The 66182-nt window shown below is 35.4% G+C and overlaps 3 protein-coding genes, 1 long non-coding RNA gene and 2 pseudogenes across 5 annotated transcripts; 2 read left to right on the top strand and 4 right to left on the bottom strand.

Moving 5' to 3' along the window:
• Positions 1 to 16914: 16914 nt before the first annotated feature.
• On the top strand, positions 16915 to 21226 carry LOC144550325 (uncharacterized). The gene is made up of 3 exons (XR_013510290.1): positions 16915 to 17351; positions 19415 to 19532; positions 20956 to 21226. It is a non-coding gene; the product is annotated as an uncharacterized LOC144550325 (long non-coding RNA).
• A 4648-nt stretch (positions 21227 to 25874) lies between these two features.
• Positions 25875 to 27260, bottom strand: LOC144576195 (Ribosomal protein L34). Its single transcript, XM_078326490.1, has 2 exons — positions 26991 to 27260; positions 25875 to 26280 (listed from the first exon to the last, which is right to left on the bottom strand). Exons 1-2 carry the CDS (start codon positions 27169 to 27171, stop codon positions 26018 to 26020), a joined length of 444 nt encoding a protein of 147 aa, XP_078182616.1. The 5' UTR covers positions 27172 to 27260; the 3' UTR covers positions 25875 to 26017.
• A 1581-nt stretch (positions 27261 to 28841) lies between these two features.
• PPD6 (thylakoid lumenal protein (Mog1/PsbP/DUF1795-like photosystem II reaction center PsbP family protein)) lies at positions 28842 to 30987 on the bottom strand. Its single transcript, XM_078326476.1, has 3 exons — positions 30567 to 30987; positions 29754 to 30070; positions 28842 to 29157 (listed from the first exon to the last, which is right to left on the bottom strand). The coding sequence occupies exons 1-3, from the start codon at positions 30889 to 30891 to the stop codon at positions 28987 to 28989; spliced, it is 813 nt and encodes a 270-aa protein (XP_078182602.1). The 5' UTR covers positions 30892 to 30987; the 3' UTR covers positions 28842 to 28986.
• Positions 30988 to 46206: 15219 nt separating this feature from the next.
• LOC144576158 (uncharacterized) lies at positions 46207 to 49506 on the top strand. Its single transcript, XM_078326445.1, has 4 exons — positions 46207 to 46497; positions 47164 to 48169; positions 48428 to 49019; positions 49203 to 49506. The coding sequence occupies exons 1-4, from the start codon at positions 46263 to 46265 to the stop codon at positions 49209 to 49211; spliced, it is 1842 nt and encodes a 613-aa protein (XP_078182571.1). The 5' UTR covers positions 46207 to 46262; the 3' UTR covers positions 49212 to 49506.
• A 3628-nt stretch (positions 49507 to 53134) lies between these two features.
• Positions 53135 to 57597, bottom strand: LOC144548059 (protein YIP4b-like; annotated as a pseudogene).
• Positions 57498 to 58550, bottom strand: LOC144576049 (UDP-glycosyltransferase 87A2 pseudogene; annotated as a pseudogene). The gene has a single exon (XR_013518594.1). The product of XR_013518594.1 is annotated as a UDP-glycosyltransferase 87A2 pseudogene (transcript).
• Between the last annotated feature and the right edge of the window lie 7632 nt (positions 58551 to 66182).

The following is a 66182-nucleotide window of genomic DNA, read 5'->3' as shown; positions in this document are numbered from 1 at the left end:
TGTTTGGAGAACTCTATTAGTGTCTCTATATGGCAAGATAATAGCGCATCTACAACCCTAATACAACACTCCAATTGAAGGTCTTTGGAGTACTCTAGTAGTGTATCTATATGGCAAGATAATAACGCATTTACAACCTTAATACAACTCTCCAATTGAATATGTTTGGAGCACACGAGTAGTGTCTCCAAGTCGCAAGATAATAGGGCATTTACAACCCTAATACAACACTCCTATTGAATGTGTTTGGAGCACTCTCATTGTGTCTCTAGATGGCAAGATAATAGGGCATTTACAATCCTAATACAACACTCCAATTGAAGGTGTTTGGAGCGCTCGAGTAGTGTCTCGAGATGGCAAGATAATAGGCCATTTACAACCCTAATACAACACTCCAATTGAAGGTGTTTGGAGCACTCTGGTCATGTCTATATATGGCAAGATAATAGGGCAATTACAACCCTAATACAACACACCAATTGAAGGTGTTTGGAGCACTCTTGTAGTGTCTATATATGGCAATATAATAGGGCATTTACAACCCTAATACAACACACCAATTGAAGGTGTTCGGAGCACTCTTGTAGTGTGGCAAAACAATAGGGCATTTACAACCCTAATACAACACTCCACTTGAAGGTGTTTCGAGCACCCTAGAAGTGTTTCTATATGGACAGATAATAGGGCATTACAACCATAATACAACACTTCAATTGAAGATGTTTGGAGCACTCTTGTAGTGTCTCTATATGGCAATATAATAGGACATTTACAACCCTAATACAACACTCCAATTGAAGGTGTTTGGAGCACTCTAGAAGTGTTTTTATATGGAGAGATAATAGGGCATTTACAACCATAATACAACACTTCAATTGAAGGTGTTTGGAGCACTCTAGTTGTGTCTCAAGATGATAAGATAAATAGGGCATTAACAACCCTAATACAACACTCCAACCGAAGGTGTTTGGAGCACTATAGTAATGTCTCCATATTGCAAGATAATAAGGTATTTACAACCCTAATTCCACACTCCAATTGAAGCTGTTCAACGCAATCCTGTAGTGTCTCTGTATGGCAAGAAAATAGGGCATTTACAAGACTAATACAACACTCCTATTGAAGGTGTTTGGGGCACTCTAGTTGTGTCTCCAGATGGAAAGATAATAGGCATATTACAACCCTAATACAACGCTCCAATTGACGATGTTTGGAGCACTCTACTAGTGTCTCTATATGGCAAGATAATAGCGCATTTGCAACCCTAATATGACACTCGAATTGAAGGTGCTTGGAGCACTTTAGAAATGTTTCTACATGGCTACATAATAGGACATTTACAACCCTAATACAACACTCAAATTGAAGCTGTTTGGAGCACTCCAGTAGTGTCTCTATATGGCAAGATAATATCGCATTTACTACACTAATACAACACTCCAATTAAAGGTGTTTGAAGAACTCTAGTAGTCTCTATATATGGCAAGATAATAGGGCATTTACAACCCTAATACAACACTGCAATTGAAGGTGTTCGGAGCACACTAGTAGTGCCTCTAGACAGCAAGATAATAGGGCATTTAATGGTGTTTCGATCTCTCTATGAGTGTCTCTATATGGTAAGATAATAGGGCATTTACAACACTAATACAACATTCCAATTGAAGGTGTTTGGAGCACTCTGGTAGTGTCTCTATATAACATGATAATGAGGCCTTTACAACCCTGATACAACACTCCAATTGAAGGTACTTGGATCTCTCTAGTAGTGTCTCTATTTGGAAAGATAATAGGGCATTTACAACCCTAAAGCAAAACTCCAATTGAAGGTGTTTGGAGCACTCTAGTTGTGTCTCAAGATGATAAGACAATAGGGCATTTATAACAATAATACAACACTCGAATTGAAGGTGCTTGGAGCACTCTAGAAATGTTCCTATATGGCTACATAATAAGACATTTACAACCCTAATTCAACACTCCAATTAAAGGTGTTTGGCGCACTCCTGTAGTGTATCTATATGGCAAGATAATGGGGCATTTACAACGCTAATACAACACTCCTATTGAACGTGTTTGGGGCACTCTACTAGTGTCTCCAAACGGAAAGATAATAGGCCAATTACAACCCTAATACCAACGCTCCAATTGAAGGTGTTTGCAGCACTCTGGTCGTATCTCTGTATGGTAAGATAGTAGGGCATTTACAACACTAATACAACACTCCTATTGAAGGTGCTTGGAGCACTTTAGAAATGTTCCTATATGGCTACATAATAGGGCATTTACAACCGTAATATAACAGTCGAATTGAATGTGTTGGGAGCACTCTTGTAGTGTATCTATATGGCAATATAATAGGTCATTTACAACCCTAATTCAACACTCAAATTGAAGGTGTTTCGAGCACCCTAGAAGTGTTTCTATATGGAGAGAAAAGTGGGCATTTATAACAATAATACAACACTCGAATTGAAGGTGCTTGGAGCACTCTAGAAATGTTCCTATATGGCTACATAATAAGACATTTACAATCCTAATTCAACACTCCAATTAAAGGTGTTTGGCGCACTCCTGTAGTGTCTCTATATGGCAAGATAATGGGGCATTTACAACGCTAATACAACACTCCTATTGAACGTGTTTGGGGCACTCTAGTAGTGTCTCCAAACGGAAAGATAATAGGCCAATTACAACCCTAATACAACGCTCCAATTGAAGGTGTTTGCAGCACTCTGGTCGTATCTCTGTATGGTAAGATAGTAGGGCATTTACAACACTCCAATTGAAGGTGCTTGGAGCACTTTAGAAATGTTCCTATATGGCTACATAATAGGGGCATTTACAACCCTAATACAACACTCGAATTGAATGTGTTGGAAGCACTCTTGTAGCGTATCTATTTGGCAAGATAATATGGCATTTACCACCCTAATTCAACACTCCAATTGAAGCTGTTCGGCGCATTCCTGTAGTGTCTATATATGGCAAGATAATAGGGCATTTACAACGCTAATACAACACTCCATTTGAAGGTGTTTGAAGCACTCTAGTAGTGTCTTTATATGGTATGATAATGGGATATTTACAACCTTAATACAACACTTCAATTGAAGGTGTTTGCAGCACTCTGGTCGTGTCTCTGTATGGCAAGATAATAGGGCATTTACAACACTAATACAACACTCCTATTAAAGGTGTTTGCGGCACTCTAGTAGTGTATCCAGATGGAAAGATAATAGGTCAATTACAACCCTAATACAACGCTCCAATTGAAGATGTTTGGAGCACTCTACTAGTGTCTCTATATGGCAACATAATAGCGCATTACCCTAATACGACACTCGAATTGAAGGTGCTTGGAGCACTTTAGAAATGTTTCTACATGGCTACATAATATGGCATTTACAACCCTAATACAACACTATAATTGAAGGTGATTGGAGCTCTCTTGTAGTGTCTCCATGTGGCAATATAATAGGGCATTTATAACCTTAAAAGAACACTTCAATTGAAGGTGTTTGGAGAACTCTAGTAGTGTCTCTAGATGGAAAGATAATAGGGTATTTACAACCCCAAAACAACATTAAAATTAATGGTGTTCAGATCTCTCTAGTAGTATTTCTATATGGCAAGATAATAGGGAATTTACAACCCTAATACAACAGTCCAATTGTGTTTGGAGCACTCTTGTAGTGTGTCTATATGGCAATATAATAGGGCATTTACAACCGTAATACAACACTTCAATTGAAGGTGTTTGGAGCACTCATGTAGTGTCTATATATGGCAAGATAATAGGACATTTACAACCCTAATACAACACTCCAATTGAAGGTGTTTGAAATGCCCTAGTAGTGTCTCCAGATGGAAAGATAATAGGACATTTACAACCCGAATACAACACAAAAATCAATGGTGTTGAGAGCTCTCTAGTAGTATTTCTATATGGCAAGATAATAAGTCATTTACAACCCTAATACAGCACTCCAATTATGTTTGGAGCACTCTACTGGTGTCTCTCTATGGCAAGATAATAGGGCATTTACCACCCTAATATAACACTCCAATTGATGGTGTTTGGATCTCTCTAGTAGTGTCTCTATTTTGCAAGATAATATGGCAATTACAACCCTAATTCAACACTCCAATTGAAGCTGTTCGGCGCACTCTTGTAGTGTCTCTATATGGCAAGATAATAGGGCATTTACAACGCTAATACAACACTCCATTTGAAGGTGTTTGGAGCACTCTAGTAGTGTCTTTATATGGCATGATAATGGGGTATTTACAACCTTAATACAACACTTCAATTGAAGGTGTTTGCAGCACTCTGGTCGTGTATGGCAAGATAATAGGGCATTTACAACACTAATACAACACCCCTATTGAAGGTGTTTCGGGTACTCTAGTAGTGTCTCCAGATGGAAAGATAATAGGCCAATTACAACCCTAATACAACGCTCCAATTGAAGGTGTTTGGAGCACTCTACTAGTGTCTCTTTATGGCAAGAGAATATCACATTTGTAACTCTAATACGACACTCGAATTGAAGGTGCTTGGAGCACTTGAGAAATGTTTCTACATGGCTACATAATAGGGCATTTACAACCCTAATACAACACTGCAATTGAAGGTGTTTCTATATGGCAATATAATAGGGCATTTACAACTTTAATACAACAGTTCAATTGAAGGTGTTTGGAGCATTCTAGTAGTGTCTATATTTGGCAAGATATTAGGGCATTTACAACCCTAATATAACACTCCAATTGAAGGTGTTTGCAGCACTCTAGTCGTGTCTCCAGATGGAAAGATAATAGGGCATTTACAACCCCAATACAACATTAAAATTGATGGTATTCAGATCTCTCTAGTAGTGTTTCTATATGGCAAGATAATATGGCATTTACAACCCTAATACAACAGTCCAAATGTGTTTGGAGCACTCTACTGGTGTCATTGTATGGCAAGATAATAAGGCATTTACATCCCTAATACAACACTCCAATTGATGGTGTTTGGATCTCTCTAGTAGTGTCGTTATTTGGCTAGATAATAGGGCATTTACAACGCTAATACAACACTCCAACTAAAGGTGTTTGGAGCACTCTACTTGTATCTATATGGCAAGATAATAACGCATTTACACCCCTAATAAAACACTCGAATTGAAGGTGCTTGGAGCATTCTAGAGGTGTTTCTATATGGCTACATAATAGGGCATTTACAACCCTGATACATCACTCCAATTGTAGGTGTTTGGAGCACACTTGTAGTGTCTATATATGGCAATATAATAGGGCATTTACAACCTTAATACAACACTTCAATTGAAGGTGTTTGAAACACTCTAGTAGTGTCTCCTGTGGAAAGATAATAGGGCATTTAGAACCTTAATACAACAATTCAATTGATTTTGTTTGGATCTCTCTAGTAGTGTCTCTATTTGGCAAGATAATAAGGCATTTACAACCCTAATGCAAAACTCCAATTGAAGGTGTTTGGTCTACTCTATTTGTGTCTCAAGATGATAAGATAATAGGGCATTTACAACCCTAATACAGCATTCCAACTGAAGGCGTGTGGACTATTATAGTATTGTCTACATATTGCAACATCATAAGGTATTTACAACCTAATTCAACACTCCAATTGAAGGTGTTTGGCGCACTCCTGTAGTGTCTCTATATGGCAAGATAATACGGCATTTACAACGCTAATACAACACGCCAATTGAAGGTGTTTGGAGCACTCTAGTATTGTCTTTACATTGTATGATAATAGGGTATTTACAACCAGAATACAACACTTCAATTGAAGGTGTTTGCAGCACTCTGGTTGTGTCTGTATGGCAAGTTAATAGGTCATTTACAACCCTAATACAACGCTCCAATTGAAGGTGTTTGGAGCACTCTACTAGTGTCTCTATATGGCAAGATAATAGCGTATTTGCAACCCTAATACAACACTCGAATTGAAGGTGCTTGGAGCACTCTAGAAATGTTTCTATATGGCTACATAATAGGGCATTTACAACCCTAATACAACACTACAATTGAAGGTGTTTGGAGCACTCTTGTAGTATCTCTATATGGCAATATAATAGGGTATCTGTAACCTTAATACAACACTTCAATTGAAGGTGTTTGGAGCACTCTAGTAGTGTCTCCTAATTGCAATATAATACAACATTTACAACCCTAATTTAACACTCCAATTGAAGGTGTTTGGAGCACTCTTGTCTATATGGCATGATAACAGGGCATTTACAACCTTAATACAACACTTCAATTGAAGGTGTTTGAAGCACTCTAGTAGTGTCTCCAGATGGAAAGATAATAGGGCATTTACAACCCCAATACAACACTAAAATTGATAGTGTTCATATCTCTCTAGTAGTATTTTTATATGGCAAGATAATAGGGCATTTACAACCCTAATACAACACTCCAATTGTGTTTGGAGCACTCTACTAGTGTCTCTATATGGCAAGATAATAGGGTATTTCCATCCCTAATACAACACTCCAATTGATGGTGTTTGACTCTCTCTAGTAGTGTCTCTATTTGGCAAGATAATAGGGCATTTACAACCTTAATTCAACACTCCAATTGAAGGTCTTCGGAGTACTCTTGAAGTGTCTCTATATGGCAAGACAATAGGGCATTTACAATCCTAACACAACACTCCAATTTGAAGGTGTTTGGAGCACTCTTGTAGTGTCTCTATATGGAGAGATAATAGGGCATTTACAACAATTAGACAACACTCCAATTGAAGGTGTTTGGAGCACTCTTGTAGTGTCTTTATATGGCAAGATAATATGGCATTTACAACTCTAATACAACACTTCAATGAAAGGTGTTTGGAGCACTCTAGTAGTGTCTATATATGACAATATAATAGGGCATTTGCAACACTAATACAACACTCCTATTGAAGGTGTTTGGAGCACTCTGCTCGTGTCTGTATATGGCAAGATAATAGGGCATTTGCAACCCTAATACAACACTTCAATTGAAGTTGTTAAGACCACTTTAGTAGTGTCTCTATATAGCAAGATAATAGGGCATTTACAATCCTGAAACAACACTCCAATTGAATGTGTTTGGAGCACCCTTGTTCTGTCTCTATATGGCAAGACAATAGGGCATTTACAACCCTCATACAACACTCCAATTAAAGTTGTTTGTGGAACTCTAGTAGTGTCTATATATGGCAAGATAATTGGGCATTTACAACCCCAATACGACACCCCAATCGAATGTGCTTGGAGCACCCTAGTCGTGTCTATATATGTCAAGATAATAGGGCATCTACAACCCTAATACAACACTCCTATTGAAGGTGTTTGGAGCACTTTGCTTGTGTCTTTAGATAGAAAGATAATAGGTCAATTACAATCCTAATACAATGCTCCAATTGAAGAGGTTTGGAGCACTCAAGTAGAGTCTCTATGTGGCCAAATAATAGGGCATTTACAACCCTAATACAACACTCCAATTGAAGGTGCGTGGAGCACCCTGGTAGTGTCTCCATATTGCAAGATAATAGGGCATTTACAACACTAATTCAACACTCCAATTGAAAGTGTTTCGACCGCTCTTGTAGTGTTTCTATATGTCAAGATAATAGGGCATTTACAAACAAAATACAACATTCCAATTTAAGGTGTTTGGAGCACTCTAGAAGTATCTCTATATGGCAAGATAATGGGGCATTTACAAGCCTGATAAAACATTCCAATTGAAGGTGCTTGAAGAACTGTAGAAGTGTATCTATATGGCAAGATAATAGGGCATATACAACCTTAACACAACACTCCAATTGAAGGTGTTTGAAGCACGCTAGTAGTGTCTCTATATGGAGAGATAATAGGGCATTTACTACCGTAACATAATACTCAAATTGATGGTGTTTATATCTCTCTTGTAGTGTTTCTATATGGCAAGATAATTGGGTATTTACAACCCTAATACAACCCTCTAATTGAAGGTGTTTGGAGCACTCTAGTAGTGTCTACATATGCCAAGATAATAGGGCATTTACAACCCTAATACTACACTCCTATTGAAAGTGTTTGGAGCACACTGCTCCTGTCTGTATACGGCAACATAATAGGGCATTTACAAGCCTAATATAACACTTAATTTGAAGGCGTTTGGAGCACTCTAGTATTGTTTCTGTATGGCAAGATAATAGGGCAATTACAACCTTAGTACAACACTTGAATTGAATGTGTTTGGCGCACTCGAGTAGTGTCTCTAGATAGACAGATAATAGGCCAATTACAAACCTAATACAACGCTCCAATTAAAGAGGTTTGGAGCACTATAGTAGAGTCTCTATATAGCAAGATAATTGGGCCTTCAACCCTAATACAACACTCCAATTGAAGGTGTTTGGAGCACCCTAGTAGTGTCTCCATATTGCAAGATAATAGGGCATTTACAACACTATTTCAACACTCCAATTGAAGGTGTTTGGAGCACCCTGGTTGTGTCTCTATATGGCAATATAATATTTACAACCCTCATACAACACTCCAATTAAAATTGCTTGTGGAACTCTAGTAGTATCTATATATGGTAGGATAATTGGGCATTTACAACCCCAATACAACACTCCAATCGAATGTGCTTGGAGCACTCTAGAAGTGTCTCTATATGGAAAGATAATAGGGCATTTACAAGACTAATACAACACTCCTATTAAAGGTGGTTGGGGCACTCTAGTAATGTGTCCAGATGGAAAGATAATAGGCCAATTACAACCCTAATACAACGCTCCAATTGAAGGTGTTTGGAGCACTCTACTAGTGTCTCTATATGGCAAGACAATAGCGTATTTACAACCCTAATACAACACTCGAATTGAAGGTGCTTGGAGCACCCTAGTTGTGTCTATATATGGCAAGATAATAGGGCATTTACAACCCTAATACAACCCTTCAATTGAAGGTGTTTGCAGCACTCTAGTAGTATCTGTATATAGCAAGATAATAGGGCATTTAGAACCTTAACACAACACTCCAATTGAAGGTGTTTGAAGCACGCTAGTAGTGTCTCCATATGGAGAGATAATAGGGCATTTACTACCCTAACATAACACTCAAATTGATGGTGTTTAGATCTCTCTAGTAGTGTTTCTATATGGCAAGATAATTGGGTATTTATAACCCTAATACAACCCTCTAATTGTAGAAGGTGTTTGGAGCACTCTAGTAGTGTCTACATATGGCAAGATAATAGGGCATTTACAATCCTAATACTACACTCCTATTGAAGATGTTTGGAGCACACTGCTCCTTTCTGTATATGGCTAGATAATAGGGCATTTGAAAGCCTAATATAACACTTCAATTGAAGGCGTTTGGAGCACTCTAGTATTGTTTCTATATGGCAAGATAATAGGGCAATTACAACCTTAGTACAACACTTGAATTGAAGGTGTTTGGCGCACTCGAGTAGTGTCTCTAGATAGACAGATAATAGGCCAATTACAAACCTAATACAACGCTCCAATTAAAGAGGTTTGGAGCACTACAGTAGAGTCTCTATATGGCAAGATAATAGGGCATTTACAACCCTCATACAACAATCCAATTCAAGTTGTTTGTGGAACTCTAGTAGTGTCTATATATTGCAACATAATAGGGCATTTACAACCTAAATACAACACTCCAATCGAATGTGCTTGGAGCACTCTAGAAATGTCTTTATATTGCAAGATAATAGGACATTTATAAAGCTAATACAACACTCCAATTGAAGGTGTTTGGAGGACTCTAGTAGTGTCTCTATATGGAGAGATAATAGGGCATTTACAACCATAATTGAACACTCCAAATTCAAGCTGTTTGGAGCACACTTGTAGGTAGTCTATATGGCAACATAATAGGGCATTTACAACCTGAATACAACACTTAAATCGTAGGTGTTTGGAACACCATAGTCGTGTCTATATATGGCATGATAATAGGGCATTTACAACCCTAATACAACACTTCAATTCAAGGTGTTTGCAGCAATCGAGTACTGTCTCCAAATTGATAGATAGTAGGCCAATTACAAACCTAATACAACGCTCCAATTAAAGAGGTTTGAAGCACTACAGTAGAGTATATGGCAAGATAATAGGGCATTTACAACCCTCATACAACAATCCAATTAAAATTGTTTGTGGAACTCTAGTAGTGTATATATATGGCAAGATAATTGGGCATTTACAACCTTAACACAACACTCCAATTGAAGGTGTTTGAAGCACGCCAGTAGTGTCTCTATATGGAGAGATAATAGGGCATTTACTACCCTAACATAACACTCAAATTGATGGTGTTTACATCTCTCTAGTAGTGTTTTTATATGGCAAGATAATTGGGTATTTACAACCCTAATACAACTCTCTAATTGAAGGTGTTTGGAGCACTCTAGTACTGTCTACATATGGCAAGATAATATGGCATTTACAACCCTAATACAACACTCCTATTGAAGGTGCTTGCAGCACACTACTCCTGTCTGTATATGGCTAGATAATAGGGCATTTACAAGCCTAATACACTTCAATTGAAGGCATTTGGAGCACTCTGGTAGTGTCTCTGTATGGCAAGATAATAGGGCAATTACAACCTTAATACAACACTTCAATTGAAGGAGTTTGGCGCACTCGAGTATTGTCTCTAGATAGAGAGATAATAGGCCAATTACAAACCTAATACAACGCTCCAATTAAAGAGGTTTGGAGCACTACAGTAGAGTCTCTATATGGCAAGATAATAGGGCATTTACAACCCTCATAAAACAATCCAATTAATGTTGTTTGTGGAACTCTAGTAGTGTTTATATAATAGGGCATTTACAACCTCAATACAATACTTCAATCGAAGGTGTTTGGAGCACCCTAAGCGTGTCTATATATGGCAAGATAACAGGGCATTTACAACTATAATACAACACTCATATTGAAGGTGTCTATATATGTCAAGATAATAGGGCATTTACAACCCTAATACAACACTCCTATTGAAGGTGTTTGGAGCACTTTGCTTGTGTCTTTAGATAGAAAGATAATAGGCCAATTACAATCCTAATACAATGCTCCAATTGAAGAGGTTTGGAGCACTCAAATAGAGTCTCTATGTGGCCAAATAATAGGGCATTTACAACCCTAATACAACACTCCAATTGAAGGTGCGTGGAGCACCCTGGTAGTGTCTCCATATTGCAAGATAATAGGGCATTTACAACCCTAATTCAACACTCCAATTGAAAGTGTTTCGACCGCTCTTGTAGTGTTTCTATATGTCAAGATAATAGGGCATTTACAAACAAAATACAACATTCCAATTTAAGGTGTTTGGAGCACTCTAGAAGTATCTCTATATGGCAAGATAATAGGGCATTTACAACCCTGATAAAACATTCCAATTGAAGGTGCTTGAAGAACTGTAGAAGTGTATCTATATGGCAAGATAATAGGGCATATACAACCTTAACACAACACTCCAATTGAAGGTGTTTGAAGCACGCTAGTAGTGTCTCTATATGGAGAGATAATAGGGCATTTACTACCCTAACATAATACTCAAATTGATGGTGTTTATATCTCTCTTGTAGTGTTTCTATATGGCAAGATAATTGGGTATTTACAACCCTAATACAACCCTCTAATTGAAGGTGTTTGGAGCACTCTAGTAGTGTCTACATATGCCAAGATAATAGGGCATTTACAACCCTAATACTACACTCCTATTGAAAGTGTTTGGAGCACACTGCTCCTGTCTGTATACGGCAACATAATAGGGCATTTACAAGCCTAATATAACACTTAATTTGAAGGCGTTTGGAGCACTCTAGTATTGTTATATATGGCAAGATAATAGGGCAATTACAACCTTAGTACAACACTTGAATTGAATGTGTTTGGCGCACTCGAGTAGTGTCTCTAGATAGACAGATAATAGGCCAATTACAAACCTAATACAACGCTCCAATTAAAGAGGTTTGGAGCACTATAGTAGAGTCTCTATATAGCAAGATAATTGGGCCTTTACAACCCTAATACAACACTCCAATTGAAGGTGTTTCGAGCACCCTCGTAGTGTCTCCATATTGCAAGATAATACGGCATTTACAACACTATTTCAACACTCCAATTGAAGGTGTTTGGAGCACCCTTGTTGTGTCTCTATATGGCAATATAATATTTACAACCCTCATACAACACTCCAATTAAAATTGCTTGTGGAACTCTAGTAGTATCTATATATGGTAGGATAATTGGGCATTTACAACCCCAATACAACACTCCAATAGAATGTACTTGGAGCACTCTAGAAGTGCTATGGGCATACCGCACCACACCCAGAGAAGCCACACAACAGAGTCCTTACTACCTTGTGTACGGGATGGAGTCTGTCACCCCGATAGAACTCCTTCAGCCTTCCTTTCGAGTGATGTCCTATACGTCGTCCGACAATGAAGACGCCCGTGCCACCGACTTGGAGTTTGTGACAGAAGTGAGGGAGCAAGCAAGAATCCGCACAGAGGAATACCAGAGACGCATTAAGCGCGCATTTGATAGGACATTAATACCCCGGGACTTTCTACCAGGGGACCTAGTGATAAAGAAGGTTGAAGCCTCAGGAAAGCACGTCAGCAAGCTCGGCCCCAATTGGGAAGGCCCTTACCGAGTCATATGCTCGCGAGGAAAAGGGGCATATGAGTTAGAAGACATGGAAGGACGAAATCTCGTCCGACCATGGAACGCAATCCATCTTCGCAAGTTCTATGTCTAGAATTGCAACATATCGAAATATATCGTAGTCCGCGATTACTTCGTTATATCTTCTTGGCTTTCTGTATTGTTTACCTTTTTATTTTCAAAGGGGATGTATGCCTAACCTTGGGCCTCCATTGGTAATAGGCATCTTGTGCCGTACTTTGTACTATTCAATCTTGTTTATTTATAAGCAACAGTTATGCAATAATGTTTTGAATATGACTAAACGGCGAGGTCCATAAACAACGAAAGCCCAAGAGGCGACGGATCGGACCTCACAGACTTAATAATAACGAGGTTCATAAACAACGAAAGCTCTACGAGCGACGAATTGAATCTCGCAACATACAACGAGGTCCGTAAACAACGAAAGCCCAAGAGGCGACGGATCGGACCTCACAGACTTAATAATAACGAGGTTCATAAACAACGAAAGCTCTACGAGCGACGAATTGAATCTCGCAACATACAACGAGGTCCGTAAACAACGAAAGCCCAAGAGGCGACGGATCGGACCTCACATACTTAATAATAACGAGGTTCATAAACAACGAAAGCTCTACGAGCGACGAATTGAATCTCGCAACATACAACGAGGTCCGTAAACAACGAAAGCCCAAGAGGCGACGGATCGGACCTCACATACTTAATAATAACGAGGTTCATAAACAACGAAAGCTCTACGAGCGACGAATTGAATCTCGCAACATACAACGAGGTCCGTAAACAACGAAAGCCCAAGAGGCGACGGATCGGACCTCGCGTAATTAATAATAACGAGGTTCATGAACAACGAAAGCTCTACGAGCGACGAATTGAACCTCGCAACATACACTACAACGAGGCCCGTAAACAACGAAGGCCCAAGAGGCGACGGATCGGACCTCGCGTACTCAATTGTAATGAGGTACATAAGAAAACGAAAGCTCTATAAGCAACGAATGGAACCTCGCAATAAACTGCACGGCGAGATTCGTTAATAATTAAAGCCCAAAATAGCCGCAGAACGGACCTCGAGGGCTGCACATAGCGCAAGCTCTTTCGATGATAGAACAAAAACTTCGTGGATCAATACGATCAGTACCGTTCCTCTACACCACAAGGCACAAGGGGATACATCATCGGGATCAACGTAACAGTAGATGAGAAAGAGAGGTATTTCCCCTTTACAAAAATTTATCACACAATACATCACAATTTCAAGCACAAAAAAAAAAATAATAATAATAATATAATAATAATAAGTATTTACCGCGTATCGGACGACGGAATAATAAATTTATCGTGTTTACCGCGTATCGGACGACGGAATAATAAATTTACCGTGTTTACCGCGTATCGGACGACGGAATAATAAATTTACCGTGTATCGAATGGCGAAATAATAAATTTACCGCGTCTGTATGAACTGTTATATATAATCTGAAAACATCGGACATATGCCGCTAAACTCAGAAAATACGCTATGAGTACCCACCTCGGACAAAATTCGGACAACCGCGTTTCTTCCCGAGATAAGGTAGATTTTTGTCCGACGTGCAAACAGTATGGGAAACGACAAGAAATGTTCACATGCTTGGAATGCAAAGAAGCATGGCATCCCCCCTGTATAACGGAATACCTACCAAAGGATAAGGATGACCCGAGGTGGCGAACCTTCTTTTGCCAGCCCTGCGCGAAATACTTATCCAAACGACGATATACTCCGAAAAGGAAATACAAACAATGGCAGTCCGATTCCGAATAAGCTTTTCCGAATTAGGGATCTATTGTAACTTTTTGTGTTCACAAGTAGTCAATAAATGTAAGGTGGGAAAAGTAATAAGAAATGTTTATTTTTCATCCCGAGATATTTTATTTTTAGGCCTTAGTGTTCGTAAATGACTTCAAGTCAAAAGCATCCGTATGCGATATCTTTTGACTTCGGGGGCTAATGATAGGGCCATGTTCCGTGGCCCATATAGCTTCAATCTGGGCCATGAACAAGGCCGGGATTAGGACCTCGTTCTGCAAGGCCAACCCGGGATACAATGCAAAGTCCACGATTGAGGCCCATAATAAACTGGCCCAATAAACGGCTTAGACAGCCTACGCTTCGGGGGATAAAAGCCCTAAACGCTTCCTTGAGTCAAATAACCATTTATAACTGGTAGCCACGCCGGTTACTGACCTCGTCTTCCTAACCGCCGCGATCATACGATCATAAGTGGCCACGCTCGCATAACTGTATAACTGATTCACGTTCTGCCTTACCCTGGCAGGGGGAAGGCGGTACGTATCAACCCTATATAAGGCCATCCCTTTCACAGGAAAAGGGCGAACCAAGAGATACACACCTACTCTCTTACACACCTACTCTCTTACACACTTACTCTCTTACACTCATACTCCGAGATATCAGATAGGACAGAGTACGATATCTTCGAGGTTAATTCCCCTATCTCCGAGGTACTCCATATACTTCCGGGATTCGGGATCCGAGATCATCCCTTGATCTCTCTGAATTGTTCCTCCCTCGGCCTGCAACCTCCAGCAGGGCGAGCCCAATTCAACCCAATTTTAGCATACGGCCTGCTACCTCACATAGCCCGTATCAAGGGCATTTACAACCATAATACAAGACTCCAATTGAAGGTGTTTGGTGCACTCTTGTAGTGTTTCTATATGAAAAGATAATAGGGCATTTACAAGCCTAATACAACACTTCAATTGAAGGTGTTTCGAGCACTCTAGTAGTGTCTATATATGACAATATAATAGGGCATTTACAACCCTAATACAACACTTCTATTGAAGGTGTTTGGAGCACACTGCTCGTGTCTGTATATGGCAAGAAAATAGGACATTTACAACCCTAATACAGCACTTCAATTGAAGGTGTTTGGAGCTCTCTAGTAGTGTCTATATATGGAAAGATAATAGGGCATTTACAACCCTAATACAACACTTCTATTTAAGGTGTTTGGAGCACACTGCTCATGTCTGTATATGGCATTATAATAGGGCATTTACAACCATAATACAACACTTTAATTGAAGGTGTTTGGAGCACTCTAGTGGTGTCTCTGTATGGCATGATAATAGGGCATTCACAACCCTGAAACAACATTCCAATTAAAGGTGTTTGTAGCACTCTAGTAGTGTCTCCAGATGGAAAGATAGTAGGGCATTTACAACCCTAATACAACACAAAAATTGATGGTTTTTAGATCTCTCTAGTAGTGTTTCTATATGGCAAGATAATTTGGTATTTACAACTCTAATACAACTCTCTAATTGAAGGTGTTTGGAGCACTCTAGTAGTGTCTATATGGTAAAGATAATAGGGCATTTACAACCCTAATACAACATTCTTATTGAAGGTGTTTGGAGCACACTGCTCGTGTCTGTATATGGCAAGATAATAGGGCATTTACTGTTATATTCCGAAATTCTAAAACATAATTAAATTACTAAATCGATCATTTGGCTTAAATAAAAATTTTAATTAACTTAACGATCGTTCAGAAATTTTCTGACTGACTAAAACGAATCTAAAATTTCGAAATATAAATAATGTATGAAATTATGTATATTAAAATTTAGAGATTTAAAAATAAAATAAAATATAGCACAAGGAATAAAATTATAATTATTCCGTAAATTAGAAACTTAGAAAAATCCGCTACAATTTCTTTGAATTTTTAGAAAAGAAATCGATTTAATTAGATTCGTGTGAATAAATAAGTAATTGAATTCCAAATAAAAGTATAATTATACGAAAATATTCGTACAAATAAAATATAGAATTTATAAAACTCGTTCATTTAGAACTTTTAGATAATTAATTGAATATACATAATTATATAAAAGGAAATCAAATTATTCGAATCTTAAATTGAGAAATAAATATACGAATTTTATGTGCGAATATAGTTACAAAAATTTACGAACTTTCGATTTGAATTTATGAAAGAAACAAAACTTAAACCAATTAAATGAAACTATATTGAAGTTTGGAATTATTTGGACCATTGGGTTCCATCCAGCACGAATCTTAAAGCAACCCCATTATTAAAACCCATTTTTCTCTCTTTCTCTTCTCTCCCTCCCTGTCTGTGCGTGAACCCCACGCCAAACCCCCCTCTTCTCTTCCTCTTTTTCCCCTCTGTCCGTGAGAACCACCCCACAGCCCTCTCCTTCTCTCTTTCCGCCATCTCCCTCCCCTCTCCTCTCTTCGGCCACTGAGGCGACACAGCCACAAAACCCCGCCCCATTCTCTCCTCTCCCTCTGTCTGTGAAGCCCCCACCAGCCCCCTGCCTCCCTTTTGCCTCCCGTGAAACCCTAAACCGTGCCCTTCCTCGCTGACCTACGGCTTCACCACGAAAACCTCCATCTCTTCTCTCTCGTTTTGAATCTTGTTGGATGTTACCACTCAAGCAGTATGGGGCAGCAGGACGTACGATCATGGATCTCGAGGCGAGGCTAGAAGCAAGGTGGAGAAGACAACAACCGACTATGACTACCGACCTTCGCCACGACGTGAGTCGGAAGCACGAATCGAATCTGAAATTTCATTCGGTAATGTTCTAAATTACTTAGTTGCTTCTTTTAAATGTGAAATTTTATGTTTTTCGTATGCGGGTTAGGAAATGATCTTCATGACAACCTTTCTTTGTTTTAATGTTTGTACCGTGTGCCTCTATTGATATAAATTGTAACCGGTACCAGTTTGGTACCAGTATTTTATGATTCTGGTACTGTTAGGGGCTGTTTTGTAAGCTTCCAGCTTTCTGCAGCATTCTAGAGTAATTCTGCAACGTTCCAGGGTCTGTTCTGTAAATTTTCAGTATTTTGACAGCTCTGGGTCAATTCTGGTAAATGACAGGGTTTGTAGTGTAAAATTTCGGATCTGACAGGGTTCAGGGACTGAACTGTGACAGAAAAATTAATTTGTTTAGAAAACAGTCCCTGACTAGGGACCTCTTTGTGACAGGATGTAAAAAGTTGTATGATAAGCCTTTTTCAATGAGAATTTCATAGAAATACTAGTTGCAAAATGTATAGAACTTAAGTAATGTTTTCAAACATAAATTTGAATAAAAGAAAGAATAGTTTGAAGTTTATTTGATAAATTGTGAGCACGGATAATTATTTAGAAACGATAATGCAAGTGATCAAGTAGTGATAAATAACTAGATACTTAAGTGACTCAAATTGTAAACAAAATAAAAATAGAAATAACAGTTGTATTATTTATTATCGCTAAACTAATATAATTAATACACCTAAATTATTATAAAAATAAAGAAAGCATGTATCTAAGTATATATGATAAATATATAACTATATATAAGGAATTATGATTTCTTAACATAATATTCTACAATATATATGGAAGAGGTTATACCATATATTTTGCAAAGACGACATCATATAGCTTTTTAATATGTTTTTAGATGTTCTTATAACTAAGCATAACACACACAGACACACACATATATATTCATGAACTTTCTAACAAACATTATAAGAATGACTAATATAGTTTAACAAATTCTTTGAGACTATACTTACCGAATAATATATGTACATCTACAATAATACTAATTTTATCTAACATTTATAATTAAGGAATTAGCTTAGTAGTTAGTAAATAAGTAAAGTAGGCATTTCTATAAACTAAAATGTGTATAAATAACGGCCATAATATTAAGGACGTAATTATTCATTAATAAATATAATTACTATATCTAGTTATTAAAAATATAATATAGTTTACCTTACATGCTTAATTTTATATGTTAAATCTTATATAGTATATGTCTAACAATGTATTAAATAAAACACCCAACACATAATAAGATAAAAGTTTGTTAAATGTTTTATAACATTTAAGTATTTTTGAAACATAAACGAAAAATATTTATTTTTGGACTTAGATTCGAAACGACAAATAAACAGTAAAATTAGAGTAGTAATAAATAACGAATTGTGCAACCTAGAATTAAATAATGAGAAAACTTGTAAAATAGTTAAAGATTTCGTTTCTAAATTTTATAAAAAAATTACGTATCTAAGTTATAAAATAACTAAAATATATTAAGCTAAATATTAGTTAGTAATAATTATACAATTTATATATTTATTTAAAATAGTAGCATTAGAAATTTTAATAATATATTAACTTTCAAAACCGCATTCGATCGATTAGAATAATTATAGTTAAGATCAAATAAATCAAAGTAAATAATAGATTAGGATATATTAACTAAGTAGGACACGTATAAAATTCCCGTAACCCACGAGTAATTATTTTACGAATATTTTGATATTAGAATTTTTACAAACAATATATCTTCAAATTAAATTATTAAAAACTATAAGTTAATGTAGATTAAAATTAGATTAATTTAAATCAAAGTGAATGATCAATATCTGATGAAATTATAAATTAAGATTAGTGCTAAGCTCGATGGCACGAAAGTAATGATTAATATCTGACAAATCGATTCAGTCAGACTGACTGAATTGGAGACTTTTATAAAACTGAAATAATTGAGAATTTGACTTACACATTAATTGGGGCGAGGGTTAGAATAATTTAGCGTAGATTTTAACTAGTTTAAATTACGTCATCACAGATCAGCAGATCCCGTACGAGTCCAATCCTTGGACTGATCCGACTGACCAGTAGTTCGGAGCATACGCGGAGCACGCTGATTTCGCTGAGGGTTAGCCACAGAGACTCCAGCCCTACAGGTGTGGGATATCTGAATTATTCTTTTCGTGGGCGTACTCTTACCAGTCGATCCATCTGACCTGACATTCGCACTTTATTTTTAAGTAGTTGCATTAAAACTTTAGAGCATGTTTATCCTTTCTGCACTGTAGGTAGAATTGCATAAACCCTGAAAAACCCGAATTTACTGTATTTTAGGAGTGTAGAGTAATTAAATAATATTATATATATATATCTCTTATTTGAATATTGGGTTATTAGTTGTCTTCTTCTCGTAGAAGACTATATTATTATTTTACGTGCATACGCATGCATTGGTGAGAGCTGAGCAGAGCCGAGTGACTTCGTTCCGTCTTGGTGTCACTTGGCATGGGACGGCCCGACAGCCACTGAGCTGAGGGTCACTTGATCCTTGGATGGCTTAGGATTTATATTATATGTATAAACTTGATTATGTATTCTTTTCGATTCATCTTACCATTGCGTGCGGGCCGGACTCGAGCCCTGAGGCACGGACGATTCGGGATTTATTCCTTCCCTACATTAGGAGCTACTTTGCCTAGAACGGGATTCCAAGCCGGGTAGTGTTGGGTAGAATCTTGTACGGGGTTCCAGCACCGGTTTGGGTAGAATCCAAAACGGGATTCCAAGCCGGGTAGTGTTGGGTAGAATCTTGTGCGAGGTTCCAGCACCGGTTTGGGTAGAATCCATGTGTGGTGTCCTATTGGTCTGGCCGGACGGTAGAGTTCTCTCATGCTCATGAGGGAAGAGATTAACTTTTTACGACTTGCATTGTATGATTTCTCCTATTGGATATGTTTGGGTGATGAATCGTTAGGCGAGATGACACACCGGATTTGATATAACCATCGGCTAGTGTGCAGTTCTTGTGGGCAATGCGCGATGTCATTAGGCAACGTGTATCATTGTTCCCTGATCACAGTCCTTGGATTATATTATTCAGATTATTTTGGTAAAGGTATAACCATCGGCTAGTGTGCAGTTCTTGTGGAGCAATGCTCGATGTCACTAGGCATCGTGTATCATTGCACTCTGATCACAGTCCTTGGATTATACTATTCGATTCTTATGATACTATTGGCACGGCACGGGGTGATTTACTTAATTTCATATTATTATTATTATATTTGTTCACACAGTGCTTTGGTACTGGACTCCGACTGGATTTATATCCGATATTTCACCTTGATTTTATTTTGGGTTTATTCCGCATGTTGGCATAATAGAATAATCGCATCATGGCATCATTCAAAGTATGATAAATTATATTAGATATTAATATAGGTTCACACGTGCATATTTTCAATTGCATTCATTTTATAAATAAAAGTGCTTTGACCGTAGAAGATCCCTGAGGGGATAATTCTGGGTCACATACTGGGCGATTCGTCGCTCACCCACAAGTTATTTCGTGGGTTTTAGGTACAGGTTTTGGCGGTCCGCAGCAGGAGATGTCAGGAGCTGTCCCCGAGGGCCACACCACTTGACCTAGTTAGGATTATGCTTTTGATTAGGTTTACGAGTCCCGTATTTTCTGTGTTATATATATACGGGCTCGATAGATCATGTATCCCCTTCTATAGATGGTGTGATTTGGATCCGAGATGGATCGAATTATATGTTATGTATGTGTATGTTTATTTATTTGCTATGTGACTGATGCTTGATATTTATATTATTTTGCTTCCGCTGCTGTTTGATTTATTATTGATGACTAGCCTTGCGTGCTTAATGACTAATTAAACACGAGGCGAGGTTGATCACACCTTAATCCAGAATTCCTGGTTTGGGGTGTGACATTTACAACCCTCCAATTGAAGGTGTTTGGAGCACTTTAGTTGTGTCTCTATATGGCTAGATAATATGGCATTTACAACTCTAATACAACACTCCAATTGAAGGTGTTTGGAGCACTCTAGTAGTGTGATAGGGTTGAAATATGTCGTTATTTTCACTATTACTTAGCATAATTATTGTCATTTATCGAGTTGCAATTGCTTATTTTTTAGAGAATCATATTACTTTTTGTTATTTCACTTGATTTTAGAGAATTGCAGACTTTCAATGATGTGTGGCCTCTGGGCTATGCCGCGCACGGCATTGAGGATGTCACACGGGCTTTTGACTTAGCCGATTTTCTTGTATTTTCTTTATTTTGTATGTTATGCACTCTGTGAGAGGTGTTGTATGCTTCATTTGATGTCCAATTTCGACTGCTATTTGTTCATCGTCGAAATATGACATTTTTGCTTTTTTTTTGTCTAAATACGCAACTTTCTCCAAAACCTGCTTAAATGACTCAAAAACACGTTTGCGGTAAATAAATCAGAAAAGTAACTACTTCACATTAGTTTTTCTTTATTTTTCAGATAAAAAGATAGTGATTTATGCTATATGATTTAGCGTCATCATCAATCACTGGAACATGAAAACACTTTTTATATGGAGAAATCCACAACAAAATTAATTAGCATATCTGTTTCAATAATCTTTAATTTTTTAACATTCCACCGTACATAGTAATAACCTATGATCTACATTTTCAAAAGAGTGTTATTTTAAGGTCAGCGATTGTAATATTGAGGGCTGAGAGAAAATTCTCTCTAAATACCTACTTTACCCTTGAACTCCTCTCTCTTACATCTGTTCATTAATTGAGAAAGTTTATAAAGAAAATGGTTAATAAGGAAGTTTCATGTTTCCTTCAATTTAATTAATATGCTTTGAGTGAAATTCTTTCGTTGGTTTTATTTATTTATTTTCTTTTAGAGAAATGTTCTGGTACCCCGAGCCATCATACCCGAGCACGTTCCCCAAGTAGTTTAACAGAAAAAACTTCCAATTTTGTCTAAATTTCATTTTCAGCGCTAATATCAAAACATTTAAAGCTATGTTTATAACATTTTATAATACTACTCACAAGCATGTAAACCTCTGCCTGAAAGCATTAAAATTCTAAATCTGCATAATTTTATCTCCTAACTACTTTTGTTTTCAAGCCAAAAACGGAAAGATTCCTTTCACTCACTATTTTTTATTTTTTCTCTGATCATTATAATTTATTTTTTCGATGATCCGTGATGAATTTTACGAATCTAAAAATACGAACGTTTTTTATTCGATTTTATCTTTCAAATAAGATCCATGAAGAAATACTTTTGAGTAATTTTAAAGTCATTTGTTTTTTTTAAAGTAAAACTCATGAGCACTTTAAATTTTCAAGTTTTGAAATCTCAGTCTCCAACCATCAAAATTTTCAAGGCTTTGTATATGAGGTTTATATGCTTTGTAAATGAAGTGTTATTGTTGAGATTTATATGCTTTGAAATGTTATTGTTGAGGTTTTAATTCTTTGTACATGAGGTTTATATGCTTTGTAAATGAGCTTTGTAAATGCAGTGTTATTGTTGAGGTTTATATTCTTTGAAATGTTATTGTTAAGGTTTTAATTCTTTCTACATAAGGTTTATATGCTTTGTAAATGCAGTGTTATTGTTGAGGTTTATATGTTTTGAAATGTTATTGTTGAGGTTTTAATTCTTTGTACATGAGGTTTATATATTTTATTCTAGAGATTTAAAGTATTATTAATGAGGTTTATGTGCTTGTACATGAGGTTTAAATCATTTTGAAGCAAACTAAAAAAAAAAACTGAAAGTCACAAAGATTTAAAGTGGTAAAAAAAATTACGACACAAATATAACTCGAAAGTTATTCTTCTGATCTCATTTGAAAGAGAAAATTGGATAAAAAATGTTCATATTTTTAGATTCGCAAAATTCATCACGGATCGTCGAGAAAATTGATGAGAATGATCAGAGAAAAAATTAAAAAAAGTGGGTGAAAAGAATCCTTCCATTTTTGGCTTGAAAACAAAAGTAGTTAGAAGTTAAAACTATACAGATTTAGAATTTTAATGCTTGCAGACAGAGGTTTAAATGCTTGCAAGTAGCATTGTAAAATGTTATGAACAGAGCTTTGAATGTTTGGATATTATTGCTGAAAATGAAAGTTAGATAACATTGAAAGTTTTTTTCTATTAAACTACTTGGGGGATATGCTCGGAGATTTTGTTTGGAGTACAATTATCAGGCTCCTTTCTTTTATTATCTTTTTTAGAATGAAATTATTTCGCTCGGCTTAACTTAACTACCCACTCCAAATACTACGACAAGGCTGAGGAAGTATGCCAGTTCAATGCTTTATCTACTCAACGAGTGCCAGCAGGAGTACTAAATCGGTCCCCTATCTGTGCTGGTACACATTTCATAAATTAGTTACCCAATCAAGAGAATGAATATTCATGTTTTGTTGATGGATCCTGATTGGATTGGTATATTTCTGAAATAACGGGGAGTTGTTGTGGAGTGGATATCTAAAGCAATCGAGGCAATTAAACCGGCACAGGCGGAAGCTACAGCATATAATCCATGACCAGAGATCGTAGCAGGAGGTATGGCAAAAATGGAATATACAGGTGCAAAGCAATGGAAGCCTGCAAGCAGTTCATTGTCCCAGGGACGAACATGAAATTAAGGTAGCTCACTGTTTAGCAAACAAGGGTAGATTCCATCAATGGGTATCTGTATTCATATCTATATTAGATAAATTATAATGAATAAGAATACGATTTGATTATTATTCATCTGTATCCAATCCATTTACACTCTACACAATATCCTTGTATATGATTTATTTTTATAATAATAAATGATCATATTCTTCTAAATGAAAACGTCAGTAATTTGTAAATAAAGAAAAAAAAAAGTAACAATACATTTATTTTCTATGAATCCTGGAGCTAATTTAAAATTAATTTTGAAATAATTATTATTAGAATTTTATTAAATGACATATAAAAAAATTCAACAAGATCTTGCTTCCATTAACTGAGATCATGAGATCAGTAAAAGGATTTCATTCTTAAAATAAAAAAAATAAAAAAAATAAAAAAAAGGGAAAGAAACCAACGAGAGAATTTCACTCAAAAAACTATCAATTGAAAGAGAGACCGAATCGTCTGTCCCCAGAGTCACTGAAGAGTGGACCCCTAGTAAACAGTAACCAGTTAACTTTAACCCTTTAACAGTAACCGAGCTCACCCTGCAGTGACTCTGGGGGCAGAAATTTCCTGCACCTCAGGAGGCAGGAGATCTGATCTCATTGAAGGAACCACTCATGTAACTTCTAAACCCTAAACCCTAGACAATTAATCTCAATTAATCTCAATTAATAAGACAATTAATGAGACAGATGTAAAAGAGAGGAGTCTAAGGGTAAAGTAGGTATTGAAAGATAAAACTTTTTCTCAGCCCTCAATATTACAATTACAGTTGTTGATCTTAAAATAACATTCTCCTTTCCAAAAGCTTGCTGACGTACCGTAGTTTATAATTTTTCTATATGATTTAGGAGTATTTAACAATGATTAGCTTTGACTAGGCAAAACACCATAGCTGCTGCTCCGATAAAATTGAAATCATTTGGAGAATGAATTGCCTCTAAATGTAAACCTCTTATTTGCCTGCTTGTCAATTTACGTATACTGGCTCTCTTATTTCTCTAGTCTTAAGGCTCTACCTACCCCGGTACAAGTACTACTACAAACCTCTTCTAAGTTGTACAAAAGCTTATTATTTGCAATGATTATATAAAAAGAGAAATAAAAATGAAAAATAATTTATGTATCGGAAAAGAAAGAAAAAAAAAATCATAAGATTGCCACCATATGCAACTATGTGGTTTTTCTTTTTTAATAGAATTATTTTTAATTTTTTTAACGGAACAATGACAGTTTGTAGTAAAGTTATTAAAAAAGACTTCACCGATCTCTAGGTTGGATGGAGGCAAAAAACTATTTTCAATGGAGCCATTTTCGGACCAGGCCATAACAACCTACACAATTGGCCACACAAAATACCTCCACCGGTTATGTAGATCGGTAGAGCTCAAAAAATACCTCCACAGAACCACCAGTTCTGTGGATCCGTGGAGCCCCAAAAATTGCCTCCACCGGTCCTGCCTTTACATAATATACGCCATCTGACCAAATAAACCTAAATAAACCATATTCTTTTGGTTAGGCACCTCTCTATGTACGGAATTCATTAAAAGGTCTCATACAGATTTGGGAGAGCTGTCCAGAACCAAGCGCTCTGCCCAACATTGATAATTGGGTGCTGGACTAGATCTAGACCATCCGATCTAAAAATGACAGCACACGTCTGTCCAAAACCATCCAACGAGTGTTAGTGTTTGGATGATCTTTTATCATACCACTGGTCCAAACATTAAATATAGGAATTTCATTTTATCCAATTGAAGATTTAATTTCTGAATTTCAACAACTAATTCCTCTTTCATCAGAACAATTATCCAAACAATAAAAAGAAGAAAAAGTGTAATCAGATATTACAGAATGCCATCAGAAAGTAAGAAAACAAAAACAAGGAAAGGGCATTATAGGTACAAAAGGATTGATTTCTCATTTGATCTTCCTCTTGCCAAATCTCTGGTGGGTCTTGGGGCAAAGAACCTTGCGGCCCTTGGCACGTCTCCGCTTCAGAACCTTCCTACCTCCCGGGGACATCATTCTCTTGAGGAACCCGTGGACCCGTGCCAGCGACTTGCGGGACCTGTTCCGTTTTGTACATGCCAGCGAGGCCTTGCCAGCTCTAACTTCGATCAGCCGGTTTCTGTCTTTGTTTAATTTGTTATGTCCCACACCAATGCTACCCAGTGATAGGCCTGAGAAATTGTATACGAATAATGTCAAGATGGCTGCAAGCAACTGAAAGAATAACTAATAGCCAGTATAGAGAGATCTGAATCTGAAAAACTAATTTTCATATGATGCATGTCTTAACACCAGGGCTGCGCAAATTTAGAGTGCCAGTATTTGCACATGTACAGATCTTTGCACATAGGAAGTGATGTATAAGAAATATCCTTCAAAGAATCCTGAACTCCACCTCAATTTCATATTAATTAATTAAATGATAAAACACACTGCAACATTTTATTTCTTCTGGTAATTGACTGTATTGTGGTCACGCAACAATATTGGTTTGGTACTATAGATATTTGGGTGAATTTTTCTTACCTCTTTGTTTTGTAACTTGATAATTAGGCTAAACTGAGCTCTCAAAAGCACCAAATAAGTGTTTTTTTTTAAATCAATTTAGCCTAGATTAACAAGTACATTACTAATTAAAGAAAAAAAGGCATTTACAACAGAACCACACAGGACAAGCTTAATGAAGATAAATTGACCCTGACTGTTAGCAACAACCAGTAGTGAATCAATGGAGAAAATACTATACCAACAGCCCACAAAGTATAGGACTACTTCAATTACAAAATTAACTTGTTGGCTTGCGCTACTTCAGGACCAAAGCGTAAAACCAAAATTAAAGAAGACGAATATACAAAATGGGGGCGTGAGGGATTAAGCCTACCAGAGAAAGAGGAGGAAAATTCAGCTGAGGTGCTGGAAAGGAACGACGAGGAAGGAGACAGCGCCACTGAAGCCCTCGAGAGGCTCAGAGAGCAGCGGATTGTTGCACTTGCTCGGGCAGATTGAAGGCGGAAGTTGGTAGGGGGAGGAGCGGCAGGGAAGGAGAGTAGACAAAGCGCCATTGCTCGGAGATAGGAAAATAGGAATTCCTTATCCGGAGATAACAATGTACCCCTTTGGGGTGTGCTTTAATTTGGCAATGATTCAGACGATTGCAAGGAAACAAAGGAATTGGGCCATATTGATCTGAGTAGTTCAATCAAAAACAGACGGCCCAGATTCAATAATAAAATTGCATAAATGGCATCACCGTTGCAGAATACTGTATCCAAGCCGAAGATGTAACTGGGATTAGTGTTTGGTAAATGCCCCCCGGGTAGTGTTTGGTAAATGCCCCCGGGGCTCAATCCGGACCGTGTCCGTGTCACGGATATGCACGGGTACACGGGCACGGGTATTAAACGGGCCGGATCCGATTTTTGAAAAAAAAATCCGTGAAAACCCGGACCCCCATACCCTTGAACTCATACCCGTGAGTCCGTGCCCGTGAATCCGTGCGCCCGTGCCCGTGTCCGTGCCTGTACCCGTGCCCGTGACTGTGTACCCGTACCTGTTTTTTTTCAAATTTCAAATTTTTTTAAAATTCCCTCCAAACCAATATATTTTCACATAAAAAACAATATTTTAAACTAATTATATTAGACATGCATAAATTTATTTTATATAAAGTGACTAAAATATATAATTTAAATGACAATTTCATTTGCAATTTAATAGATATATGAAAATTTCATATATTTTAATGAAATTATTTTCAAAATGTCATATTGACAAGAATATCAATTTTTATTTGATCCATCTCATAAATTAATTTCATATATATATTTTTTTTATTTTTAAACACTAAAAGCAATAAAAAAAATTAAACGTCATATTGATTTTCAAAGAAAGAAATAATAGAAAAAGAGAAGAAAAAAAACAGAAAAAAAACATAAAAAAAAGGAAAAAAAAAAACCGGACCACCCGGCCCCCCTACTCGGACCGTCCTGCCCCCGAACCCGTGATGGGCACGGGTATTAAACGGGCAGGGCAAGATTTTTGAAAAAGAAATCCGTGATGCCCGGCCCGTTGTACCCGTGTGCCCGTGATGCCCGTGACCGTGTCTACCCGTGCCCATCTCCCGGTTTTGCCCGGACCGCCCGGCCCAGACCGTTTACCAAACACTAACTGGGATGGAGGATATGGGAATATTCATATTACAAATTAGTCCATGCTATGAATTTATATCTCAACTATGAAAGTTCAAACAGTCAAATTGAACAGTTAAATATGATTTTTCTATTAAAATGTACTTGGAGATCAAATTTTATTTTTTTTATAAATCTTTTATTATATTTTCATATAGATAGAAATTTACTTGATCTAAAAATTCTAGACCATCCAAGAGTTGTAATTTTCTACTAATATATTAAAAATAGTAAAAAGATTTTAAAAAATGTAAAATTTGACCTCGAAGTACATTTTCATATAAATATTCATGTTTACAGTTTGACTTGACTGTTTAAATTTTAAAAAAGAAAAGAAAATAAAGAAGATGGAGAACCACCACCACCACCCACAGCCCCTGCTTCGGTAGTTAACTCCTCTTTGACTTGATCTAGCTACCGTTTTACTGACGAACTATGCATATTACCATAGCTTCACTCTTGGCGATATATAGGAATATCTTGAACAGACTATTACAATGTAATATGTATACCATACATGCCTTTTAAAGTACAGAAAAGGAAATAGAGAGAGAGCTTTTATTGATTCAGCCTCTTGTAAGCAAAGTCATCAAAAATTGCACTCTACACAATAGGCTTTGTAATTTCTTCTATATAACTTACAAAAAATCTACATATTGCCGTCGAAAAGATCTCAATTCAATACAAAAATTACACTTCAAATGAATCTACAATAGCTTTCAAGGTCTTCTGAGCAGATGACCACTGTTTTTCATTAGCACTTGCGACAAATAGAACTACTGTATTTCCCTTTGCAGTTGCCTTCGCAAGATTATGAGTTCCAGTAAGCGCAAACGGAGTCTCGAGCACATACCTGTAATACTGCATTCAACAAGAAGATCAGATTATAATTTAAAGAAATCAACGATGACAAATGGACCAAAGTTCATAAACAATTTGTTAAAAATAATTTGTTTAAATGTTATGCTTCATTCAAATAGACATGTTATCAAAAAAAGACGTGTTATTTTAGAAATTATATATATAACTTGAGTGGGGCTATGGTACTATGCATAACACAAATTGATCAGCACTACGGATCAATTTTTTTGTTTTCAAAGTCCAAATAGTCGATCTGAATCATTTAACGTGCTCTCTATATGAATATGTACTCGTAGACTAAATTTTACATTTTTTAAATTTTTTTTAATATTTTAGGTGATATTCTACCTATCTAAAAAAAGTAAAAAAAAATTCCAGAAAGTGTAAATTTTGATTTACAATTACACTTTTATATGGAGATTATGTTGAACGGTTCAGATCAATTGCTTGGACTTTGAAAATGAAGATATTAATCCATAGTACGGACCATTATGCGCTATGCATAGTACCATAGCCTCACTTACAACTTTCAGTCAGTTGAAACAAAACTTGTAACAAAACCTATATTCGCTTAATTATCATTAGCATAGACATACTGTTTGGCCATCACGTTTCTCAACAGAAGCCTCTAGAAGCTCATCAGGATCTAGCGTGTTTCCAGTAACAAATGGCCCAAGCGAGGCAATCAGCTCCTCTGGGGTTCCTATGTCTTCAATCGTGGCGTTCGGTTTGTTGGTCAGACGTATCAAGGGAGATGCCACGACTTGAATTTTGCCTTGTTTTTCATCCTCAAATTTGACCTCAATCCATGGCTCGGCACACTTTGGCTGGCAGTAGTTGCCAGAAAGTATATTTGCTATCCTTGTTTGTTTCCATGTTGGTGGGAGGAGGAATTTGTATGGCTCCACATTACCTATTGAGATAAAAATCATAGACTAGAGACATTTACAAAAGCTATAACCAACGTTAAATAAGATCAGATCAGGATTCTTTGTGGATTAATAGTAGCATATTAATGGTTTCATACTTTCATTGTATGATGCACAATTGTTTGCAATTGCTATTGGTCTCGTAATAAAGTAATTAAAGTTCACTAACAACTTGTTGGTTTGTGTTTGCAAGTGATGAGTTCAAGTCCAAATGAATTTAAGATCACACCAAAATGCTGTTGGTTAGAACTTGTCAACTACTGATTAAACTGGCGCTTACAATCTAGGATTACATATGCTAAATAGACAGCTTTCGGAGACTTGACAGAGTTCAATTTCTTGAACATGGAATTTGCTAACTGACTAAAATTCAAACAAATTTCGGTCTTTATTACTCCATCAAAGTGCAAAAGCATCGCTCCTTTAGACAAAATATCAATCACCAAGAAAAAATTGCAGGATTGAACAAGGATGAATTACCAGCACGAAGAGCAGGAGTATCTTTAGGAGTAGCCTTGAAAACAACAAATGCGGCGTCAGAAGGCGACGGAGGGAGATACGAACCAACCTCCACCTCGCGAGCCATTGACTTAAACGGCTCCTTCAAAATTAGAGAGCCCAAAGTAATGCCCCACAAAAAGTCCCTTTTATTAAATTTTATCGATGGTACCGGCGGCGGTTCAGACGAGCACTTGATTAAGAACCTCCTTGGAGAAGAAGCGGTGGTTGCGGGCTCCTGAGATGAAGAGAGGTGAGAAGAGGTGGCACATGGAGAGGAGAGGAAAAGGGAGATTGAAGATGCCATTGGAGAGGTCTAGAGAGGAGGCGAAGACGATTGGACCGCGCTCCCGCCAGGTCTTATCCATATAAAAAATGGCACGCTGCGTTAGTCCGGTGGAAGGGACGTTAATCACGTTATTCGTATCTTATTCGCAAGAATTAATATTATCGGTATTCTATTTATATATATCCGGAAAATAACAAATAAATATCAAATAGTATTAATACAATTTTTTCACGTAAATTAATTTTATAAATTTAAATTTATCAATCGAAGTCCATAACAAATTTTGAAAGTCATGTTATATACGAAGGAAATCTCAGTGATATCGGGACCCTCCTTAGCCCTCCTTAATGCTCTTTATTGACTTAATCTCAATGAATAGGTATACCTTAGTGTAGGTTATTTGCTTTCTTAACTAAAAAAACATTTTTGTCTCCTTAACAAATCTCTCTTCTCTTTTGAACCTCCTTAGCGCTAAAATTCTAAAATTTTGGACAAAATTGCCCTCAAAAGCAGAGGCCTTAAGGAGAGGTCTTCTCATTCTTTTTCATTTTTGATTGTCTTTCTTCGCTCATATAGGGAACGCTTCCCTAGACGCGGGAAAGAAAAGAGATGCTTCTCTCCGGCGAAGATTGATGGCGATCAAGCGACTAACACTCCAATCCGACAACTGTACATTCGCAGGGAGATGCTCTCTCCATTGACACCCAATTTCCCCATGCCTTCTCAAGTTTTCTAAGTTGTCTTCTCCCCGAGCGTTAGTTTCATGCACAATCAAGTAAGTGCGCACTTCTACCTTCTTACTTACCTTACTTCGATTGATCGAGTGAAGGGTTGATTTGGTGATTTATGCTTTTAAATCTCTGACTTGTGATTGATGCTTTTAAATTTCTGATTAGGTTGTTTATTTGATATGAAAAAGTTTGATAATGATTTGGTATGAAATAAATGTTTGATTTCCTTTTTTTTCCTCCACCAGTGCGTTGTTTATTGAAGCTTACTGATTATTTTTTGGTTTATAGTATATTAAACTGTGTTGAGCTTACTATTTACTGATACCAATGCGTTTTCCCTTTGCTCTGCATTTTTAATGAGGAGAAATAAATGCAAAGCTTTGATTTGGACAATTCTTTGTTTATGTGCATACTTGCATACTTGAATGAGAGGAGAAATAAATATATGAGTAGATTAATAAATTTAGACCATCAAATTAGATGCATGAAATTAGAACTGGACAATCAAAGCAATTAAAGGCAAACTTGTGCAATTAGATATGAAATCAGTGTAAGAAAATAATGTGGCCCAAATAAAACTAATGGGCTTATCAAGTGGCGTGATTTAATTAGGCCTTGATTATTATCCAAAGGTTTAATTAAAGGGATAATAACATATTCTGATTATGAGACGTGATTCATATGAGCTTAATCAATATATCAGTATGATTAAAGGGTGCATAATTGCATCTTTTAATTCATGCGTTATTAGCCATCCTTTGCTGCGTTATTATCCACATAATAACATATGCTTGATTTAAAGAGTGCGTTGACCAAAGCCTTGATTAAAGGGTGTTTAATTAAAGGTGCATATTGGCATATTAATTTAAATGTGCACTGTTATATCCACAAAATGTACAGACTAACTTAAAAGGTGCGCAAGACAGTATGAGATAATTGCATCCTTTGGTTTCCCGCACCTTTATCTATTCTGTGCATATTCATCTCCCCTATAAATGACTGCTTTAATGACAAGCATTATAAAATATATATTCTAACAGTAAGGTTGATCATCTCTCCATCGATATTTTATAAATAACAAATTGTTATTGCTTAGAAAGAGAAAGATGAGAGAAATCGTCTTGCAGTTCTTCAGACGGTTTGCGAAGAACGTTTCAAGTATTGTTCTACAGTTTACAATGGATAAAGGTATGTAATCTAATTGATTGATTTACACGTGGAGACTTTGATTTCTAAGATCTTTGATTTGCTTTTAATGATTTTTAATTCTGCTATCGAAACTTTAAAGATCATTAGTTGTACTTATTTTAATGATTGTGTGTAAGTAGTTGAGTACAATAACGTCTACTTACATGTGGTATTAGAGCTTTTGGTTTTGGATTTCATAATCTCTCGATTAAGTTACTTGTCTTATGAATTTTTTATTATTATTATTTTCTTTTGATGAATTATGATTGAAATTTGCGGTAACTTTGCATTATGATGGTATTGCAAGACACCAAAGTGTCCTTACCCTAAAGAAATCAAAGTATGATATTTTCTATAAATTGTAGATTAAAATTAATTAATCATTTATTAAGATTATATGATATTAAAATCTGTCATATACTAAATTTAATGGTTTATTAATTAGTAGATTATGAGATTTTTGAATTGCCCAAAGGTTGATTATATTCTCATAATTTACACTACTTAAGTTGATAATTTACGTTATTCCTCAATTGTTGGTTACCCAAAGGCAACAACATGTATTGAAACAATAAAATTATCATATTAAAGTATTTTCTAGTAAAATATTATGTTTAATATATCTTAATAAATCCCAAAGGATAATTAGGGTATATATTAATTAAGTTATTGCTCTAAAATCTAAAATTGAAAATATGAAGTTATAAATTATTGCATTATGTCTCTTCTCTTCTGATCTTTTTATCTTCTTATGTTTTAATTTGATCTTCTTATCTTCTTATGTTTTTAATTTTATCTTTTTATCTTCTTTTATTTAAAAAATTACAATTAATGTACCTGATGCAATCGCATGCATCATATATGATAGTCTTTAATGGTTTTAACTTTGCTGAATGGAATGAATAAGTCCAATTTCACTTAGATGCACAGGACATGGACATAGCACTATTACTCGATAAGTCCGATGTTATAACTGATGAAAGCAACGAGGACGATAAAGCCTTTATGGTAGACTGGGAACGTTCTAACAGGTTATGCCTTATGTTTTTGCGAATGACTGTTGATGAAAACATTAAGGTTGCTCTTCCGGACATGGATAACGCTCAAGAGTTTCTAGCAAACGTCAAGGCACGCTCACCAACAGCCGATAAGTCGCTTGCCGGTGCGCTTATGGCAAAACTTACCACCATAAAGTATGATGGTAGTCACACTATGCATGCACATATCGTAGAAATGACATCTCTCTCCGCAAAACTTAAGAGTTTGGGAATGACAGTTAACGAAGGGTTTCTAGTTCAATTTATTTTGAACTCTCTGCCGAATGATGTTTATAGTATGTTCCAAATTAATTATAATGCTCAAGTAAAGAAATAGAACATAAATGAATTGACTAGTAAACTTGTTCAAGAAGAGGCAAGTCTTAAGGAAATGAAACCTAACACTGTTCGTTTTTCAAACCTAGAAGATGGGTTGGGTTCTAATACTAAACCAGGGAAAGCAAAGACCAAGAAGAAGGGGAAAGCCTTTCAGGTGTCTTCTAATGCAAGCTTCAAGAAATAAGGGAACAAGTAAAAGGGTCATTTTTGTCCTAAGATAGGTTACTTTCAAAAGAATTGTCTGAAAAGAAAGGTTTGGTTCGAAAAGAAAGGTATATATGACTCATACTTTTGTTACTTTTGAATCAAATTTTATTGATGTTCCTAATAATACTTGGTAAATTGACTCGGGCTCTACAACTCATATTTCAAACAATTTACAGGGATTTTTTACGATCCAACCACAAGCCAAAGTCGATAAAGTGAAAGATATGTAATTATAGGCAATAAAGACAAAGTGCCGTTGAATTTTCAGATCGCACATAAATGAATTTTCCAAATTATGAGCTTCAACACTTAAGTATGCATTGGTCGCGCCGCATATGATCCCAGTGCCCACCGTGCACCCTTTTTCTTTTTTTCTGCTGAAGGCGGGATTTGAACCCAGTTGGGTTCTGGTGGTGCCAAAATTCTTACCACTACACTAGAGTTCACATGTGTTATCTTGTAGATAAATATAATATTTAACTATTTTTCTCTACAAATTTGATTTAAATTATCTCTCCTCCTTATTAAGGAGCTTAGTGTTTTCTACTACATAATTTGCTCTCGTTGCTGTGCATGGGCACGATTACTAGTACATTATATGTACCTTTGTTTTCTCGCAACTTATTATCTGTATCTAAGTTGGATGATTGTGGCTATGTATTTAAATTTGGATAACAAAATAGCTTAAAGTTCCTAAAATAGCGTTTTACATCAAATAACAAAATAATGAAGTAAAGAAATTATTATTATTATTATTTTAAAATTACAAAGTATTTTAATTTATCAAAATATTTAATTAAGATAATTTTATCAAGATATTTTGATCATTTAATAACTAAAATTGACCACTGAATAACAAATTAACTGGTGCGGGGTTATTATCGATAACCGATTGACAAAGTTCGGAAAGGAGACGGTTAATAATTATCGAAATTAAAAGTTCAAAAAACAATAACTTGTAAAATAATAAAAGTTGGAAACATCTCATACTTATTACATCTAAAAAGTTTTATGGGGCACCACACGAACCAAAAAGAACAGTTGCTGAAAAGGTCTAAAGCATTGTTCTTGTTTTTCTTTGCTTAATGTCGAAACAGTAGACTTCTTGAATCTTGATGTATGGTTCTTGAAAGTTGAAGGATAATGCTAATATACAAGTATAAGAAAAATAATAATTCAGATATTATTTTCGCTTTTTTTTATATAAGTTTTAACCGTGTGCTCGGCTTCACTTTTACAAAATTTTACCTACTAATTTATTCAAGTTCAATATTACGCTAAGGTTGTTATTTACTATTTATGTTTATTTTAAGGGCTGAAATAGGGGTGTCAATCAGAATACCTTTTTAACCGTTTATTCGATACCTACCGTATTTGATCAGATTGATATAGATAAGATTTTTTTCTTTAACATATCGGATATGGATATAAACAAATATTTTTTCGCTAGCTAAATGAATAAAAATATGAATAAACGTTATTTCGTATCCGTTATTCTATAGAATAATTATTTAAAATAAAATAAAATAATAAAAATCATGCCCAAAAAATGATGAAAATTGACTGACATATAGTCTTGACATCATAGAATATTACTGTGAAATTTCTCATAATTAACCTTCAAGTAGTTTGAGAGATCTCAAGTTCCAAACATTGTCAAAATGGATAAAATGTATATATGAAACAACATCAATATTGAAGCCCAAAAATAATTAAATGATGCCCTTTTGAATATAAACCCCTCTAATTATATGAAATATGCAGAGAAGTCCCTCAAAATATACAAATAAGTCCCTGAAAGTACAAAAACTTTACAAATTGAGAACATGTAGAAATCAGTATGATGGAATTGTTAAGTTAGAGGAGACGGTTTCGATGAAATTGTTAACTTCTCAAACTGAGAGCATGTAGAAATTTGTATGATGGACATATATATACGGTGTGGTGAATAATGTAGACGGTTTCGATATAATTGTTAAGTTAGAGTTTCTCTCACGAAAAAAAAACCCGCAAATAATATACACGGTTTGGGACCCTAAATCGAAACCGCAAATAATATATGCGGTTTGAACATTTTTAAAAATTCATTTACGTGATATTTCATATAATAATATTTGAGCAATAATTAGTAATGTATTTTTGTGTATTTTTTGTTATAAAAAATATTAAACATATTACTTTTATTTACATATCAAAGGGGTTTCTATCGGGATTCTTCTTCTTATTAGAAGATCGTGATTTGATCCGCATATGTTTGGTAAAAGAGAAATCTTCTCCTTTGATCATAAATGAAAAGTCTTCAATTGGAACATGAAAACGTGACTGAATTGGTCTTAGACACTCTTCCAAACAGAGTGGAAGAAGGGAAGAAATTCTCGAACAAAGAAATTACTTCGAAAGAATTGAACGAGGAGCTGTATGAGGTCAAAATCTCATGTACGGTTCTGTAGAGTGACAGTAAGGGAGACTTATTTAATTAAATAATTAAATCTGTTAGAAAAAATATTTGTGTTTTTTGAATTCTTTTGCTTTATTAGAAAAGATAATTGAGTTGAAATTAATTACATTTTTATTTTTATTTTTTATGAGTAATGTAATTATATATGTATAAATTGAATTAGTTTTGATATTCTATTTATAAAATATAATAAAATTATCCCTTAATTATTATATTAGTATATTTTATTATTTATATGTTATTGTTTTATTATTCGATAATTTTAGCAAATAAGAATAGAATAAAAAATAAAGTGAATTATTAATTTATAGAAGTAAAATACGAATAAAGTTAGTTTCTTAATTGAATGAAAATGAGACCAGTTGACAAAGCGGAATTGACAAATACACCTGTCAAACATTCAAACTCAGTCTAAATTGGGGCCCTCCATTGTCAAACTCGGTCAAACGAAAGAGTATATACTAAAGAGCAGCAAAACACTCACGAGCTGAGAGAGGCAGAGAACGCCCCTACCAGAGAAAAGATCTCTATCCTCTCCTACTCACTCTCTTCTCTCCATCTCTCTCATTTCACCTTCTCTCATACACTGATCGGAGGCAGAGGAGGAGATGGACTTGCCGAATAGAAGCTCTGAGGATTCGAAACGGGTGGCTAAGGCCGCTGAGGAGGAGCCCCCTACCTCGATTGACCAGTGCCTTGTCGATGCAGTTCTCCACCCTCAATTTCACGAGAAATGTTTGTGTTCATCTCTTCAAACTGTGGTATCTTTTTTACTGAAACAAGAAGAGTGGCGTTGTCTGCATCACTGCATGATTGTTTCTTGAATTTGGTTTGGTTACAATATTTGGGCCAAGAAGTGAAGTTCTTTAATTTCTTTGCTCAAATTCGTTTGCATTCTGCTTTGCCTCACGTGTTCTTGAATCTTGATATCAGATTTTCTCGCTAGGTAACATAAATTGGTTCCTGTATTTTGTTGTCGATGATTTGTCTTCTATGAAGGTTTCTTGCATGAGACGATTAGCGAAAAAGAATGGGTTATATACCTTTTTTATTGACTTCTTGAGCAATGTTATTTAAATCCAAAGCGCCATATAGAGAAGTTATATATTCAAGGCTACAATACAATTCAATGGTACAATTAAGTTGAAATAACTTAGTTCTATATATGTAGGCAGATGTATTTCTTGAAAGAGTACAAGTACTAATTCTATCTATTTTCAAATAATTTATTTCTTGCTGATTTTTTTCTTGTTATCGTATATATATTTCTATATTGCACATGCAGAAAAGTTGTTATCTGTACTTCTGTACTGCCTTTTAAATAAGGATTAATTATTTAAATTAGCATAGAAAACAAGAATTTGACATCCTCCTTGTTTTAATACTGCAGTGCTTGGCATGGAAGCGAAGATACAGCAAGTCTTGGAAAACCCCAACTTAGAGAAAGTCGAGTTTCCGGAATGCCACACCTTTCACCTAAAATCCCTTGCCGATAAACTTTCACGTCATTACCGCCTTGAATCCTGTTGTAAAGAGCGTAGAGCATTCGCTAGAAAGACACCAGACAGTAAAATCCCATCTGTCACCCTCTCAGGCATTCCTGAATTAAACCGCAGAGGCAATTTACCCGTCCTGAACAAGAGAAGTAATGGCGCCGCTTCAGACAGTAAAATCCCATCTGTCAGCCTCTCAGGCATTCCGGAATTAAACTGCAAAGGCAATTTACCCATCCTGAACAAGAGAAGTAATGGCGCCGCTTCATCCAGTAACTCGCCTGCACCAAAATTGACTGATCCAGTGAAGAGGTGGGAGGAAGAGTACTACAAGACCAGAGAGATAATTTTCGATGAACTGATGCCCGCAGTCTTCACAGCTCCACTGGTCTCAAATTCCACACCTCCAGTGGCCTCAAGTTCCATTTTGCCAGTGGATTCCAGTTCCAGCTCTCTGGCGGTATCAAGATCCACATCTCCAATTCACAATAGAATTGGTGAAGAGGTTGATCAAGATGATGGTTTGAGTGATATGCATGCAGCAACGAATCCGGTGAATAATCCTGGCGTGAATATGGACTCAAGTTCCAGTTTGCCAGTGGTCTCCAGTTCCAGATCTCTGCCGGTATCTAGATCCACATCTCCAATTGACAGTGGAATTGGCGCAGAGGTCGATCAAGATAGTTTGAATGATTTGAACACAGCAACAAATCCGGTGCATAATCCTGGAGAGTGTATGGCCTCAAGTTTCAGATCTCTGTCGGTATCGAGATCTGCATCTCCAATTTACAGTGAAATTGGCGAAGAGGTTGATCAAGATGGTTTGAGTGATATGCACATGGCAACGAATCCGGTGCATAATCCTGGTACAAATATGAACGATAGCCCGACTAATTCGATGTAATTTTCTCATGTTTATTATTTACAACACGACCTATTATCACCCGGTCACCCGAAACCTCACGTATGGTACTGTTATTGTTTCTCTGTTTTTTTTTTTTTTTTTTTTTTTGTTGTTGTTGTTGTTGTTGTTGTGCGTGCCTCATGCTAATCAAACATGAAGGCACCAGTTTTTGCCATGCACTGGTACTGGCTGTATATGGCACAAAGTCTAAACTCTAAACAAAGCAAGTAAAGATTTTTTGTTCCACAAAATTGTAGGTATGGCGGAGATACGGAAGATTTCAACCAGGTTCCTACAACTGGCCAGCAGCCTCTTCCTATGCAAAATACTGCAAGTACTTTGTGGCATCAGGCCGTGCAATATGAACCGATAATTCAACAACCTCAAATGATGCAATATGAACCGAGCATTGCACAACCCTATATGCACATACCCTATTACAACTACTATCCTTACGATACAAGCAGTGGTCAGTACAATCTGGCATATCCTTATGGAGTAAGTACATCACCTTACTATGCATGTAATGCTCCGCGATTGGCTTGGGTAAGTACAAGCAGCGGTCAATACAATCCGGCATATCCTTATGGAGCAAGTACATCACCTTACTATGCATGTAATGCTCCGCGATTGGCTTGGGTAAAACTCGTGCAACCATTTAGCCAGGAACCCATGCAATACCAACCAGGAATTGCACAACAACCTACAAACAATTTCATTCAGGTATGATTATTGGTGGGTTTGCACAATTTTGGATCTTTGTTTATAGCATGTGAAAGTTTCAGAACCGCATTAGCATGAAAGCTCAATTGTTTTACAACGACTATTAATTGGTGTAAGCATGACATTGCAGTTTCCACTACACATTACTAATTTGCTAATTCAGATCTTTTGCCTCCTTTTAATTAGAATAATCAAGGCGCAGTTAGACCGAGAAGGACCAGCTATGGCAGAGGACGTGGCAGAGGACGTAGCAGAGGACGTGGCAGAGGACATGGGAGAAGTTCTTGACTTGCTCTATATTTCTAGACTAGAATTGTGATTCATTTCTTATACATTTGTGTTTATTGTAAAGGCCTAGTTGTGATACTTGGACCTGGCGCGGGAGACCTTGTTCAGAAAGGGGATACAAAAATAATGTAGCTATTCTTCAGTCATAGAAGTTTTGTACAGTTCTGAAGGCTATATCTTCTAGTTCTCTGTTAAATTACCTTCTCTAAAACTGATGGATTTTTATCGCTTCATACTCAATTTGTCGCTTGAAAATTTCTCCAAGTTTGTGCCTATTTGATAATGGCCCTCATAGTAGCCAATTTCCCCATTTAAAGTTGAAATTTCTAATTTCTCCATTTAAATTTGAAATTCTTTCTTATTTTTCTATATGTTGAATAAATCTGAATTTTTAAGCTGAATTTATAATGAGGGTTCAAATGCCTCCATTTTTTTGTGCCTCCATCATGTCTTCATTTTAAAAACTTCAATAATTCAAAATCTAAAACTTAAAAGACAAAATAAAACCGTTGGATGTGATATACATCATTTTATCTATGCACATGTAAAAAATTATGACATTCCAACTTTATTTTGGTTGTCATCAAGAACTTGTAAAAAATGTACTAATGTAGATAATTTAGAGACGTTGATTTTTTAACTTATTGATTCACATAAAAATAAATTTGAAATGTGATATTGTTTTATGAGCATACAGAAAAAATAACATAAATCACATTCAAGGTTTTATTTTGACTTGTAAAATTTAGATTTTGAACTATTAAAATTTTTAAAAATAAAAACGATAAAAAATGAAGGCATTTGAACCGTCCTCCTTATTTATAATTTTATTTTATTTTAAATTTTAAATATTCATTTTATCCTTTTTCTAAAACTAAGATCTCTTTCTCTTTCAAAAAAAACAATTTTATAAGACAAAAGGTAACGTTCTCGGAGTCAATCCCCGAAAAATCCCCCCCTACGGTCTGGGACCACTTATATGCGTTTTTAACGAACGAACTTTATTTTATAAACAATCTCAAATCCTCTCCATTTAGAAATTAAATTAGATCTCCTGTTCTCTTCTCTTTTATCCTCTTTCGTGTCACCTTCTCTTCGCTTTTCCGATCTCCTCAAATCAACCAGGACCGCCACATCTCTCCCTTCCAGTCCGCGCTCATTCGATAGTCCAGGCCTCCTGTCGCAATGGCTATTCTCTGAGCTCCGCTCTCCTCTGGAGTTCAATTCGCTTCGACGCTTTTTGATGGTGAATTCTGGCCGGGAAGGTCAGCCATGAGCAGATACAAAACAAAACTAACTAGAATTTAAAATGTTGAATGTGAAGGGCATGGGCAACAAAGAGATCCTGCCAAACTACCCCCCCTTTTATCTCTCTACAGATTGCACCGATCCCATTCAAGCAAGGTCCCAGCAGCTCAGCGCTGGTGCTGGAGGAAGTGACTATACGGAGGTACTAATGTTTAATTTTGTTGCAATTTGATTTGTATCCTGCAATGAGCATGCTCGACCTTCTAGAAGCTTGTGTTTGCTTGGTTGAGGTGATTTTCTCCAAATGTGCTCATGGAATGAATGGCAGTCAAGAATGGTTTTATTAATGACTTGGCTGTTGGCACAAGGCTTGTTGATGCACATGACAAATGTGGAGATTTAGTTTCTGCTAAGGAGGTGTTCGATGAAATGCCCAAGAGAAATATTTTAACATATAATGCAATGGTAGGTGCACTAGGAATGAATGGACGTGGAATGGAGTCCCTTACTCTTTTAGAGGAGATGAATCAAACAGATTAGAACCTAATCAAGTTACTGTGCTAACGATTCTGTCAGCATGCAGTCATGCAGGTCTAGTTAAGGAAGGTCTGGCATTTTTTGATAAAATTGTAAACGAAATTTATAGAAGAAATGAATGCAATCTTTTTTGTTTTTTTATTTCAGTTTCCATTTTTTGTGTTTTGGAGCAGAATTTTGTATTAATTTGATTCATCCATTTGAAAGGTTTGAATGTCACTTGTTTCTGCATGGAATTGTACATAGGATCATCATACTATTATATAATTTTCTTAGATAATTTGTAATTAAGTAAATATCTAATTTATTTTATTTTGTATGTAGTCGAGCTAATGATTTCATCAATTGGTTCAAGAAGCAACTCAAGATTCAGAGGTTAAATTTAATTTTGAATTACAAGGAAATGCTTAATCATGGTTGATGCCATAACTGATGTATAGGCTGAGTGAATGATTTATAGTCTGTATGCATTACATACATATACTTAAATTCACGTATTAGATGTACTTTGTTCAAATCAACAGTTTACAGTGTTATGTAATAAGATTTACATAATTCAAAATAATTGGAAGTAGCATCTAGATGTAGAATAAAAAAATTGTAAAAATAAATTTGAATTTTTTTTTACCGATTTACAGTATTCAATGAAACTGTCTACAGAGTCATGTGCTAAGGTTTATAGAATTAAAAAAAATATATAATTTGAATATTTTTACCGGTTTACATTATTCAACGAAACTATCTATATAGTTATGTGATAAGGTTTACAAAATTAAAAGTAGCATCTAGAAGGAGATTTGAAAAAAAAAAATTTGATTTTTTTTTTTACGTATATTTGTTTACAAAATTTTGAAGTTATCTTAAGTCTAAAAGTGATTTTGATCAAAACAGTTAAAGTTATTAAAGTGAAGATTAAAGTTACCTGATCTGCGGTTCCGTTGCAATTTGCAACGGGCACTTGACTAGTAAAAATTAATGAGAACTCATATTTTACAAGGTGGCAGCCGGAGGGGAAAATTGCTCAAAGGCTCGAGAAAATAAGGGAATTGGAATCGGGCCTTGGTCATCGGCAGGTTCAACTTTTCTTCAGGCTGCTATTGCCTCCAAACTGAGTAATCTGGTTAGTGTACATATTAAAACCATACATGATTGGAACAGTACCAGACTGGTACAGTATATATAGGTTCCCACAAACAGGCAATCAATGCTATTTATCCCATGAAAACATGTCTTAATATTAGTTTTGAATTAATTATATTTTTTACAATTTATTTCTATTTTTTAGTAAAAAAAAAATTTGAGTTTCCGATCCGATTCTTGTGTTTATTCTTTTGTTTTTAATATTTTTGCACGATGTCATTGAATAATTAAAATATAATGAAACTAACACTGATGGGTACAAATACTTGCTAGCATCAATATGAATACTTGCTGGTGATTTGAATATAGCTGGCCTTTTTTTTTTTTTTTTAAAATGTGACAGGTAGCATAGCAAAATTATCAAACTTTACCAATTTTTGTTTGTATCGTTGTGTTGAATTAATAATATATTTAAAATAATAATAAAATAATATATGTAATAGATGTATTGTATTATAGATTTTTTAAAATTGTCGTATCGTCGTATCCGTATCGTATCTGATACGATATCCGTACCCGTATCCATGCAACATAGTCTACAACGTAAATATTAGTACATAAATGCACAGGTGTGGATACTTTCTATAACACGTATTAATACAATTAAGCACTAAACAAAAAATATGTTAGATACAAACACTTGATACGCAAACTATTCACACTTGCATAAAAAGGTATGAATACTTGCAATACTTGATATTAATACTTTTAGACATCATCCAGTGCCATATGAAATTTTTTTGATAGAATTTATTAGGTACAAACACTTGATACATGAACTATTCACACTTGCATGACAATGTATGAATACTTGCAATACTTTATATTAATACTTTCATATATCATCCAGTGTCATATGAAAAGAAAAAAAATAAGAATTTGTTAGATACATATACTTGATACATGAACTATTTACACTTGCATGAGGAGGTATGAATACTTGCATATTTTATATTAGTACTTTCAAACGTCATCTGATGCCAAAAGAAAAGAAAAAAACTGTTGATAAAATATTTTAGATAAAACGCTTGATACATAAACTATTAACATTTGGATGACAAGGTATGAATACTTGCAATATTTGAAATTAATACTTTCATACATCATACCGTGCCATATGAAAATAAAAATAAAATTTTTATATATTTTGTTAGTTACTAACACTTGACATATGAACTATTTATACTTGCATAACGATGTATAAATACTTGCATTACTTAATATTAATATTTTCAGACGTCATCCTGTGTCATTTGAAAAAAATTTAATAAAATATGTTGGGTACAAACACTTCAAACATGAATTATATACACATGCATTACGAGATATGAAAACTTGAACAACGAGGTATGAATACTTACTCGACAAGATATGAATACTTACACGACAAGGTATTCACGACGATATATGAATACTTGCTTGCACGACGGACAACCCGAAAGCACATCATCATGGATCTTATTTGAAAGAGAAAGTTACGTAGAAGACATCCATGGTTTTAGATTTGCAAATTTTCTCACAGATCGTCAGAAATATTGACGAGATTCAACGGAGAAAAAAAAAACCTAACTCTAAAAACGTGTAAAAGATGTGTGTGTGATGGGTCTAGTTTTTTTCGAAATACTTGGTATCTTAGGTATGAATATTTGATATATTATATATTAACACTTGCGCGCATAGGTATCCATATTTGCACGCGTCTGTTATAAAATCTATCAAATATTAGGTGGTCCCCAAATAATTAATAAAGTTCAGTTAATAATGGTCCCCACAAATAGTTATTGACTAGGGGATGAATGAGAAAAATTGACTGGGGGATAATTAGTCGATCCCTATAGAAAAATAGTAAAAGAAAAATATAAAATTTGATCTCTATATATATATTGAGTAAGGCTTGGGTGCTATGGATAGCATAAGGTCATCTCGTGCTACGGCCTCAAAAACTTATCGTATAACCTTCAAACTTTGATTTAAATAGCTCAATAAATTAGTTATATAATAAACTTGTAGAATACTAATTTTTACTATTTTTGGAATTTTTTTAATATTTATTATGATTTATTAAAGATGGCAAAAAAATAAATAGAAAAATAAACAAAATTTATGCCATTTTTAGTCATCTTTCATAAATTATAATAAATAGTAAAAAAATCAAAAAATAATGAAAATTAGTATTCTACAAGTTTATTATATAAGTAGTTTATTGAGCTATTTAAATCGAAGTTTGAAAGTTATACGATAGGTTTTTGAGGCCGTAGCACAGAATGGCCTTATGCTATTCATAGCACCCAAACCTTACTCATATATATTTATATGGATATCAAATTTAATGTTCAGATCAACCATTTGAATTTAAGAAATAGAGATATATAGATCCATAACACAACACTGTTGATCCTTACCCGTTTGGAGATCTGGAACTCCTTAACGTGGTTTTTGCATTTTTGGTATTTCTTTGACACTTTGAAATTGAGCAACAATTTTTATTTTTGGTACAAAGTCCATAAACATATATTTCATTAAGCAATAATCGTGACAAATTTTATTCACTTGATATTTTTAGCATGTTTATTGAACTCCCAAGAATTTGCTGTGATTTTATATACAGAAACATGACCTAAAGAGGCGCATGTTTATCGACTCCAAAATAAGAAATATTTTTCAAATAATTATAAGATGATTAACAATGTTACATGAGATCTCTAAAAAAAAAAATAGTTGACTGTTCTAATGCGGGCAGTTTGGTAGAAAAACCCGGTTGCCCTATATTTGGCGGTCAGGGCATATTTGAAAAGTAATATTTCAAGGGCATATTTAATATTTTATTAATAAAAAATTCCGTAATTTCAACATTACGCTGAGGTTGTTATAATGTTATTACTTATTCGGTTATTCCCAATTTACTATTTAGGCTTATTTTAAGGTCAGAATTGAGAAATACACCTGAAGTGTGGCCCCCTTTTTGTCAAACTCAGTCAGACGAAAGAGTATACACATTACAGATTACACTACACACCATAAAGCAGCAAGCATTCGTGAGCTAAGGGCCTGAGACTCAGAGAAGCAAAGAACGCGCTACCAGAGAAAGAGGCGGAGATGGGTTTGCCAATTAGAAGCTCCAAGGATTCGAAAGGGAAGGCTAAGGCCGCTGAGGAGGAACCCCCTACCTCGATTGACCAGTGCCTTGTCGATGCAGAGGCGGAGATGGGTTTGCCGATTAGAAGCTCCAAGGATTCGAAACAGAAGGCTAAGGCCGCTGAGGAGGAACCCCCTACCTCGATTGACCAGTGCCTTGTCGATGCAGTTCTCCACCCTCAATTTCGCGAGAAATGTTTGTGTTCATCTCTTCAAACTGTGGTATCTTTTTTTACTGAAACAAGAAGAGCGGCGCTGTCTGCATGATGTTTCTTGAATTTGGTTCGGTTACAATATTTGGGCCAAGAAGTAAAGTTCTTCAATTTCTTTGCTCAAATTCGTTTGCATTCTGCTTTGCCTCACGTGTTCTTGAATCTTGATATCGAATTTTCTCGCTAGGTAACTTAAATTGGTTCCTGTATTTTGTTGTCGACGATTTGTATTCCACGAAGGTTTCTTGCATGAGACTATTAGCGAAAAAGAATGGGTTATATACCTTTTTTATTTACTTCTTGAGGAATGCTATTTAAATCCAAAATCGCCACATAGAGAAGTTATATATCCAAGGGTACAAGTCCTTTCTCATCAAAAGCAAAGGATATTCAATGGTACATTTAAGTTGAAATAACTTAGTTCTATACATGTAGGCAGATTTATTTCTTGAAAGAGTACATGTACTAATTCTATCTATTTTCAAATAATTTATATCTTGCTGAATTTTTCTTGCTATCTTATATATATTTCTATATTGCACAAGCAGAAAAGTTGTTATCTGTAGCTTTGTAATTCCTTTTATATAATGAATTATTTAAATTAGCATAGAAAACAAAAAATTGACATCCTCCTTGTATTAATACTGCAGTGCTTAGCATCGAAGCGAAGATACAACAAGCCTTGAGAAACCCCAACTTAGAGAGAGTTGAGTTTCCAGAATGCCACACTTTTCACCTAAAATCTCTTGCCGATAAACTTGCACGTCATTACCGCCTTGAATCCCGTTGTAAAGAGCGTATAGCATTCGCTAGAAAGACCCCATACAGTAAAATCCCATCTGTCACCCTATCAGGCATTCCTGAATTAAACTGCAAAGACAAATTACCTATCCTGGTCAAGAGAAGTAATGGCGCCGCTTCATCCAGTACTACCTTGTCTCTACCAGAATTGACTGATCCAGTGAAGAGGGAGGAAGAGTACTACAAAGCTAGAGAGAGAATTTTCAATGAATTGGGGCCCTCAAGTTCCACTGCTCCATTGGTCTCAAGTTCCACTCTTCCAGTGGCCTCAAGTTCCATTTTGCCAGTGGTCTCCAGTTTCAGATCTCCAGTGGTATCAAGATCCACATCACATATTCACAGTAGAATTGGTGAAGAGGTTGATCAAGATATGTCCTCAAGTTCCATTTTGCCGGTAGTCTCAAGTTCCAGATTTCTGGCGGTATCTACACCTCCAAATTACAGTGAAATTGGCAAAGAGGTCGATCAATATGATACTTTGAGTGATATGCATTCAGCAACGAATCCGGTGAATAATCCTGGTGCAAATATGGCCTCAAAATCCATTTTGCCAGTGGTCTCCAGTTCCAGATCTCTGCCGGTATCAAGATCATCAAGTCCAATTCACAGTGGAATTGGCCCAGAGGTCAATCAAGATGGTTTGAATGATATGAACGCAGCAACGAATCCGGTGCATAATCCTGGCGCGAGTATGGCTTCAAGTTTCAGATCTTCGTCGGTATCAAGATCGGCATCTCCAATTTACAGTGAAATTGGCAATGAGGTCGATCAAGATGGTTTGAGTGATATGCACATAGCAACAAATCCGGTGAATAATCCTGGCGCGAATATGAACCAAAACCCGACTAATTCGATGTAATTTTCTCAAGTTCATTTTTTTTAACAAGATCTGTTACCACCCAGTCACCCCAAACTTCACGTATGGTACTGTACTGAAGCTTTACCAGCACCAGTAACACTGGTTATTGTTTCTCCTTATTTTATTTTTTTTGTGGGTGCCTCATGCTAATCAAACATGAAGGGTACCAGTTTTGACCATGCACTGGCACTGGCTGTATATGGCATGAAGTCTAAACAAAGCAAGTAAAGATTTTTTGTTCCACAAAACTGTAGGTATGGCAGAGGTACGGGAGTGTTCAACAGGGTTCCTACAACTGGCCAGCAGCCTCTTCCTATGCAAAATTCTGCAATTACTTATCAGCATCAAGCCATGCAATATGAACCGATAATTCAACAACCTCAAATGTATCAATATGTATCGAGCATTCAGGTTCCTATAACTGGCCAGCAGCCTCTTCTTATGCAAAATGCTGCAATTACTTCTCAGCATCAGGCCATGCAACATGAACTGAGCATTCAACAACTTCAAATGTATCAATATGTATCGAGCATTCAACAACCTCAAATGATGCAATATGAACCGAGCATTGCACAACCTTATATTCACACACCCTATTACAGCAACTATCCTTATGACACAAGCAGTGGTCTGTACAATCTGGCACATCCTACTTACCCGCAATGGCCTTGGGTACAACCCATGGAAACATATAGCCAGCAACCCATCTATCCTTATGTAAGTACATCACCTTATGCAAGCAGTGCTCCGCAATTGGTTTTGGGACAACCCGTGCCACTGTTTCGCCAGGAACCCATGCAATACCTACCAGGAACTGCACAACAACCTAGCAACAGTTTCATTCAGGTATGATTATTGATGGTTTTGCACAATTATGGCTCTTTGTTTATAGCGTGTGAAAGTTTCAGAACCACATTGGCATGAAAGTTCGATTGTTTTACAATGACTATAAATTGGCATAAGTATGACATTGCGGTTTTCACCTACACATTACTAATTTGCTAATTCAGATCTTTTGCCTTCTTTTAGTTAGAATAATCAAAGCGCAGTTAGACCAAGAAGGGCCCGATATGGCAGAGCACGTGGGCGTATTCCTCTATATTTCTAGACTAGAATTGTGATTCGTTTCTTTTACATTTGTGTTTATTGTAAAGGCCTAGTTGTGATACTTGAACCTGGCGAGGGATTGTTGTTTTTGAGGTGAAAACAACAAGTGTGAATTGGCGAGGGATTGTTGTTTTCAAGTATCACAACAAGTGTAAACAACAAGTGTGAAAACAACAAGTGTTAAAACAACAATCAATATTGGTTTTTGCTTCTTTGCGCCTTTAAATGTACTGAAATTCCAATAGACATGGCCAATGAACTACATTCATAAATGTAAAATATTTGGTCATTTTACTATTTCAATTGTCAACATTTGTGAACAGTATATGAACAACATTTGAGCAGTATATGAACAGAATTTGAACAACATATGAATAGTATTTGAACAGTACTTCAACAGTATTTGAACAGTACATATGAACAGTATATAAATAGTACGTGAACAGTAGGTGAATAGTCCATAAATATTACGTGAACAGTAAATACGTATATGAACAGTTGCAGAAAAAAAATACCTGATTTACCCGCTGAACACGTCTCCTTCTCTTCCTCTCTTCTTCTCCTTCCTCTCTTTTTCTCCTTATCTTCCTCTCTTCTTCTCCTTCTCTGATCTGTATGCCTTTTATAACAAAAAAATGCGCAAAAAAAAGGTGTCGGAGCGCGGATATTATCCGCGCGCGGGGGGGGGGGGATATTTTATTCGAGAGCGCGGATAATATCCGCGGGCGGGCATTTTTAATCGGGAGCGCGGATATTATCCGCGGGGGGGGGGGGGGGGGGGGGGGGGGCAGGGGGGGGGGGTATTTTTAAAATTTTGGGTATTTTAAAAAAAATCGGCTCGTAGGTGAAAGCGTACTTATTTTATAAGTGAACATAAAATACAATCGATGGTTAAGACTTAAGAGGCGAAAAAGGAGGAAAGAAAAAATAATTTAAGATAGTACCCAACAGTCCTTATAACCAATATTTATAAGAAAGCGTTTAATTGTCTACAGATTTTTGTCCATCATTTATTCATAACTTTGACTTGTGCGAATACTGTAAAACTACTTTTATATGCTGTATAATTATACAATATATCACATAAAATATATCAGTTAATCACAAAGCATCCAGCAACTATTTGAAGTGGTCACATGATAGTTAAAAACAAATTGCAACTTGCACTACAGGATAAAAAAAATTGTACTTTCAAACTGTATTTTCGTTTGTAAATAATCTTTTATATCAATGAAATTGACAGTGTCCTCACTGTCCTTCAAAAAAAAACTGTATTTTCAAAAATTGCAGTTTTAGGAAGTAGGGCTGTAAATGAGCCGAGTTTGAGCGAGTTACCTCCAACTCGAACTCGGCTCGTTTAATAAACGAGCGAGCCAACTCGGGTTGATATGATAATAACGAGTTGTAGAGCCAACTCGAACTCAGCTCGTTATCAACTCGAGTTGGCTCACAACTCGTTTAACCAGTGATAGTATTACAACACAAGTTCAAATATATTTTGCATGAATTTCAAAGCACAAATAACAGTCTAGAGATTCGGGTTTGATTATTTTAGAATTTATTGTGACCAATACTATGTAACCTCATGTAACTCGAGTTATAAATGAGCGAGTTGGGGCCAACTCAAACTCAGCTCATTTAATAAACGAGTTGGCCAACTAGAGTTGTAAATGAGTGAGTTAAAGCGAGCTGTAAATGAGCGAGTTACGAGTTTGAGCTCTTTTGCCCAGCCATAATAGGAAATTATTGGCAGTTAATATTAGTTCTTAACAGTTATTTTAATAAAAAACGTGATAAAAAGACAAAATTAAATTTTCTGATTAATTTTTTTTATTCTTTCTTCTCGATTTAATGAATACACAAATAAATCATCAAACTATTGAATACTATAAAATTGACCACTTTACCTATAAAAATAAAATGTGCAAACTATAAAATTACAGACATGTAAAATTCACAAGTGAAAACGATAAAATATAATGTTAAAAAAATTTAATTTTTAATACTGTAAAATTATCAAATTAAACTATGAAATCAAAAAGGTAAAAACTATAAAATTATAAAATTGTAAAATTAGCAGATCAAATAAAATTTAAAAAATATCAATTTTCAATACTGTAAAATTGTAAACTTAAATTGTGAAAATAAAAGTAAAAACTATAAATTTACAACAATGTAAAATTAGCAGATGAAAACGATTAAAATACAATTTAAAAAATATAAATTTTTAATACTGTAAATTGTTAATTTAAACTGTGAAAACAAAATGTAAAAACTATAAAATTTCAATAATATAAAATAAGCATATGAAAAAAATAAAATTAAAATTAAAAAATATAAAATTTCAAAACACAAAACATACAACTTACAAACAATCAATACTGTAAAATATCTAAATCTAAACTATAAATCAATTCCATGTATACTGTAAAATTTCTGAAACTAAACATACATACATTATCTCTTCAACAAAACAATAATATTCACCACACACAACATCTGTTCAACACAAACCATAATATTCACCACAAAATAGCAAACCTAATTATATCATTCAATATTCAGAATAGCATAAAAAAAAACTATGGAAAAATAACCTCTACATTAAAAACCTCCTGTATTCATTGTCGGGATGAGTAAGAAGCATCATCACCAGAACCACATGTTTTTTCGAGATATCATCATGCATACAAATAAAATAAACAATGTAACAAATTGAATTTATTACAAGTAATAATTACAAAATAAACTTACAATTTTTTTACCTGTGTGAAAATCATAGGAGTGTATGTGATTATACTGTACATCAAAAATGCAAAGTGAAAAAAACATGAATATTGTCAAACTGGCACCTAAAACTATAAAACTTCAATACTATAAACTGGCAGATATTAACTATAATAATAACAATTACAAATTGTAATACATCATTGTTCAACAAAGATGAATACTGTAAAACAATAAAATTAATATTCCAGATCGCCTCGCTCTCATCTCTCCTCCATATCGCCTCTCTCAGATCATCTCCTTATTTCTCATCCATATCGCCTCTCTCTCATCTCTCTCCTCCATATTTTAAAAATCATTTCAACAATCTGCAAAATCAATCAAGCAAAATAACTGATGTATCATATAAAATTAACTGATTTATCATATAATTAACTAATATATACTATATAGGTGATAAAACATGTCATGTAAAATAACTTATCTAATCAATGAAATTAATGGCTGTATCCTATTAAATTAATTGATATATCTTATGTATGTGCAAAATAAATCTTGTAAAATAACCGATATAACTAATATAGTTTACTGATGTTTCCTATAAAATAACAGATGTATCTTATAACATTGACAGATGTATCCTACACAATTAACTTATTTATCCTATGTAACTGCAAAAATCCTATAAACTTACTAATGAAACTTATAAAATTACTAAGTACATCATATAAAGTTAAAAATCATACGGACCTCTCTGCAGCAACATAAACTACAATCAAGTGAATGAAAGTAAATTTTCACTTGAGAGCTAAATTTAAGGTTAAATATCAACGGAATGATCAGGCAATGTCAAATTATATACAAAAATTTACATCTTTACCACCATAAACTACAATCCTGCAGCACCATAGTATTCGATGCGCATTGATTGATAACTCAAATTGTTTGCACATCAGAAAAAATAGAATGAACTAATACAGTAAAGGTCAATTAAATGCTAATACTAAGCCAGAGAATGAGCACCTTGATCAAAACCTCAAAACCATGAGACAAGCTCAAATGCTACAGATTATACCTCTTCTCTTAATTTACTATTAGGCCACCAAAATCGAGACAAGTTCAGAAGATTAAGAATAGATGCACCCTCCATTACACTCTTTAAAGACAATGAATTGATATGTCTGCAATATACACAAATTACAGATGTCATTTAGTAGTATGGTAATGGTGATTTATTTTCAAATATACCATGTTCATTCTTCTTAGACTTTTGTTCAACACACCACTGGACATCTCCAGTTTCTGTCTCATTCTAGCGAGAAATTCTTCTGCCCAAGGCTCTCTCTCTCTCATTTCATGCTTATTCCATACTGCACTAAAAAACTACTGAAATAAAAGCAAGGTACTATTTTGCAAAGGAAATTACATGCTAAAGTAATATATGATTTGGTGGTACCACATTAGTTCATTTTCGTTCTTTGCTCCATGAATTTTATTCTTATATGAGATATTAACCATCAAAACATTAATTCTGAGTTCCTGAGAAGTAAAAAATTTCTTTAGATATAACCTGGTAACATATATCTTGTAAATATGAAGAGGTTGCAATGAAATAACACCCGTCGCCTTCTTTAGCTTCTCATTGCTAAACAAATATGTCACAGGATATCCCAGTAACCAAAGATGTGAGAAGAGAGTTTACCAGGAGAAGAACATTTAGAGTGAAAATAATAGCTCCAGCAGTAAGCAACCGTAAATACTTCAAACTAAAGCAAACAAAAAACAGAAACATCATACATGGTTAAGTATATATGTATCACTCGGTGCCAAACTTTAAGCATAGGTTATTAGAAAAATCAGTATTCTGTCAACCCAAACCATTAATTGAGCCACTTGATTAACAATAGTTCAATTGCCACAAAAGGTGGAACTTGCACAATTTGGCCTAAACTTGCAAGAAGCTTGCAATCATATCCACTCGTACACTGCCATTAAATGAACTTTCATAACTCCAAATGCAATGCTCTATCCATGAAGTTAATTTATGTTCTGTTTTAATTCAAATCTTGCGATCCAATTAAAAAGAAGAAAACAATAAATTTCCAGAAACGCTAAACTAATGTCCTCCTTTTCTATTATTCTACTTTTTCTGAGATCAATCCACTTATAAATTATCTCTAAAGCATAAAAGGAGCAATTTGAACTAAGAATTACTTTAAAAATAATATTAGATACAATAGCATGAACTATTAGAAAAGGGAAAAAAATCAGAACCAGATCTAACCTTCTTCACTGAGGTAGACCAAGAGAGCGTAAGACCAAGAAAAACGATAAAGAAGAAAGGCCCTCACAGACCCCAATCCCCAAGCGCCTTTCTTGGATCTTCTCTTTTCGGATTTGGAAAGACAATTAGCTTAAGATTACTCACTATCCTTGACAGATCGTGCTTTACCGTGTCCTAAACAGGTTTAGTCACTCTATTTGTCGGAGATCCGAACCCTTCAGAGGCGATCGCGACACGACCACTGGGAACAGTGTTCGGGTTGACGAGCGCAGTTGGGACGACAGTAATGGAAATTGAAGGAGGAACAGAAGCCGGAGGCTTAGGTGCGATTTAGATTTAGATTGGAATGGAGATGGGGATGGTGGCACGAGGAGGCGACGGGGGACGAGCGGGAAGAACAGTGGCGGAGGGAGCGACGTAGATGAGAGACTAATCTTGTCGATGTCGGATTGGAAGGAGGGGTGAAGAGGGACTGTCTTTTTATGACATTGTTGAGAGAATAAATAGGGAGAGATCTAGGTTAGGAGGGTAGAGAGAAAAGAGAGATCTGAGATGCTTAACCGTTAGAGTTTGGTAATTGCTAGAAAGTGAATAAAGCTGTGGACAAACCGTGAACAAAGTCTTGTGGACTAAAACATTTTCTCTATTTATAAATTAAAAAAGAACCATAAAGAGTGGGTTATAGACATGGAATCGAATTGATCCATTTTTTTTTTTTTTTTGAGAAAATAGTTTGACCCATCTTAAAAAACACACACACTATTAATGTTACAGATTGTTTAAGTTTATAAAAAGTAAGTATCATTTAATATTTCATTCATAATCGTGAAAATTAAATTATTGTGAATTTCAAATTATTTAACGAATGATACCAATACATTAATGTTGTGTTCAAAGTTTTAAACTTAATCAAGAAATGAGTTTTGGATCAACATAAACAATCTAGTGTTGTAAATTATTGTACTGTAATTAGCACGCAAATTCTTGCAATGGGCATTGTTCGATCTTAACAATGTTGCATTTGAGATATATTTTTTTCTTCTTATTTTTTGTCTTTTGAGCATGCTATCAGATAAATTCATGAAAGCAAGGATAGAAAAGCAAAGCACGTTACAAAGAAAAATTCAATAGCAAAAGACGAGCACTACATCAAATTTGTAGTTCCAGTTTATGCACGGACAAGATTACGAGAACAAAAATGATTTAATTACAATCCCTTGTAACTTCTTTATCATAATTAATTAAATGAGGGCAAGACCTTCATTTTTTTCTCCAAAAAATAAAAAAATTGTTGACCATCTTGAATTCCTGTATGCCTGATACAATGTAATAACATTTTTCCCCTCTCCTAAAAAAAAACATTTTTTGCCCTTAATTTTATGTTGGCATGTACTAATTGTTAGCGTAAAGGAGTTAATATTATTTTGATGGCGACCTATCATATTTGGGATGAACTTTTTGAGCTAATGCAAAAAAGTAAACTGCATGCTATTGAGAAAAGAACCCAACAAAATAATCATCACACCTTAATTTTTCGGAAGAAAAAAAACTTGTATATGTAAATTAATATGAAAAACGGACTCAATAAAATCATCATTAATTGCACTTAAATTGTTAACAGATATATTAATTATATAAATATTTAATGTGTATTTTTAATATTAAATTAATTATTTTTAATAAAAAGATTATATTAATATTTAATGGCGACCTATCACATCTTAATATTTTTAATTACTTCCCTTTAATAGTTGTTTAATCCGTTTAATACTTGTATGAGGGTTCAAATGCATCTAAATTTTTGTGCACCCAAATGCACCCTATCATTTTTCTCCGTTTTCAAAGTCTGAATAGTCAATCCAAACCATTAGATGCGATATTAAGATGTGCTTGGAGACCAAATTTTACATTTTTTGGAATTTTTTTACTATTTATTAAGCCACTTTGAAAATCGCTGATCCAATGGTCCAGAAAATGTAAAATCAGCGATTTTCAAAGTGGCTTAATAAATAGTAAAAAAATTTCAAAAAATGTAAACTTTGGTCTCCAAGCACATCTTAATATATAGATCACATCTAATGGTTCGGATTAACTATTCGGACTTTGAAAACGAAGAAAAAAGATTTGAAAGATAGGGTGCATTTGAGTGCACAAAAATTTGAGTGCATTTGAACCCTCCTCATTTACAATTCTCAAGAGTGTGTGATAAGTGATAACGACAAGGAAGTGTAATGATGACCGTTCATAATTTTTTTTGTATCATCACTAGACATATATGTCTAACAATATGTGTTAAAAGAAACTAGGAAATTTAAAATAATAATTAACTTGTTCAATATTTTTAAGAATACACATGATTATATGTTAAAATTATCTAAATATACAAAAACAACTATTTGTATTAGAAATTCTTCTTCTAATATTTGAATGTGTGACTTGTTGATGAGTATGACTAATATAATATCAGTGTCATTTCAGTCTATATAACACCAACTTCAAAACCTATCAAATCGGGTTTAAATGGTGAATTCAAACCGTTCAAACCAATTTGCTTTATGAGTGATACGTTTACATGCAAACTTTTTATATTTTCGAGTTATTTTAGTATCAAATCAAGCGGCAAAAAATTGAAAAATGAATATATTAAAATTAACTTAAAAACTCAAACATTTGACAGCTTGTCTTGATACCAAATAAACTCAAAAACTTATAAATTTTACATGTAAACACACAACTAATGAAGTAGATCGGTTTGAACGGTTTGGATTCACCATTTGAACTCGATTTGATAGGTTTTGGAGTTAGTGTTATATAGACCGAAATGATACTGATGTTATATTAGCCACACTCCTTGTTGATTTGTGTTTGTGTATATTTGGATAGGGAGGAGAAATGGACGATGAGTGTGAGACTCAAATACAGGGGCGGAACCAGGATTTGAATTTGGAGTGGGGAGGGGGGGGGGGGGGGGGGGGGTGGGGGCGAAAGACGAAAGAACAACTACATGGAGAGTGTCAATCGGTATGCATCTGTAAAAAATCATATGAAAATAACCATTCCAATAAGCAACTTCCGATTTTATGGAGGGTGCCTGGCCCCCTTTGCTTGTACCTAGTTCCGCCTTTGCTCAAATATAGCGAGGGAAAATGGAGTATTATAGGGTGTATATTTTAGTTTTCACGCGAGTGTTTTGTTAATTAATAAAATTGGAAAAATAATTTGTTTGATCATGTTTTAAATAAAGGAGAACATTTTACAAAATTGTTCGAAAGATTCCAAAATACAAATTCATACATTGAGAGCCATTTATATCACTACCCAAGAAACTCAAACCGAACATTTTTTTTGCATTTTAATTCTCTTCATCAATGAAATCACTAATAAAATTATTAAGAGAAATAAACGAAGATCCGCCCTCTTTAACTGCTCTATTTGCAGCTCTGCTCCAATCAGAAGCTCTTTTCCGCATTTCATTACTCTCACTATTTCTCAAATCCATTAATTTCTTCACTGCATTCTTAATCTCTTCTCTGCTCGAGATCCCCTCCTTCCCCTTTTCATCCCTCAAATTCAAACCAACATTACATTCATCTGTTAGAAGTCGGCTATTTAACATTTGATCCAAAAATATAGGGAATCCAAGAACCGGAACTCCGGCAAATAAAGTCTCTAGTGTTGAGTTGTATCCACAATGCGTCAGAAAACCACCAACAGAGGGATGTGTCAAGACCTTTAGTTGGTCACACCACGGTATAACCAAGCCATTGTCTCCACAGATCTCTTGCACCAGAGAAGAATTTTCTCGGGCAACCCAGAGAAATTTAACCTCACTTGCATGTATTCCCGTTGCGATTTCTTCAAATTGAGAAGGTGACACAGATAGAAAACTACCAAGAGAGATGTATAAGACTGAGTTCTTTGGCTGGTTATCTAACCAAGTTAAATGATCACTTGAGTTCGCCTCTGGTAGAAGCATGTGCGGTATCGAAGGCCCGATTGCATACAAAGGATAGTTGAGATTTTCTCTTATCGAATCAATAGTAAAGGGTTCGAGTTTATAGAATGAGGTGAACAGCATGCATTGAGCTTTCTTTGCTGTTGATGCAGCTTGTAAAGCGTACTCAAGCGATGACATAGCAAACATTGGGTCGACATCAGACAATTTCATTGATGGAAGACTGGGTATGTACTTCTCCAAGAGTTCATCTTTTTCTGTAAATTTTGATGGGGAAATTTTCAAAACAATTTGAACTTAGTTCAAGCTGAAAAACGAACAAACACCAGAATATAAACTTAGTTTAAACTTTTATTTAGAAAGGTCTAGCCGTCTAGGAATGTATGGCGTTGTGTTTTAAACTTATTTTTGGTAATTTATCTATTTTGGATTGATTCGCTGTATCTGAAAGTGAGATTTTATATAATGTTAGGATTTAAGTCTGCTGTTATTCTCAAGGAATAACAGGAATATATTATTCCGATTCCAATAATACCAATTTTTCTGTACGCACATTTCATTCTATGCACGAATTTCAACAAAAACCAATGGTTAGAATTGGAGAATAACAGCAGATTTATTTCCGTTATATGTACGACATTTGTTTCTATGCCATATGCCATTGTAATATGAAAACTTGCTTCTCGTTTTTTATTTTTAAAAAGAAAGAAAAAAAATGTGTTTATTGAAAACGTCCGGAAGTAAATATTGAGCATGTCATCTTGTTGATAAAGCTGCTACATAAGTACATATACATCCAAAATTGATATCTGTTCCCACATGGAAATCTGAAAGATGTCCCCGGATCCCGGATCCTTATCTCTGATCTATTTCTATGATATTACTATACAAAAGAAAAAAAGTTTATATATATTCTCATCAAAATTTCACGATTTAAACATCTAAATTTATTATATTAATATCCCCTATTGAAGATTTTAACCAAATTACCTTTTAGAAAAAACATTTTAACCAAATTAATATAATTGATAATACTACTAAAATCATTACTTCAAAGGGAAATTAATAACCAAAATAATATTATTGATAATACTAATAAAATCATTACTTAAAAAGGAAAACTATAAAAAAATTAAAACATTATGAAACACTTATGCATATAAATTGCCTCCAAACATCACCTCAAAGACCTCAAGAACTGCATGCCTATAAATTGCGTGCAATCTCTTTATCTAAATTGGGTAGCACTTGTCTTTAAAACAACAAGTGTGAAAATATAGAGGGCAGGTTCAAGTATCACAACAAGTGTGAAAACAACAAGTGTTAAAACAACAATCAATATTGGTTTTTGCTTCTTTGCGCCTTTAAATAGTTAATAAGGTCCACTTGTCTTTAAATATCTTTTGATTTTAAATATCTTTAAATATCTTTAAATATCTTTAAACAATCAATATTGGTTTTTGCTTCTTTTGATTTTAAATATCTTTTGATTTTAAATATCTTTAAATATCTTTTGCTTCATATACTGTCAATTGATTCATATACTGCAAAAGATATTTAAAGACAAGTGGACCTTATTAACTATTTAAAGGCGCAAAGAAGCAAAAACCAATATTGATTGTTGTTTTAACACTTGTTGTTTTCACACTTGTTGTGATACTTGAACCTGCCCTCTATATTTTCACACTTGTTGTTTTAAAGACAAGTGCTACCCAATTTAGATAAAGAGATTGCACGCAATTTATAGGCATGCAGTTCTTGAGGTCTTTGAGGTGATGTTTGGAGGCAATTTATATGCATAAGTGTTTCATAATGTTTTAATTTTTTATAGTGTCATTGCAAGCTTGTTTGAAGGAAGAGACCATGTTTTTTTGGCATTTTATATGTTTACTGTTTTGTGTGTGTGAGGAATTATGTAACATATATGTGATATTACAATTCTGTTACAATTGCAATTATGTTATAATTGCACAATATTCATAGTACGGACCATTATGCGCTATGCATAGTACCATAGCTTCACTCATAGAAATTTGTCATTTGCTGGTAATAATAGAAAGTGAAACTGTCATATAGGTTTACTTCTCACTTTTGAAAAATGTTCAACTATTTATCATGAAAACATAAAGAAATAATAATAAGGGAAAATAGTCTAATAGTGTCAGTACCTTACTTCATCATATAATCTGAATTATTTGTAGTTTATCTTATAAAAATTCCCGCTTTTTTTATTCAGTTTCCTTAAAATTGCAAGTATAGTACATGAGAATTGACCAATGTTTCTATAATCAAATTGCTAATTGGATACATGCCGGAACAATCAAAATAAATTATCAATTTTATATCCAGAAATCAATGAAAATAACAAAATGTATAAGAAATTAATGCTAGAAAAGATCAGGACAGATTTACTGATAAAAACCGGGAAATTAATGACCAATTTTGGATACAGACGTGAAGGACCAATTACTGGTAAAAACTTAGGGGCACACCTTCCCTTGTTTTGGTAAGCAAAAGTGTTTATTTTGGTCACCGAGTGGATATCAAAGTCTGTTCATGCCGTCAGCCCGTCAGCGAAAGCCAAGACAAAGCAAGGGCATTTCTGGAAGGGTGCAAACTAATAGTAAAGCATGCTAATGGAATGGGCACGGTCATAACAGATTCAAGGGAAACATTGATGTCTCTGACTGGAAATCCTCTGAATTTGCAAGACTGATTAGCTTATTCTTTTTTCCAAATCAATGTACTGGTAAAGAGAAATCAGTGTACTGGTAAAAGCTATTTAACCACAGTGTGTAATTTTGCCTACGTACTTATATGAAAAAAGAAAAAAAGAAAAAAAAAAAGATATGCCAATGAAACTGGTAAGGGAATTTACTTCCTTTCCGTCTTTTTTTTTCAATTTATGTCAATGAAACTGTGTTGGACCATTTAATATATTACAGCTATTACTTTCTACTTAAAAAAAACTAATTAAAAAGATATGCCACGTGTCACTTTTAAATTGGTTGAATTAAATGGGGACCATTGGAGGGCAGAGAATTCGGTTCCGTAAACAAACACCACACATTCACACAACAATGAGCTTATAGGTCAAATCTGACGCTGATTAAGTGGTAATCAAACACTACACAACAACTCAAGTATGAAACAAAGGAAGCGTATCCCTTTTATTTATTCTCGAATCTCCATCTCAATCTTCTCACACCGACCTGCCTGAGGCGGCGCTCCTATATAGTCTCCCACTGGAAGTGTAACGACCCACATCATTGTTGAAATATTAAACTTAATTATGTAATAAAGTAAAGTTAATAGAATAAGTAGTGGAACTCCTTTCAGCAGTTGCAGAATTTTTGGGCTGATTGATGAGGGGATTTGAAAGACCAAACGACGTCCGTTTTGGCTGTATGACCTATGGATGGAAAGCTCTGGAAGTCTAGTTTCTGATGGTTCAAATTTCAAAGCGTTTGGAGTTTCCTACAGAGAGTTATGGCCGTTTTAGTGGACAGGGGTCAGCTGAAACAGCTGCTGTTTAGTATTCTATTTTTTAATACGAATTTTCTAGATACTTCTGTTGTCTTAGCCTATAAATAGAGTTGTAATCTGTTGTTTGAGATGTAAGAAAGATATCAAGAGTTTCTAAAAGAAAGATAGCTTGTTTTATTCATCTCTTCTCTTATCTAAAAGTGTGATATCCACCATTCTCTTTTATCAAAGTGGTATCAGAGCCACTAGGTCCCAGGTTCAAATGGCCACAAAAAATTCTAATATTTCCTTCCAATATCCAGTTCTAACCAAAACCAATTATGATAAATGGTCTCTGCGAATGAAGGCTATCATTGGTGCTTATGGCTTTTGGGACATTGTCGAGAACGGCTATGAAGATCCCGAAGATGAGACGGAGCTTACGGTAGCTCAGTTAGCTGCCTTGCAAAAGAAGAGAAAAGAAGATCAAGTCACTCTAAGTATCATCCATCAAGGACTAGATGATGACATGTTCGAGAAGGTTGCCAATGAGATGCGAGCAAAGGATGCATGGGAGATTCTTCGCAACTCGGTGGTTGGAGCTGAAAAAGTGAAGAAGGTGCGACTACAAACTCAAAGGGCTGAGTTTGAGTCGATTGTGATGAAGGAGAATGAGTCCATAGGTGACTACTTCACTCGAATATTGGCAGTGGTCAATCAAATGAAGAGGCTTGGTGAAAAGATAGAAGTGTTGCACTTAGGGGCACCTCTAATTGCTCAAAAACTGAAATTAAATTGCAATTGAAAGTAAAGAGATGAGTTTAGAGAAATTTGACACGCGGGGTGATAACGGAGTTCGGCAAAACAAAGGCCTACGTCTCCGGGGCTTCGCAACCTTGTGAGGTGCGCCTTCCTATTACCCAATACGAAATGATTACAACTTGTGAACCGTTGAGCCCTTACACACCAAGCGGGAGGTCAAACGGCCAACTCAAAGAGATGAGAACAAGGTCTCGATTGTCTAGGAACACAAGAGAAACACTCAATTGATCACTCTAACCTAATCTATAACAAGATTAGTGAAGTAGGTTTGAGGTTGCTTGAGGGATTTTGAAGTTTTAAGCTCTCACAACAATGGAGTAGGCTAAGCTCTCAGAAAATCACTTTTGAATTAATTAGGGTCCGCTGAGGTAGTTTTAAAAGTGATCACTTCAGTCTATTTATAGTGGCAGCTCAAAAATGAGCTGTTTGATATAAAACGTTACCAACGTTTTATTAAACGTTACAACGTTTTATTCAAATGCGATTTAGGGTTTTAATTCTCTGACAGCTTAGTAAAACGTTACATAACGTTTTATAACCGTTACAACGTTTCAAAAACGTTATAACGATTTATAAACGTTACAACGTTTATAGTTTGTACTGAACAACAATTCTTCAGTTGTTCTGTATCTGTTAAACGTTACAACGTTTGTAAACCGTTATAACTTGATTCTTTTGGAGCTTCTGATCATTATAAAACGTTACCAACGTTTTGAAAACGTCCATAACGTTTTATCTCAATTTAATCAACCTCATACATATTTTACCAAGCTTTTGATTTTACAATTTGTATTCTTGATAAAAGTCTTCGTGATTTCTTCAGTCCAAGCTTATTATATCGCAGTTCTTACTCTTCTTGGACCTATATGTTCTCAAAATAGAAGAAATCGTAAAATTCAATAATTGTATGTTTTTGCAAATTAGTCAAATAGACGTAAAAGATTATTGTACGAACAACAATCTCCCCCTTTTGGCGATTTGCAAAAACATACAATGTGAGTAAGTGCATAAATCGAAAATTTTCAAAAATTAGTTAATTCAATTTTGATTTTGCATTTCAATCCATTTGTACCAATTTCTCCCCCTTTTGGAAATCGACGAAAGGATGAAAAATTAGCACTAATTTAAAGTGCTCCCCCTCAAATTATGCACTCCCCCTTAATTTAGTAATATAGCAATAATAATTTACAACCAAGAATAAAGTTGAGGGCATAACTTTAACATGCAAGACAATTCAATTTCAATTCACCATATCAACTTATATATATCAATATGCATAAACCATGCATATAAAACATTTCGATTCATGCCATCCAAGTAATTTAGTAAGACTTGTCAAGGCTCCAAGATATCCAAATTTTGCAATTGTGCAATATAGCCCCTAACAAGTTAGCAATTCATACCCCACATTTAAAACATGTACATCTCATACATATCCACACCAAATTCCAAATAACACCATTCAAGTAATTCAACTAAATTAACCAAATTAAACCAACATTTCATCAATTCAACAATTCAAATTAACCATGCAATCAACAAACAATTCATGCAATCCAAATTAAACATGCAAACAACAAACAATTCATGCAATCAAACACACAATTAATTTATCAAGTTTTTAGTTTTGAAATTTGCGGTCTACTCGTCATTCATGGGGTCATTTGGTGCATCGGCCGCTTCTTCTTCTCCATCACCTCGAAGCTCCTCTTCCAAATCATCTAGGTCCTCTTCCTCAACTAGATTCTCACGTGCTCGTGCCGGGCTTCCCGAGGGACCATATTGCCTGATAAAGCGATTCGAGAGACTGGATTGTGCTTCATCAAGCGTGTTGAGAGCTCGAGCATGTGCTCTCAGTTGTCTCCTTATCTTCAACTGTCCCTTGTCCAGGTTATCGAACCTCTTTAGCATTGCTTGATGATTTTGTTGAATCTCAAGGCGTTGATCATTCATTTGTTGGCACAACCACAACATTTGTGCTTCTTGGCCCTGTGGAGGAACAAACGCACCCGCTTGTGGCATGTATTGTAGTTGTTGAGGTTGAGGTTGAGCCGGGGCCACATCTTCTTCCGGATCCCAATATTGATTGGGTAAGGCTTCCGGATGGTTTATCCATTGGTTGATGGCTCTTGCATCGGGTTCATAGCGCCTCAGACCGGATTCTGAATGACCATGGACCCACCCGATTCTTGTCAAGTGGTCAACCAAACTGGTCGGGAAGGCCACTTCTGCATCTTCAGGTAATTGGATATGGTTGAGGCGGATGATTTTATGAATGAGATGGGCATAAGGCAGAGAATGGTTGGTGGTTGAAAATGCACCATTGATGTGACGAAGAAAGAAGTAGGGTATGTTGATCTTTTTCTCATCCAATTGAATGAGGTGACGAAGAAAGTACATAGGTCCCCATTCAAGGTTGGTTTTGATTGTGGCTTTGGGCATGAGGATGTTGTTGATGAAGAGAAAGAGCAACCGATGTAGAGACGGAAGGTGAGAAACATAGATTGAAGACCCGGATATGTAGTTTCGGTCAAACCATTTCTTGTAATCATTTGAGGATCCATCGGCATAAAGAGGCCAACTCCTCAAGGGGTAGGTTTCCTTCTCGTCATTCTCAACCCCAAGCCATTGAGCCACATTATTGAGAGAAAACACGATTTCTTTCCCGCCAACCCAAGAGGTGATCCTGAAGGGTTCATCACTAGTTTTGATGTTTGCATAGAACGTGCGGGTAAGAAGTTGAGTGTAGGGTTCAAAACAAGTCACAATTGGTTCCTAACCCCAATGATTCACATATTCAATTAACTTGTCATCCTCGGGTTGGGAGAAGGTGACTACGGATTTGTCAAACCGGTAGCATTCGGTTATCTTCCTATTCATGAAAGAACCCACATAGTTCTCATAGGCCACAATATCCCGGAATAGGTATCTATTTGACCGGTGAATGGTCCAATTTGGTTCTAGATTCCCCCCACTTCCTTGACCACTTTCCGATTCCATACGTCTTTTCTTACTACCCTTAGCCACCGCATCTTTCTTTGGAGCCATTAGATTAAGTTTAGAGAGAAAGTTTACCGATTAAGAAGTGAAGTGCTAAACCGAGAAGTGGAGGACCGTAGAAGTGCAGTGGTGAAGACGGATCGTCAATCCAACGGTCGGATCGTCGGATTTGCGCCTAGGGTTTTGGAGAGAGAGAGATAGAGAGAGAGAAATGAGATTTGGAGAGGAGAATAGAGTAGAGAGAAGAGAGGAGAAGAGAAATCAAGAAGAATCTCTTGATTTGGTGAAGAAAATGACTAGAATGGGTAGAGAGAGAGAGAGAGGCGGAGTAGAAGAAGAAGAAATGAAGAAAGAATGAAGAAGGTAAGAGGAAGGGATGGGTTTGGAGCCAATATAACACCTTTTCGCTATAAACCGTTACCAACGTTTATAAACCGTTACCAACGTTTGTTAAAAATGCATTGTTTTTACTTAAAACGTTATAACGTTTGTGTAACGTTTGTCCAACGTTTTGTTTTACCTTTCGGACTTTTGAATTCTCACAAAGCGTTACCAACGTTTGGAAAGCGTTACAACGTTTTCATAGGTAATTTTTACAACTTTGGTCCCTTGTCAGGTAACCGTTATAACGCTTTACAAACGTTACCAA

The sequence above is a fragment of the Carex rostrata genome, chromosome 2 (assembly GCF_964058835.1).
Source record: "Carex rostrata chromosome 2, lpCarRost1.2, whole genome shotgun sequence".
Lineage (NCBI taxonomy): Eukaryota > Viridiplantae > Streptophyta > Magnoliopsida > Poales > Cyperaceae > Carex > Carex rostrata.
The sequence above is the reverse complement of the archived record's forward strand: the minus strand, read 5'-3'. Positions and strand labels throughout refer to the sequence as shown.

Bases quoted from the DNA above. Each gene is read 5' to 3' on its own strand.
- LOC144576195 (XM_078326490.1), bottom strand. From the start codon at position 27,171: ATGGCGCTTTGTCTACTCTCCTTCCCTGCCGCTCCTCCCCCTACCAAC. The intron at 26,281-26,990 runs GTAGGCTTAATC...ACAATTTCTCAG, and splicing joins ATTTTCCTCCTCTTTCTCTG to GCCTATCACTGGGTAGCATT.
- PPD6 (XM_078326476.1), bottom strand. From the start codon at position 30,891: ATGGCATCTTCAATCTCCCTTTTCCTCTCCTCTCCATGTGCCACCTCT. The intron at 30,071-30,566 runs GTAATTCATCCT...TTATCTCAATAG, and splicing joins TACTCCTGCTCTTCGTGCTG to GTAATGTGGAGCCATACAAA. The intron at 29,158-29,753 runs GTATGTCTATGC...TGTTGAATGCAG, and splicing joins AGAAACGTGATGGCCAAACA to TATTACAGGTATGTGCTCGA.
- LOC144576158 (XM_078326445.1), top strand. From the start codon at position 46,263: ATGGGTTTGCCAATTAGAAGCTCCAAGGATTCGAAAGGGAAGGCTAAG. The intron at 46,498-47,163 runs GTTTGTGTTCAT...TTAATACTGCAG, and splicing joins CCCTCAATTTCGCGAGAAAT to TGCTTAGCATCGAAGCGAAG. The intron at 48,170-48,427 runs GTAATTTTCTCA...ACAAAACTGTAG, and splicing joins CAAAACCCGACTAATTCGAT to GTATGGCAGAGGTACGGGAG.